The sequence below is a fragment of the Apodemus sylvaticus genome, chromosome 23 (genome assembly GCF_947179515.1).
Source record: "Apodemus sylvaticus chromosome 23, mApoSyl1.1, whole genome shotgun sequence".
Taxonomy (NCBI): Eukaryota; Metazoa; Chordata; class Mammalia; order Rodentia; family Muridae; genus Apodemus; species Apodemus sylvaticus.
In genome coordinates, this window is record NC_067494.1 from 12,415,347 (window position 1) to 12,487,220 (window position 71,874).

The 71,874-nt window shown below is 43.4% G+C and overlaps 1 protein-coding gene across 2 annotated transcripts; it reads left to right on the plus strand.

Moving 5' to 3' along the window:
- Positions 1 to 10,925: 10,925 nt before the first annotated feature.
- On the plus strand, positions 10,926 to 48,331 carry Myb (MYB proto-oncogene, transcription factor). Of its 2 annotated transcripts, XM_052169373.1 has the most exons (16): positions 10,926 to 11,186; positions 15,441 to 15,558; positions 17,171 to 17,242; positions 19,215 to 19,307; positions 19,541 to 19,761; positions 21,901 to 22,135; positions 23,360 to 23,440; positions 23,774 to 23,878; positions 25,769 to 26,023; positions 26,813 to 27,175; positions 29,010 to 29,143; positions 30,230 to 30,344; positions 30,433 to 30,558; positions 31,654 to 31,764; positions 33,005 to 33,112; positions 46,973 to 48,331. In XM_052169373.1, the coding sequence occupies exons 1-16, from the start codon at positions 11,164 to 11,166 to the stop codon at positions 47,087 to 47,089; spliced, it is 2,277 nt and encodes a 758-aa protein (XP_052025333.1). In that variant the 5' UTR covers positions 10,926 to 11,163; the 3' UTR covers positions 47,090 to 48,331. The 2 variants fall into 2 exon arrangements, with proteins under 2 accessions (XP_052025333.1, XP_052025335.1); XM_052169375.1 differs by lacking the exon at positions 26,813 to 27,175 and having other exon boundaries at positions 10,934 to 11,186.
- The last annotated feature ends 23,543 nt before the right edge of the window (positions 48,332 to 71,874 follow it).

A 71,874-nucleotide genomic window follows, 5' to 3' on the forward strand; every position in this document is an offset into this window, starting at 1 on the left:
GGGATTAGACAAGGCTGCCCTCATCCTCCCTATCTATTCAATATAGTACTTGAAGTCCTAGCTAGAGCAATTAAACAACAGAAGGAGGTCAAAGGGATACAAATTGGAAAGGAAGAAGTCAAAATATCACTATTTGCAGATAATATGATTGTATACTTAAGTGACACCAAAAACTCCACCAGAGAACTCCTACAGCTGATAAACAACTTCAGCAAAGTGGCTGGATATAAAATTAACTCAAACAAATCCGTAGTCTTCCTATACTCAAAGGATAAACAGGCTGAGAAAGAAATTAGGAAAATGACACCCTTCACAATAGTCACAAATAATATAAAATTCCTTGGTGTGACTAACCAAACAAGTGAAAGATCTGTATGACAAGAACTTCAAGTCTCTGAAGAAAGAAATCAAAGATTTCAGAAGATGGAAAAATCTCCCATGCTCATGGATTGGCAAGAATAATATAGTAAAAAATATTTGTCTTGCCGAAAGCAATCTACAGATTCAATGCAATCCCCATCAAAATTCCAAACCAATTCTTCATAGAATTAGAGCAATTTGCAAATTCATTTGGAATAACAAAAAAAAATCCAGGATGCTGAAGACTATTCTCAACAATAAAAGAACTTCTCGGGGAATCACCGTCCCTGACGTCAAGCTGTACTGCAGAGCAATAGTTATAAAAACCGCATGGCATTGGTACAGGGATAGGCAGGTAGATCAATGGAGTAGAATTGAAATCCCATATCAATTTTTTTCTAACTAGACCCTTGAGTTTCCATCACAGTAAGCTCAACATTACACAAAGAAATGTTATAATGAACAGCAGAGCTCAAGGTGCGGCATAGAGAAGGAGGGGGGTCAAAGTTCAGAGACAGAATATGACAAACAGTATACTCAAAAGAAAACCCTTTCTGAGTCACATGGCTAAAAGGGCAGGGCCCTATAGTCAGCTTAGAGGCAAAGCAGCGGCCCTTAGATCAGTGTGGTGCTGTGCCTACCAACCTTTAGCCGAGGAGAGCAGCAGGGCCACCGGTGGGTCCTGCAGTGGGAGAGAAATTCTAAGAATGCACAGATAAGGAAATAAATGTGGAGGCTCTCACAGATGATGAAAAGTCGAGGCTTACACTTCAGCTCAGCTGTCAGTCATCTGGGCGACCAAGCATTCCACCTCATCTTTCTCAATCACAGTAATAATGTATGAAACAGAAAAATAATCATTGCAATGGCGGACTAGGCTGTGGCTCAGTGGTAGAGCTTTTACCTGGAATGTAGAATTCCCTGAGTTTAGCTACAAGCACCGAAGCAAACCAGAGGGGAAAGGGATTAGGTGGGAGAGGTGGGGCCTGCTGAATTAGATGAGATAATATAGACCCCAAACCTGTTGCAAAGTGTAACACCCAACAGTAAGGCATTGTTATGTTTTAAATAGAGCTGTACAGATGGCTCAGTGGTTAAGGACATATACTCCTTTCACTGGGGACCCGAGTTCAGTTCCCAGCACCTATGTCAACGGTTTCACACCTGCCTATAACTCCAGCTCCAAGGTATCCAACACCATCTTCTGTCCTCCACAGGCAACTGCACTCAATTACATACACTATCACATAGACACACGTGCACATGCAAAATTTAAAAAATAGTAAAAATGAGAGTTTGGAGAGTTGGCTCAGAAGCTAACAGCACTTGTGGCTCTTGCACAGGACCCAGGATCAACAATCGATAACTTTAGTTCCAGGATATCTGACACCTTCTTCTGACCTGCACAGGCACCATAGATGTGATACACATTTACACATTCAGGCACACTACTAACATACATAAAATAATAAAATAAAATAATTAAATAAGAATAAAAATCTTAAAAAATTTTAATTTAACAATAGAAGTAAAAAAAAAAATGAAGAAGAGGTATGGTTAGAATAAACTAACGTGGAAGCAGTCCCAACCAGTTCCCAGTCAGCTGTCAGCAGCTCAACAAAACTTTCTGTGCTTCCATTCTAGGAAGTAAGTGTGTAGAAAGATTAATGTAGAAGAATTCCTGCCATCCAGCTCACAGTAAGACTCCTGAGGATGTTGACAAAGAACATTTATAACAATAAGTAAAGAAGTAGATAAATAGACTCACAGGGAAGTAAGAAGGCTGACATGTGACTTAGGTGGTAGAGTGCCTTCCCCGCATGCACAGAGCCTGGGGCTGGATCCCTAGAACAGCATAAACCAGGCATGGTAAGGCATGTCTGTATCTGAACACTTGGGAGGTAGAGGCCAGAAGATTAGAAATCCAAGGTCGTCTTTGGCTTCACAGAGTGCCTGAAGCCAGCCTGGACTACAAAGACACTGTCTCAAAAGGAGCAGGAATACAGCAAAGGTGGGATTAGTCCGGTGCTCAAATTCAAGGCCCACCTGTGCACACCTCCAGGAAGGCTTCAGGAGCAACACTGAGTTTCAGGGAACATGGTGGCTTGAGTGGGAAATGTCCCCCACAGGTCCGGGTATTTGAACACTTTGCCACCAGTTGGTGGCGCTGTTTGGAGACGATGTGGAACCTTTAGGAGGTATAGACTTCCTGGGGGAAGTGCAGCGGCTGCGCGTGGGCTTGGGGAGTTTATAGTCTCACGCCAATCCTGCTTGAAGACGAGATCACCAGGCTTCCTGCTGTGGCCTCCAGCTGCCACGTCGGACTGCCCCTGCCAAAACAGAGCCTCCTCTAAGCTGCTCTAGGTCTTAGGTGGCCAGCTCTCACACAGGCAGAGAGGAGGAGGCAGGCATTTCCAGCTGGAGCCATGCTGTATGCGCGAAGGCCTCAGAGTGCCAAGGACTTTTTTTGTTCTGTTTTGATGGGGGGGGGGTGCTGCAGACACATTTAGGAGGAGTTAAGGTTGTGAGGCAAAATGGCATTTGGCCAGTGTCCCCAGAGAAGTTTTTCAGGCTGTCCACAGCTAAGCCCCATTTGATTGGCTGGTGCATGAACCATCCCAATAATTACATACCATCACCCCTGAGGGAAGGTTGTGTAGGCATGGAGGCCAAGCAAACTCGAGACAGGGACTGCCAAGTTAAGGAGTTCAGATCTTATCTTGTCAACATTAGGGAGCCAGTTATAGGTCTTTACCCAGATGACTAAGTTACTGAAAGTGCTTATAATGAGATTCATCAAGTGGTGGGATGCGGACTGGATGGCGAGGGAGAGAGACAGAGAGAGAGAGAGAGAGAGAGAGAGAGAGAGAGAGAGAGAGAGAGAGAGAGAGGCCATAGGGTGGGAGTAATTAGGAAGCTATAAACTAGTTCAGGGATGGAAAAAAGGTGGTGTGTGTGTGTGTGTGTGTGTGTCTGTGCACATGTGTCTCTCTGTGTGTGCATGTATGTATGTGTGCATGTGTATGCATGCATGTGTATATGAGCGTACGTTCACATGTGTGTATGTGTATGCATGTATGTATTGTGTGCACATGTGTACTTGCACATGTGTGTATGTGCATGAATCATATAACAAAAGGCTTGTTTCTTTCTTTTCAAAAGCACGTGACTGGCCCAGAGTGCAGTGTTGAGTGCACACTCTACATGTGTTTATCAGTGACAGGAGCTGTGGGAACACGGTGAGGTCCACAAAGGTGCAAGAAAGGCCTACGTAGTTCACGGGGAGAATGGGAAAGGCTAGAGACACTTTTTACTATGGTATAACTCGTCACCTTGGTGATACAGGGATAAAACAGCATGACCCAAGTGACTTACGGAGGAAGGAATTGCCTACCACCTCCAGAGTGCTAAGACTCCATCATGGTGGGAAAACGTGGTGGCAAGCAACAGGCATGGTGGCTTGAGCAAGAAGCCTGAGAGCCCCACCCTCAGCGGCAGGCACTGATTGGTGGACAGAGCGAACTGGAGTAAGGCAGGGCTCCAAGTCTCCAAAGCCGGTGGTGGTGTGCTTCTAGCAAGGCCACAACCTCTAAGCCTCCACGAATAGTAACACTTATCTATGGACAAGTATTCACATACGGGAGCCTATTCTCATGTAAACATACACACCTGCATTCTCCAGAGCTCGAAGGCATAGAATATGAGGCCCAGAGAAATTCCATTCCGCCTTTACCTAGGATGAAGGTGACATAGGAAACTTCTAGGTTATGTTATTCCCTAAGCCCCTAAACGTCATTTGCCTTTTCTGTTGTTGTTCCCATGTGTAGCTCTTGCTCTTTAAAAGTTAATTTAAGGTGTTTGACTGTTTTCCCTGCCTGTCACTAGATCCCTAGGTCTGGAGCTGTACTATAGATGGTGATGAGAACCAAGCTCAGGTCCTCTGGAGGAACAGTCAGTGCTCTTAACCACTGAGCTATCCTTCCCTGCCCACTATTTGCATTCCTAAGAGCAAAAGCTTGCCTTTCACTGACTGGGTGAAAGGTGCTATTTCATACTTGTACTCTATCTGGAAGACTTAAGATGGAGGGAAAGCAGAATCAGAGCCACCGAAAGGAGAAGGATGGAAGAGAGTGGTCACCTCTGTAAAGTAAATTTCAGGACTTTTCTCAAAGCTTTGCCGGGATGGGCTTACTGGGCAAAGCAGGTTTATCAAAAGAAAGAGGTATGGCCTTCATTGTCGTCTGTTCCATGCTTCCTAAACTGTGGTTTGCCCCTCCCCTCCGTAAATAGGGCACAAAGCAATTTAGGGTCCTAACAAATGTAGACAGACAGAAGAATCCCCTTTGCTAGGAAAAAGCATGGCTTTTCCCCCCCCTTGTCTTGGTTTATTCTGTTTTGTTTCAGTTTTTTTTTCTTTTTTTTCTTTTTTTTATTCGATATATTTTTTTATTTACATTTCAAATGATTTCCCCTTTTCTGGCCCCCCACTCCCCAAAAGTCACATAAGCCCCCTTCCCTCCCCCTGCTCTCCCACCCTCCCCTTCCCACTTCCCTGTTCTGGTTTTGCCTTATATGCTACACTGAGTCTTTCCAGAACCAGGGGCCACTCCTCCGTTCTTCTTGTACCTCATTTGATGTGTGGATTATGTTTTGGGTATTCCAGTTTTCCAGGCTAATATCCACTTATTAGTGAGTGCATCCCATGATTCACCTTTTGAGACTGGGTTACCTCACTTAGTATGATGTTCTCCAGCTCCATCCATTTGCCTAAGAATTTCATGAATTCATTGTTTTGTTTCAGTTTTTTGAGACAAAACATCCAAACATAGCTTCAGCTGACCTGGAACTCACTAAGTTGCCCAGGCCTGCTTTGAACTCAGAATTGTTCTCCTGGGATTATATGAATTAATTGGATCACTACCTGCACAGCTTAGGTACACACTGTTCTGTAAACCAAGTATTTAAATTAGGGGCCACAGAGGGAACACACACTATTTTTAAGTGTGTGTGCCTATGAGGTAATAGATAAGGGTTTTTTGTTTGTTTGTTTGTTTTTTGAAAACTGTGTGTGTGTGTGTGTGTGTGCCTGTGGGTATATGGGCATGTGTGTACAGGTGCCCAGGGATTCCAGAAGAGGGTATGAGTTACCCTGGAATTGACATTACAAGCAGTTGTGAGCCGATCGGATATGGATACTGAGAACCTTTGTAAGAGTGGTAATTACTGCAGCAACCCAAGCTGTGCTTCTTAAAAAACAATTAAACATGTTGAAAAGCTGCTGCCCAATATTTTTTTTTCAAAACAAACAAAAGTCTTCTAAAATCAGTTAACAAACTGGATTAAATGAAAAGTTCCTGGCTGGGTAGGTAGCTCAGGATAGTACACGATCTCATCTTCACAAAGTCGTGGGTTCGAGCCCCAGCCCTCACCTAGCCTCTATTTCTACCCCTCTGTAAACCTTCTACAGAGTCTCTATGACTTCCCCTGTCTGAGTATTAGGCTTGCGCATTAGCAGGCTTATGATAGGAAGCAGTTGCGGCCTTCATGCCAACAAACTCCTAAATCCGGCATCACTGAGGGAAGGGCTTGTCTTCCACAGGAAGCAGCCCTACCTGTAGAGTGTGCTACTACTTCCTGCGGTGTGAGTAAGCCATAGTCAACTTCAAGCTAAGCCAGTATGCTGAATACAAAATTAGAAAGGGACCACGTTGGGTTGGATTGCCATCACAGAAGTGTATCAGAAGAAAATGTAGCAAACTTGCAAATAGTGACTGTTGAGTGCTATCTTAAGATACTGACTACTTCTAAGATCTTTAACTGATTTCTTTCTCTGTAGGTATCTGGCCTCGGGCCTCCCACACGCTGGACATCTAGTTTGCACTGAGATGCTCTCTGAACTTACACTTTACTTTCTTAAGATTGTGTCTGACAACTCCCTGCTGAGACGGAGCTCCAACAGTCCTGTCCTGGCCTCGCCTCTTCCCCGGCACAGGTTCCTGAGTCTCTACTGCCTGCTGGACAAACCACAGACTCCACAGACTGAAATCTAAAAGGCTTTCCTCTTTGACACTCCTAGCACACAAGTCCCTTCTCCTAATGTCACCATTTCTCTTGATGTCCAGTATCCAATCAGTGAGCTGACTCTTAAAGCCTGTGTGTTTGTCATATTCTCTAATTCCCTTGATTTAGATGTCCCATCGCAAGCAACACGCATTTTTTTAAAAAAAATTAATGCTTGAACTGAGTCTTGAATCAAAGATTCGAGTCTTTCTAGGAGCCAGAAGAAGGGAGAGTGATTTACACAGAAGAATTTAATCAGGGATCACAGGGCAGGCTCCAAGCTTACAGGGCATGGAGCTGTCCAGATAGCTTGACTGAGAACTCTGAAGACTGTCTCTCTCTCTCTCTCTCTTCCTCCCTCCCTTTTTCCCCCTCTTTCCCTTGTGACCGTGTGTGTGTGTGTGTGTGTGTGTGTGTGTGTGTGTGTGTGTGTGTGTTTTGAATAGACAAGCTATATTATTAGAACAGTGTATTTGGAATATTGACTTAACACATCTGTCAGATAGACTGGAGTGGAAAGAGCCCGAAAGCAGTCAGTTAGCTGGACCGAAGGAGGACAATAAGCCAACTGAAACAGTAGGAACAACCACGTAACCACGTAATCCCAGGATAACAACTCGCTTGACCGCTACCTTCTCTAGAGGTTCCGTAGCGGCCGGGCTCCCTTCATTGCTAAGATTAGAAGGTTTGCTAGGAATCAACATGAGGTTTATCTCAAACCTATGGATTTCAATTATATATGCCACAGCTGTTCTCCATTAACCAACAGGACCAAGAATTGTCTGTACTTTAACCATTTGGTATTTACCGTAATTATTTCTCTTTTAATGCCGTGAGTCAAATTGGGGTGAGGGGGTGGGAAACGTGGGTGGTAGAGACACGGAACCCCTGGACCCAGGGCTGTAACTAACATCGATAGCGTTGGTCTCTGAGATGCTGATTGGAGTTATTAAAGATCGGAAGCAAAGCATCGGGGACGCAGGTCTTTTTTAGGCCTTCGCTTCCTTTAGCCTTCCTCCCATGTCGAGGAAAGTAAAACTGCTTCCGGAGCCTGGTTTTGTGAGAGGGAAAACCACAAAGGCCTGCAAGGGACCAGAGATTCCTTTTCCTTTGTGTTTCAGATAAGAGGCTGAAGCTCACCGCTATGGGAAGGCAAACAGGTTGTCACAGCCTCCTTGGTCACTGACACTAACTTTACTAGGAAGATGAATAATTCTGAGCTATGGAGAGCAGGAACACTGGGCCCAGGAGACATGAAAGGCTGTGGAAGAAATCCTGCAACGAAGAAATGAGCATATGGAAGCAGCCACGATTGTCATAAGTGGTCCTGAGATTTCTCCCAGGGACAGCATATGGAGATTTGTTAAAAATGTGGATTATCTGGTGCCATTCCAAACCTACTGAAACGGAACTCCGGGTCAGAAGAGGACCGTGAGTTTTTCTTGGGTGTATCCAGTGACTCTGATACACACTCAAGATTGAGGATCAGCATGACCTGCAGGTGGACAACAAACATTCAGTTTTTTTTTTTTAAGGTTTTGTTTGTTGCACATTATTAGGGCTTGGAGAGAAAGAGGAGACTGCAGAGTAAGGGAGAATTATACAGTCTAACCATCAAACCATGAAACACTTCCTTTTAAGATCTCCTCCTTCCAGCCAGGGCTACACAGAGAAACCCTGTCTTGAAAAAACAAACAAACAAACAAACAAACAAACAAAAAAGCAAAACAACCCCCCCAAAACAATCTCCTCCTTTATAGAAGCATCCTCCTCCCTACGCAGTGCATCCCAAAGAACAACCGCATCTATTGCCACAGAGAAAACACCTGACATAGGAAATGATAAGCATAATTAAAAAAAAAAACCCAGAGTGACAAAATACATAAAGTTGTTATGTAAAATGCAGTTGCCATCTTTAAGAATAGAGGGGTAGATGTATAAACATGGCTACAATGTGTATTCTGAAATATCCTTAGGAATACTTTTTTCGCCCAGACAAGAATTGTGATAGTGACACTTAATTATTTTTCTTCTGTAGCTTAAGGTACGGAAGAAAAAGGTACAGATGATGGTAAAATGACTGTGCTCTATTTTTTATTGGATTATGCATGGCCTCCACACCCATTACTTTGAGGAGGGAAATGTAAGATTGTACAGTAAAATACTGGGGGGGGGGGAATAAGAATATTATGAATTCCCAAGCCACGTACATACCAATGTACCAAAAAGACCATTAAAGACATGGTGAAATGAGTGATTTTTCTACTCAGAGATTTTTTTCCTTTTCTTTTTTAAGAATCATAAAATACAGTTGTACCTCTTAAGAACTCTGTGAGGGAGGCTATGAAATCAATCATCTTAGCAAGGACTCTAGAGGCTTAGAAATATGAAAATCCTTCCATTTAGATGCCTAGAGGTAACACCCAGACAGACTGAGGTTCCTTTAGGGCTGAGTCCTTCCTAGATGTTTGTCATAGATTTGTAAGTATTTATTGTTGTTGCACAGAAAGTTTGTTACAGACTCTACACATAAGTATTGGCTCTAAATGTATATTAAGTTGCAAGAGACTTGTGACCATGCAGTAGGGTGGCACAGTAACTTTCTACTTTCTCTCTTAAAGAAACTACTGTAAAACCTTAGGAGGAGGCAGGCGGTGGTGGCACACGCCTTTAATCCCAGCACTTGGGAGGCAGAGGCGGGCAGATTTCTGAGTTCCAGGCCAGCCTGGTCTACAGAGTGAGTTCAAGGGCAGCCAGGGCTACACAGAGAAACCTTGTCTTGAAAAAAAAACAAAACAAAAAACAAAAAACAAAACAAACCAAACAAACAAACAAACAAAAAACCTTAGGAGCATGTTCTGAAATGTCTTCATAAAGATTAAACTATATAGCTGGTTTTAAGAAGCAATGTTTCAAACACCAGATAAAGTCTTGAAACCCAGCTTGCCTCAACAATTTAATAAAATTATGACTCATTTCAGTAAGAACATTGCTTTTTTAGTAAGAGAGAAAAAAAAAGCTTTCTGAGCTATGTTTGAACCCCTAAAGCACTTGGGACACTCACACACCCAGTCAGCACAAGTCTCGAACTCCTAAAAGATTAAAGGCAAAATAAATTGGTGTGTATTGAAAATGAAAAGAAAAATCCCCAAGGGTACTGATTTATAAACAGAAGTAACACTAAAAGTCCCCTGAAATCCCCCAATCGCTAATCCTTATAAATTCAGCACTTTGCACATCGCTCCTTTGGGAACCTATAAAGTCACAGGGATATCATCGCTGACTTGTGGCGGGTAAACTCTTCAAATTACACCCAACAGGGTCCTTACTGTTTACCTCAATGGTTCTCAGCTCAGCTGCCACCCTTTAATACAGTGTCTCATGTCGTGCTGGCCCCCAGCATAAAATTACTTTCGTCAGTATTTTATAACTGTAATTTTGCTGCTTGTGAATCATAACGTAGATATCAGATACATCCAATATGCAGGATAACAACCAGTCGATCAGTACCGATGGGTCGGGACCCACAGGTTGAGAACCAGTAGTTCGGCTTGTTTAAAAAAAAAAAAAAGATCAGGAGTGCAAAAGTGGGGTTTCCTGAGACCTGCTAGAGGCAGCTTGTTTGGGGTGCAGTGGATTTGTCCAGCAAGTGTTTGCTGCAGGGCCCGAGCGCGCTGTGAAGAGGCAGAGGTGCGTGGTGGGCACCTCCTGGGGTGGGTGGGACGGGCGGGCGTGTGTCTAAGTGAGGGAGGAAGGGCTTGTGACTAAACGCCTGTGGTGTGTGGGCTGCAGGATCTGGGAGGGGAGTGAAAAATGAGCCCGGGGCTCTATCTGTCAAAGGCTGTTAGCCACAGGGCTGATTGTATTTAAGTATCCTTTGTCGCTTACTAGTGAGTTAAAGATGTCCCTACCTTTAAAATTAAAACGTGAAAAATTGGACCCAGCCAAAAAAACTCGTTGGGGACTGGAGAAGTGTGCTCATTCAACCCTTCATCCCTCACGCTCCCTGTCCCGGGGTTTGTCGGGGTCCCGGCGCAGTTGAAACCCTGAAGGCAGGAGTGTTCCCCTCTCCCCTCCCCCCATCGAGGTGCCCTCGGGTGGAAGCGCTGCAGGTTCGGGCTCGGGAACCCCGGAGTCCGGGGAGAGAAGCGACCCCTCCACGGCTGCCGCAAGCCCCGAAAGCAGCAACAGCCAGACCCGGTGTGAACCGGCGCCACCCCAATCCGAGGAGCGGGGTTTGTGCTAGAAAAGGCGCCGCCGCGGCCCCGGGCCCCGGCTGCCCCTCCCGAGCCCGGGCTCCCCGCCCGCCCGCCGTCCCGGCCTCGCTGCGCGCCAGGAGCAGCTCCGCGGCGCGAGAGGCGAATGGGAGCGGCGGCCAGGCGGGCCGCGGCTCGGGCGACCGCGGAGGCGGCGGGCAGGGCGCGTGCGCACTGCAGGGGCGCCAGATTTGGCGGGAGGGGGAGTGTCCAAACCTCTTTGTTTGATGGCATCTGTTTACAGAGTTACACTTTAATATCAACCTGTTTCCTCCTCCTCCTTCTCCTCCTTTTCTCCTCCTCCTTCTCCTCCTCCTCCTCCTCCTCAGTGACCTCCTTCTCCTCCCCTCTCTCCAGAGAAACTTCTACCGGCGGTGCGGAGCGCCGCTGCGCAGCCGGGGGAGGACGCAGGCAAGGCGGAGAGCAGCGGGAGGCGGCAACCGGTGCGGTCCCCGGGGCTCTTGGTGGAGCCCCGGCCCGCCTCGCCATGGCCCGGAGACCCCGGCACAGGTAATGGGGAGGCTGGGCGGGCGACCTCGGGCCAGGGCGCGCGGGGATCCAGGCATCCGGGAGCAGGTGGGAACGCCTGCCCTCTTGGTTTGCGGTGCTGTCAGCCAGGACCGTGGTGGCAGAAGCTACTCTGGAGAAGGATAAATGGAAAACTCTCAGCGAAAAGCGCACCGGTGGGAAGCATGCCCGGGGGGGGCTCTTTTTTTTTCTTTTGCCTTTTCTCTTTCTTTTCTTTTTTCTTTCTTTCTTTTTTTCTTTTTTTGCAAGTTGCTCGGGATACGTTTTTCTTTGGTGGTGGTGGTGGTGGTGGTGGTATGGGCGGGGGTTGGGGGGCTCGGCACTCTTCAGCTAAGGACTGGACGGTTGGCTCCATCAGACCCGAGGAGCCCACCAGGTGTTTGGCTTGATGCCCCGAGTGTCGGTGAAGCTCCGGAGTCGCAGCCTGATTGCTGCATGCATTGAGGTGTGTTTGCACTTGAAGAGCATATGGCAGATATAGGGAAAGGCCGGGTGGTTTAGTGACTGACTGTAGGTAGTTCATTTAAATTTCATTCATTCATTATGGAGGCGAGAGAGGTGTCAGCTGACAGGCAGGCGGCTGCAAAGATTTTAGGGGGACAAAATGGGCTTGCAGATTGTTTTAAACCCTGTTGTTGGAAGATTCTTGTGCTTGTTCTGGGAGAAGCTTTTATTTCTACTGCAAACACTGCATGTGCCCGCGCGTCGCACATGTCACCGCACCGGCCGAGATGATGTGTGCACACTCTTTCCATTTTGGCCCCACCTTCGGGAAGAGGGATCCGAAAGAGAGAAAGAGAGAGCTCCTCCTCGGAACTGTCAGTTGCTAGCAGCTCAAGTCCGGCCGGCCTTGGGGTTTCCCAAAGACACGGCGGGGTCTCCCAGAGAGCAACGGATGCGGGACTTAGCTCGGTGGCGGTCGCCACTTGGCGCAAAGTGCTGGAGGCTGGCAGCACCCAAGGCAGCTGCAGCGCACCCGGGGCGATGTCGCCGCTCTTCTCCTGGGCCAAGCACATGTGGAAGCAGCTGAGGTCGCCGCTGCTCCCGGCACTCTGCTCCAGCTGCTTTAGGTAGCCCGCCTCTGGCAAAGCCACCAGACGACCCTAAGGAAGATTCTGGAAAAAAAAAAAAAAAGTCCGCGGAGACAAAGTTTATTCACGCCCGCCTTTCCACCCGTGGTTTGATTTTTTTTTTTAAAAGCTTTTTTGTTTTGTTTTGTTTTGAGCCATCAGGTACTGGCCTTGCAGGGCGCGGGCTCTGGGAAGTGGCAGGAACGTGGGTGTGGGCCCTGCAGCGCACCCTCGGGATGGGCCAGGCAGGGAGCCGCCACCGCTGGGCATCTGAACAAGAAGGCGGTAAATTGGGGAAGACCTTTAATCTTGGCTCCCAGTGTCTAGCCTAAGTGCCACCCTTTAAGAGGTTTCGCCTTTCGCTTTTGGGGACCTAAACCGCCAGCACCCGGGTCGGGTCACCTGTTCTGCAGAAAGCTGAAACCTGCAGCAGGAGGCGGGAGTTAGGAAGGGGTGCACCGGAGGAGGTGCGGCCCGGGCTGGCCGCCCCAAGGTTCAATCTGCACGGGGCGTGGCCGAGCAGGTTCCCCCGCGGCTCCCAGGTAGCCCGGAGCGGAGGCGGGGAGGGGCGGGAGCCTTGAACTTGACTCAGGGGGAAGAGAAACCCGGCTGCGGGCTCGGAGCCGTTTCTTGCAGGGCTAGCGTCAACTCGGCAGGGATTATTAACCAGGTCAGCGAAATGAGTCTGAACCCCTTTTCTAGAATCGAGTAGCGGCCACAGGCACTTCCTCCCGTCCCCTCCCTCTTCCCAACCCCCTCCTCCCCGGGTTCTTTTTCGTTTCTTTGCACGGTTTGTTTCCTTGATAGAATGTAACATTCATAGTTGTACTCTTGTAACCACACCGGCTCTCGCAGGTGGAGCAGTGGAGAGCATCTAGCTTGAAATCAGCCTTTGAAAGTCCTTTGACTGTTGGGTCTGAGATCTTGTCGGAGGAGATAAAGGAAAAGTTATTTCAGGTCCTTGGTCGAAATTAATCATGCTACCGAGGCGACCAGGTCATTTTAGAGCAAGGAAATCGCATGCAGAGCTCAGAGGCGAGCCCCCTTGCCAAAGCCGACAGCATCCTGGACTCTCCCAGCCGCCTCTCATAGCCTTTCAAGATATGCAAGAGTCACACGCCACATTTCACCCCGAGACTTTGGCTTTGCACATCTGCCCAGGGCTTGCTTTTTAAGAGGCACGGAAGACAGTGGAGACATGCGTTCTGGAAAGTACCTTATAAATAGAAACCCCGCCCTAATGTGTAAGGTGGGATCCACAAGAGGGAGGGAGATTTGTCCAAATCAAGCGACTAGGTGCAGCGAGAACTAGGCTTGGGAGAACTTTGCTTCTAGAGCCCGGTGCGAGCCCAGTTCTACCTCACCTGACTGTCGACTGCCCCCTGTGGGCCACTGAGGGTGTTGCTTGTTTTTAGAACTAAGTTTTGAGCAGAGGAAAATTTGCTTGGAAAATGTCCACAGTGTTGAAAGTGACACCTCCAGATCTGGACAAGCCTCACAGGCGAATCTAACGAGAGTTAAATCGGTGGCTCCAGTCTCAGATCCCGTTGGCTTTCTTGGTATCCCTGATACTTCACAAAGGGATGCTTCATCATGAAAGCTTTCCAAGTTCCTGAACAAAAAGGAATTGTCACCCAAAGATGCTGATTTACAGTTTTGGGCTCATAACTTTATCCCCTTCATAACACCGTGTTTTATATTAAAAAGAAATTCATAATTATTATTGCTCAGAAGTTATTTGCCACCTCCTGTTTACTGTTGGAAATAACTCTGCTCTTGGTTGAAAGGATTTACACTAAGTGGAAAAAAAATTATTGCAGACCATGAATAAAATTTACTGGGATTTTTTTCTTTTTGGTGGTGTTATTTTAAGGTTAGATCACATCCTGTCACCATGAAGCCTGAACCATCAGTTTGATGGTTTTAGATAATGAAAATCCCAGTGTTTGGTAAATATTTTTGCTTAACTGTTAGGGGGCTGGAAATATGCATTTAGTGAGTTAGTTCAGGAAGACAAATCTTATTATGAATGTAAGTTTGCCTTTTAAAAATAATTTTTATTATGATGTTGTCTTAGATCATTTTACTGGTCTGGGTTTGATGGGTTTTTTTTTTTCAGTTTTACAACAGATGAATTTTAGTGGAGTTGTTAAGTGCATAATTTTTCATATTTTAAGTTTTATAGAGAGTGATAACAAAACTAAACTGCAGAATTACTCTATTCAATATATGATTGATAAGTCTGGAGGTCCTTCAGCTGCCATGGAAATTCACAGTTACTCAACCTAGTTAAAAAAAAAAAAGGCTGTTTTGAAAACTCATTTTTTTTAAACATGTAGATTTCATCTGGGGGAACCCCTTGGTTTTTAATTAGATACATTGTAAGATATTTTAGACGCCATTCAGTCAGAGACAGAGAAAACAAGAGTAAGTTGGATTCTGACTAGCCAGTGCCCTGGCAATGTGCTTAGTTACTCTGGAGACAGCACTGTAAACACAAGCGTAGCTTGGGTACAGGGGATCTTGAGTTTTGAATGATTTGCAATTTATGCTAATCACAAAACAGTTTGAGGGCTATATCCTTTCCCCGGGTCTTGAAACCTTTCCTGATTAATATTTTTTTTCCTAGTATCATGGTCTTTAAGAGATGATGACAGCTATGCCTTTGAATTTATTGGTTTTGGTTTTTTATTTTACCAGACTACCAGCACTGTTGAGACATACTTGATTGGTCTGTTGTGTTTGGAAACTACTTAAATGATTTGCTATATGCCGAAGAGTTTGAGTGTGTACTTACAGAAAGCACGTGGGTTCTCCTGCGCTCATTGTCCTTAACATTAACTTTTAAACTCAAACGTCGATTGGTTGGGAGATTGCCAGGTGTGTAACTTGTCACTGATCTAACAGTAACAGGTTCAAACATGCAGAGCAATAGAAAATGCCAGGGCTCCCGGTGTCTCTGTGGATACTAGTAACAGCAGAACCAGTTTACAAACACTACAGCAACAGAATGCAGAGAACTTTGCTTACATTGTGCAAGCGTGCAAGGTTTTGTCTGTGTAGACTTTGAACAAGCTCACCGAGGAGTTTCTGTATGAGTTTCATATAATCCAGTAGTTTAGATCCTCTGCTCTCAGCCCATGTGTGTCCATTCTCATTCCTGCAGCATCTACAGTAGCGATGAAGATGATGAAGACATTGAGATGTGCGACCATGACTACGATGGGCTGTTGCCCAAATCTGGGAAGCGTCACTTGGGGAAAACTAGGTGGACCAGGGAAGAGGTAACTCGTCATTTTATCACAACATAGGGGCTGTGTAGAGTCTGTAATTGGTGAAAACTGAAATCTTGCTAAGCTCCTGTGCTCATCTGAAGACTCTTGAAGGTTCTCTTGGCACGCTGTACAGAATGCACACGCTCTGCTCCCCCAGTGTTTATTCTGATCTCTGTTTCCAACCCGTTTATGGTTCCTTGAATGCTTTCTCCTTTTTCCTTTACACGTCGCCTTTCGGTTTCTCATTAGAACCTCACCACTCCCTATGTTTTTTCACTGTATCTTCACACATTGCCTCTTCTGTGAAACTATTACTGGCTGCCATCTTCAAGGCTGGTTGCACCCTCCCGTGACCCCATGCCACTGGGCACATGCATGGCTTTATTGGTGCTATTACATGTATGTCTTTCCCAACACACTGCAGATTCCTTGAGGGCTAGGACTAAAGTATCTCTTCATCTTTGTGTTCCTCGAACCCCAAATTACTTGATAAAATGTACGATAGTAATAAATGTTCTCTGAATAAATTAATACTTTGCTATTGTCTAAGCTAAAGTGGTCATAGAACTCATTGTGTTGTAAACATATTCATCGAATATTCTTTACATATGATATTCACATGACCTATGTACATGAAAAATTATTCTGAAGACATCCAGTAACGGGCCCATTTCTTTCTAGAGAAAACACATTAAGGTATGAGGAAAGGTTTCTTCCTTCTTTACTGAACTATGACATTGATTGTTGGCTAAAATCAAAACTCCTGAGAATAGGTGGGAGTACTCCCAGGGAGGCACTTAAGAAATTCCTGTTCTGTCTGTCAAGGTCAGATACTTGGGTGTGTCCTTGGAGGATGAAGTTCTGTTGTTAACCGTGGATTCCCAGATTCTGGCTGTCTTGTCATTATGTGTGAATAGTATCTTTGCAGAAACCTATGAAGACTGTGTTTACGAAGGTGTGTGTGACCTAGTGTGTCCATGAGTGTATGAGCTGATGGAACCAGCGTGAGCGTGTCTAGTGTCTTCTGTGTTCTGACATGTTGGTTCATTCATAAACTCTGAACAGATTGATATAGATCCTTAATTACTCTACTACCTTAAGTACGCCTTCAAGTTAAAAGTGTCAAATATCTTCTGCTTTGCATATGGAGAAGGTTGAACCAATGGGAAATTGTCTTATCTTTGGCCTTATCTTTTTGGGGGGGAGGGGGGGAGTTGAATGGTGACTAACTTTAACATCGGAATTCATTTTCCCCCATTCAGTAAGAGTGTCAACAGTTACCATCTATTCAACACTAACACATGCCAGGCTTCACTGTTTTACATAATGGTATTGTGTAATCTCCAGATAACAATGTTGATACTACCATTCCTATCTTATAGATGACAATAGAAATCTGTTTATATAACTACTCAACAGCTGTGTCAAAAAAAAAAAAAGCTTTAGTGTGCCTGTGAATAAATCTATGCCCAGACCAGCATTTTACATTAATATTGGCTTTATTTGAGTGGCTTTGAAAGCTCCCCTCCCCCATTGGGAGGTTGGTTCCTTTATTCATTAAATTTAGACAGAGCTACTCAGTAGACAACTGATGTCCTAAGGTTGTCTTTACATGCCGTAGGATGAAAAGCTGAAGAAGCTGGTGGAGCAGAATGGAACCGACGATTGGAAAGTCATCGCCAATTATCTGCCTGTAAGTTCGATATTCTTTCTTTCTTTCTTTCTTTCTTTCTTTCTTTCTTTCTTTCTTTCTTTCTTTCTTTCTTTCTTTCTTCCTTTCTTTCTTTCTTTCTTTGCTTTCTCTGCTTTCTTCTTCTTCTTCTTCTTCTTCTTCTTCTTCTTCTTCTTCTTCTTCTTCTTCTTCTTCTTCCTCCTCCTCCTCCTCCTCCTCCTCCTCCTCCTCCTCCTCCTCCTCCTCCTCCCCCTCCTTCTCCTCTTCCTCTTCTTCTTGTTGAGACAGGGTTTCTCTGTGTAGCCCTGGCTGTCCTGGAACTCACTCTGTAGACCAGGCTGACCTCGAACTCAGAAATCCGCCTGCCTCTGCCTCCCAAGTGCTGGGATTAAAGGTGTGAGCCACCACCGCCTGGTGCTTTCTTGCTTTCTTTCTTCTTTTTCTCTCTTCTCTTCTTTCTTTTTTGAGAATGGAAAATCTCATCTGGATTTAAGAAATTATTGGAGAGTTTATTAAAATACTGTGTATTTGTTCATGTAGAATTAAGAGGAAAAGACCCATCCTTAATTTTTATAGCTGACTACACTACATATAATTGAGATTTCTAGAGTTACTATCAAGGAATTTTCATTTTTTTCCAACAATCATTTCTTGTTTTGTTTTAGAATACCTGGATAACATAAGTTAACGCTCTGATGGGTTGTTACAGGGTAGAATTTTAAACTTGGTATTTCCTCTAATTAGCATCTAAATTCCCCTCATTCCCATCAACAACCACATTTTTGGTATGTGGCTTTAAAATTCTAAAGTGCCTTTTGGCTTAAACCCTCCCAGCTCCATCCCGGTGATGTGGCTGCAGCCCAGGATTCTTTACATTCCTGCCCAAGCATTGATCTGGTCCCAGGGCCACCGCCCTGCCTTCTCCATCTCAGTGGCTTCCGACTGGGCTTCTCCAGGTGCACTCCTTCAGCTTCCCAAACACTGGTAGCTTCCTAATTGGCAGGGGTAGCTGAGACAGCTACTCCTAACAGCTCCGCTTCCCTAGGGTGTCTGAGTCCCCAGGCTGGGTCTCCTGCACCAACAAAAACAACAAATAAGCAAACAAACCCCCCAGCAGTGGCGACATAGATTCTCACACGAGTGAGTGAAGCAGCGAGTCCCTCTCCTATCTGGTCTCAACTTAGAGTCCTGCTGTTCTCCTCCTCTACCCACTCGTTTCCTGCTTCCTCCCCACAAGCAGGTTTAACTGTGTTCATTTCTGCTTTTTCTCCTCTGGGCTTTTCTTCCTGCTGATTTCACCCCTGCACACACACACTCCTCTCAATGTTCTCTCTTGCTTCTCCAGTTAAAAGTTCGGAGCACCCTCCAAAGGCGTATCATGAGCTCTCGAATGCCTCTGAAGGAAGTAGAACCTCATTTTAAAGAGTCCTTTCCTCCTCACCCAACAGCACTTGGCCTAGGTCTCCTCTCACAGATCAAGTCGGCCTTTGGTGGTGATCAGCTCCATATCCATCCTTTGTCTTCTAAGATCACACCTAAGAAAGCTAGAACATTGTATTGTTTTCATTCCCTCTACTGTAAGTGCTTCTGTCCCTGAACACACCAAGAGGTTTGAATGGGAGGCACTTCGGTTCTTTAGGATGGATTTTTATTGAGGTGTGGCAATGTGGAATCACTAACACATCTTAAGCCACAGAGGTACAAACCACAGACTGAGGTTAAGGTTAAGTCACGTTGGCATAGATGTGTGTAAGTAATATAATGCTCCCTCTGCACGTGGCTGACAATTCCCTTCAGGCTCCAATCTTAGACGCAGCTTGGATATACTCTCTCGTCTGTGAGCAGTGTGGGATAGATGGGTGGGCTCTCTGTACACGCTTCTAAATGTTCTTAAGATGTTTCAATTATGTATCGTCCACATGTTATCCCCATTGAACAAAGCCTTCATGTGTTCTTCATGTCTTATGGTCCCAATGCTGTGTACTTTGTCTAGAACCGGACGGACGTGCAGTGCCAGCACCGGTGGCAGAAAGTGCTGAACCCTGAGCTCATCAAAGGTCCCTGGACCAAAGAAGAAGATCAGAGAGTAAGTTCTGTCTCCATAGGTGTGTGACTTGCAGTTAGGAATATTGCTAAAACTGGTTTCTCACCTGAGGAAGCAATTCAAATCTACAAACAGGAAGCAAAGGGCTCGCTCCCGTACGTTCAGGGAGGAAAGCAGATTGTTTCGAGATCCCAAGATCTCGTGACATTGAAGTCTGATGACACTGACTCCTTCTGTAATGTTAAAACACCAATTATTCTTCTGTTTATCCCCAGGTGATTGAGCTGGTCCAGAAATACGGTCCGAAGCGTTGGTCTGTTATCGCCAAGCACTTAAAAGGGAGAATTGGAAAGCAGTGTCGGGAGAGGTGGCACAACCATTTGAATCCAGAAGTTAAGAAAACCTCCTGGACTGAAGAGGAAGACAGAATCATTTACCAGGCACACAAGAGGCTGGGAAACAGATGGGCGGAAATCGCCAAGCTGCTGCCCGGACGGTAATACTTGGTCAATAAATATATTGATTGGGAAGAACCAGGGGAGGTCACAAAAATGTTCTATGTGTGTGAAGGAATTACAGTCTAGCAATTATAAGAATTCTGTTGGATAAACCAGAATCAACGACTTTTAGAAGTAGACTAGAGCTCAGAGTTTGTTCAGTTAGACGAGGCTAGTGCCACCTCAGGGTGAGCCTGTGGCCAAGCCTTTTGGCTTTCTTTCCTCCACCATGTTCCTCCATTTGTGAAACAGCTGATTTCATGAGCTAAGGTTGAGATCAAGTAAAAGGAATGTAAGGTATTCTAAAAGCTAAAGCACCCTACATGTCTAGAAGAGAGCAGACATACAGACTGCCCTTGGGCTCAGCGGTCACTGGTCATTCTTCTACTTTAGCAATTTCTGCTTTCCTAACACCTACATTCTCCCCATTCACCACCATGTGATTACTGGTTTTTTTTCCCCCTGTGGTATGTCTAGAATTATCACGACAACTTCAAGTTTTTAAACTAATTTTAGTGTAATGTCTTTTTACTGAACAAGGTGAAGAAATGATGCCTTTGCATAGGATAATTATGAAAACTCAACCTTTGACCCGCTGTCTATATATTTATATGAATGATTTTTATTTACTTTGAGAAATACTTTTACTACAAATTTTAAAAGAAACAATATTAAAGGCATTTTTATTCTTGAGCTTTTTTGACCCCTAAGTAGGCAAAGGATTGTTTCGGGGATGGCTTATCTAGTATGTCTTAGTGTCGCACTGATGGGACATCTCCTTCGTGGCTGAGAGTTTTAAGAAGCTATGGATTTGATCAAAGGAGGTCTTTCCTCCCATGTGGCCTCAGAGGATATACTGTTAACTTTTTTAAAAGACTAACGGAGCAACTGAACTTCCTCTTTTATTTTTTTAAACACACATTTTCCCCACCCCCATGGAAATAGTAAAGATGTTTTTTACTTAATTTTTGTTTGTTTTGAGCTAAGAAACACTTCCTGGAAATCCAAAGAGTTCAGTAAAAGCACCTTGCAGTTTGAAACTATACTAGGGAGTTGTATGTGGTAGGGCCTGCCGGTAATCCCAGCATTCAGGAAGTAAGAGGCAGAAAGAGCTGGAACTCAAGGCCAGCCAGACTGCTACTTTCCAGTCTCAGGAAAACAGCCCCTACTCCTCCCCAAAGAAAGAAAATACCCTGGGGCCAGTGTCTCTCGTTCAGGTATTGCTGAGGGGGGAGAATACTGTTACCCATTATACACGGTTCCTTTGTCTGGAGAGGCTTCCAGAGGGTAAGAGGGTTTTTTGTTTTGCTTTGTTTTGTTTTGTTTTGTTTTTTGTTTTTTTGACTCAAACTTTGTGCATAGAGTTGTGAGGTAAAGAGCAGGTGCTGAGGCTTCGTCACTGCTGTTCCCAAGCTTGGCTAAGTCCTCCCTTGGTGTTTCCACCCTGCTCTGCCTCACTGTAACAAGGGCTTTGTAACAGCTGGGACTCTAAGTTCTATTAAATTTCCCTGGCACGCGAATACTGAGAACCCATGCCTTTATCCAGGAGTCAAAAGGCTAAAATAAAATCCGCAGGAAGCTTGATTCATCCCAAACTACGTGAGCAAGAGAAGTCTATGGATTCTCCAGTTAGGTGACAAGGTAGAGTAGTTGAAGACAATTAAAAGGAGGAAAAGAAAAGTTAGTGGGACCACAGTAATTAAAAAGAGAAAATAAAAGTGGAACCACAGGCCGGGCAGTGGTGGCACACACCTTTAATCCCAGCACTTGGGAGGCAGAGGCAGAGGCAGGCAGATTTCTGAGTTTGAGGCCAGCCTGGTCAGAATAGCCAGGGCTACAACCCTGTCTCGGAAAAAAAAAAGTGGAACCACAGAAATTAAAGGGTTTTTTTTTGTTTGTTTGTTTTGAGACAGGGTTTCTCTGTACAGCCCTGGCTGTCCTGGAACTCACTCTGTAGACCAGGCTGGTCTCGAGCTCAGAAATCTGCCTGTCTCTGCCTCCCAAGTGCTGGGATTAAAGGTGTGCGCCACCACTGCCTGGCTTTTTTATTTTTATTTTTTAGAAACAGTTTTCTGTCGATTGATTGTAATCTGAGTCAACAGTTTTATAAAGTTTGTGTGTGGTATGTTTCTACACAGGACTGATAATGCTATCAAGAACCACTGGAATTCCACCATGCGCCGCAAGGTAGAACAGGAAGGCTACCTGCAGGAGCCTTCCAAAGCCAGCCAGACGCCAGTGGCCACTAGCTTCCAGAAGAGCAATCATTTGATGGGGTTCACTCACGCCTCACCCCCATCTCAGCTCTCTCCAACTGGCCAGTCCTCAGTCAACAGCGAATATCCCTATTACCACATCACCGAAGCACAAAACGTAAGCCACTCCTGAGGATGTAGAGGGAGGAGAGAGGCGCTTATATCACTCCAGGTCATAAAAATACTTTACAGTCGTGTGGTTTGCATAGATGTAGTACAGGCATGGTCACAGATGGCCGTCAGCTGTGGGAGGTAGGGGAAAGTACACTTGACTTATGTTTCTGAAAACAAGAATGAGAAGAAGTTTGTCCATCACATAGAAGTAGTGCTGAATAGAACCAAAGTCGTCTGATTCTAGTTTTCTGCTCCCGACCTGATTTAAAGATAGTTTTTTTTAAATGTAAATATACATGTGCATTGCTAAGTCTTAAGAGTGGACAAAGATAGGTGCATAGTCCAATAGCTTTCTTTTCCAAAATGAGAAATTGATGTAATATTACATTTAAAGCCATAAAGAGAAGATAGCTAACCTCTGAAATACAAAGGGAGATTATAAGTTCAATTCTGGCAATGATCAGAAGAAAATGAATTGATTTATACATCCAGTAAATGTTTACTTTCTTACTCAGTCAAGGGCAGTACTGTGATATTCATTTAATGATGTTCCCCCTTTATCCTCAGTTGGGTGGGTATCATTTCTTCCTCATTTCTAGACATCCATATCTAGTGAAAGAAATCGCTTTCACAGTCCATGGGAACAAAGTCTCAAGAGGAGAATATCAAGAAATGCTTATCATAGAGCTGATGATAAAAAAAAATGGCAAAACCCACCTGAGAATCACAAAGATCATATGCAAATTTCATGTAAAACATATTCATGAGTAGTTTTCACTTGGCTCTATCTGTTTCTTAGATTTGACTACAGAATTTCCAAACCGGTCTCCAGTGAATGAATTATCATAAAAGCTTCTGTGCTTTTTATTAAAAGGGAACATTATTCTAAGAAAAGTACCCCTGGTGACAAATCTTTCACACATCCATGAACACTTTCCTATTGTTCCTTTCTCTGATTGAGGAATGTTTTCTGTTGGGATAGACAGACCCCTTGGGCCTCTCTCCCTGTGTTTCCTGAACTAGTTTGCCATTTTTAGATATCTAGCGGAACTTCAAGTTAGAGAAGTTTTTTGTTTGTTTGTTTGTTTGTTTGTTTTAATCATTCTGTGAATTTTATCAACCAAGTACTTTCCCCCTTGTCCCAGAGCAAAACTTTAGAGAGTTGCGTGCCCCTTAAGCACTTGTTGAGCAGGAATGATTTAGTCTTTGTTTTGTTTCCCTGGTCTAGATATCCAGTCACGGTCCATATCCTGTTGCGTTGCACGTAAATATAGTCAATGTCCCTCAGCCAGCCGCTGCGGCCATCCAGGTGAGATCATCTGATGGGTAACCCCGTTAGCTGGGCAAGACACTGCTTTTAAAGAACACTTTCCTACAAACACACACATATTTTATCCCCTGTAATAGAAAGAAAAGCCAACAGTGTTGCCAACCGACTTTGGGCTAGCCTTTCCCCTTGGTGGCTTCTGGAATCTTCTGACGTATCCGTGCGCATGCCTTATCTCTTGTCACCTTTAGTCATCTGCCACTTTAAGCAGATAGTGGCGAATTTCGTGGGGTCGTTCCACACGGAAGCTCCCTGACCTGTGTGAGGTAGCTCTCCCTCAGACCTTGTCTTTCCCTGCTTCACTTGAAACTCTAGAGACACTATAACGACGAAGACCCTGAGAAGGAAAAACGAATAAAGGAACTGGAGTTGCTCCTGATGTCAACAGAGAATGAACTGAAGGGACAGCAGGCATTACCAGTAAGACTGTCCCCTCGGGATGGGAAGCTTTGCTCTGTACTCTCTCTCCCCTGTGTCTCCTCTTCTGTCCCCGCCAAGTTCTGTGTATCTGTTAGCAATGCTCAAGCAACAGAAACTGCTACTGATAACTGATAAAAGCCTGTTAGTCTCAGAGTGTGCATTAACTGAAGTGGAAGTCACTGTTTTATAACAGGACCACAGTAGCCACTTGTGACCATCAGCATCTACATTTTAACAAATCAGAAAGCTTTATGTCCAGGCTTTGCCTGTTGGCTTGATTTGTTTACTTTTATCTTTTAGCCTGTGTTTACATTTCTTTCAACCTCAAATTCCATTTGAAGTGTATACGTATATACGTGTTTTTTTTTTTAGGGATATATACATAAGCCACTTCTTTAAGTGATTGCTATCTTTTGTTTTCATGTGTGAAAGCTCTCCAATCAGTAGCGATAATGTGTTTGTGTAAACATGCACATGTTCCCATAGGTTTGTGCACATATGCATGCAGATATATGTGCAGACATATGTCCAGGTCAGAGGTTGACACTGAGTGTCTTTCTTGCTAGATCTCCACATTAAAAATGTAATTTTCGCCGGGCGGTGGTGGCGCATGCCTGTAATCCCATCACTCTGGGAGGCAGAGACAGGTGGATTTCTGACTTCGAGGCCAGACTGGTCTACAGAGTGAGTTCCAGGCCAGCCAGAGCTATACAGAGAAACCCTGACTTGAAAAAAACAAATCAAAAAATGTAATTGTCGTTGTGTCTGCATGTGCATACATGCCTGTGTGCACTCTTAGCTGTCAGAGGACAGCTTTCCAGAATGAATTCTTTCCTTCTACCATGGGCTCTGGGGATAGAACTTTTTTTTTTTAACTGCCAGTTTTTTTTTTTTTTTTAACTGAGCTCAGGGGTCTACCCGTCTCTACCTCTCCAGTGCTGGGGTTACAAAATCAAACCGCTGTGGGTGCCGGGAGACCAAATCCAAGTTCTGATGTTTGCTTGACAGTCACCTTTCAGACTGAGACAGCCCCCTTCCCTTCCTTTTTGGTACTGACAGTTGAGCCTAGGGTCTCACACGCCACGCTACATAGCACACTGCCACGCCCCTCCCCCAGCCCCCCAGCTGCAGCTCTAGTCCTTGGTGGACCATTTCTGAATCCTCGAATGGGCAGCTCAGTTTGCACTTTGATGCATTGGTAGTTTTGCCAAGAAGTGAGTATGTGAAAAGTGATACCCACTAAGGGGATTCTTCAGGTGAAAGGTCCTTCGCTGTTGTTGTTAAATAATTATAATGTGCTTGTGCTGGTTCAACCACTTTTGAACTTTGGTTACTATTTTGCAATTTCTCCTCTTGCATGGTCATTCTGTAAGGGGACGTCTGTTAACTTGATCTACTTTCCCAACCACATATACTCTGCAGCCCTAGCTTGCATCAGTGCACAATCTATATCCTTAAAAAAAAAAAAAGAAGAATAGAAGCACCAGGATATGTACAGATAAAAGCAATGCTAACCATTGAATCCTTTCAAGGGCTTAACATGCAAATAGGACCATTCTTAAGTCATGGCGATTCAGGAGCCATTTGCAAATTAAACTCCAATGGATTTCTGAGACACCCAAGACTTGTGTTTTGTAGCAGTCCCAAGGTTTAACAAGTGACTAAAATTGTAGCAACTGAAGCAATTCTGTAGGTATGAATTGGAGCGCTATTGCAAAGCTGTCTAAAAGGAAACATCTTGACAACTGTCTGGCAGGCTCGAGTTTTTTGGATGAAGCAACCACTTTTTATCTTGCCTTCAACAGCATTTGATACCTTGTGCAACATCGTTGCTGAGTTTCTTCTTCCCTTCTTCTCCCCATCCTTATTTCTACACACCCCCTCCCTCAGACACAGAACCACATTTGCAGCTATCCCGGGTGGCACAGCACCTCCATGGTGGACCAGACCAGACCTCATGGAGACAGCGCACCTGTTTCCTGTTTGGGAGAACACCATGCCACCCCCTCTCTGCCTGCAGACCCTGGCTCTCTACCTGAAGAAAGCGCCTCTCCAGCACGGTGCATGATCGTCCACCAGGGCACCATTCTGGACAATGTTAAGAACCTCTTAGAATTTGCAGAAACACTCCAGTTTATAGATTCTGTAAGTAGAATTGCTAAGGCATGTTCATGTTTCTGGAAGAGGAGTTGAGAACCGGTATATCATAAATCATTGCTATTCTTCTATTCATGTAAAGTGAAAAACCTTTAGCTTTTATGATTCCACAGATTTAGTAGGCTACCCACACAATTTTTGTGTGTGTGTTTTTGCCTTCCAAATGTAAATTATGAAGTTCTGACTTACCATAGCTGTGTCTGAACTATTTTAACAGACTTTCTTATATTTTGCTTACATTTTCGTGATTCTCTAGAAAATTTCTTTGCTGTTTTGGTTTTGTTTGCTTTTTGTTTTGTTTTGTCTATTTTGGGACAGTACGATTACACTTACATTTCCTCATAGTCTTAAGCTTTCAGTTCAAGAGTGGGGCATAGATTTCTCTACAGAATATTGAACCCTGATTAACAATCAGGATCACCAAAATAAACCTTATCTTGAGTGAAACAAATTTGTGTTCAGTAACCACTCAGTTCATTTTCTTGGTCTCCTAATTGGTTAAAAAGCATTTATTCCCTACACACGGGACAGGGCCAGCTATCGCCATAATGCATCATCCAGAAATGTTTTCTGTTTGCTTTAAATTGCATGCAAAAGAGAGTGCCTGAGCTTCCCACAGTAGATGTGCAAGGCAGCCCATGCCCCTGTGGTCCCCAACCGAGAAGTCAGGCAGGCCCAGCGTTTTCTTGCACCCAGCATCCATTGCTGTTTTGGGGTGATGGTGGCGCTGTCACTTGCATACCATCTCAGAGCTCTGTGCCTCCCACGTTGTTTCAGGATTCTTCATGGTGTGATCTCAGCAGTTTTGAATTCTCTGAAGAAGCGGCAGCTTTTTCACCTAGCCAGGAGCACACAGGCAAAGCCTTCCAGCTTCAGCAAAGAGAGGGTCGTGGGACTAGACCTGCCGGAGAGCCTAGCCTGAGGGTGACCAGGCGAGAGCTGAGCGAGGCTTCCCTCTGCCCAGCCAAAGCCTCACCCCAAGCGAGGCACAGCAAGGTTCCGCTGGTCGTCCTACGAAAAAGGCGGGGCCAGGCCAGCCCCCTAGCCGCTGGAGACTCTAGCGCCTCCCTCTTTGCTGACGTCATCAGCTCAACTCCAAAGCGTTCCCCTGTCAAAAGCCAACCCTTCTCTCCCTCGCAGGTAGAGCACAATTTCTGCACAGCTGTTACTAACGTTCAGCATACACCCGAGCCTTAATCATTAGAAACTAATCTTTTCAGCAAATGACTAACGACTGCCGTCCTGGCAGATTTAATTCCGCGTTGAGTCTCACTGAGGTAAAGGTGGCCGGCTTCCTAGCATTTGGGCTGGCTGAAGGCCACAATGGTGATTTTATCGCATCTCTTTCTCTCGAAGTCTTGGTGTTTTGGAAGATGGATGGATAGCTGCATGAGATGTGTTTCCATTTCCTTTTCCACTACAGTTTAACATTTCTGCCCCTGCCCCCTTCTCCCGTGTCATCCCCGCCTCTTCAAATTTTACCATGTTTTCTGCCTCTTTGTTCATTGACTACTAAGTGATTTACTGACCCTGGGGAGGATGGAACCAAAATATGAATACATAAAATTTGGATTACAACTAGGAAATGAAACCAGTATGTCCCTTCTATAAGCGGGGAAGTTTATGGAGAGGATGAAAAAGAGATGCTTCCTCAAAATAATTTAACATTTTCAACACTGGGTCTTTTAAATTTTGCTATGATATTTTACTAGGGCACTGTTTGCCAAAGAATATTCTTATTTCATATAATGTTCTTAAGGTATACAACATTGTAATGCTTAGCAGAGCCACATATTTCTAAATTATAATTAAGAGACAATTTGGCTTTTTAACATTTTTTCCCTAATTATATCGGTTGAAAGTTTTGTATTTTGTTTTACTTTACTTCATTTTATCATCATCATCATCATCATCATCATCATCGTGGTTTTTAAATTTTAACCTGGGGCCTTATGTGTGCTAGGGAAGTGCTCTACCACTGAGCTATACAAAGCTCTGGACTTGTTTTTAATAGAACTTTAAGTATAGACAAATGATCTCCCCACTCCCCAAACAGGTGGGTTCCCCTCCCCATATTTTTCTAAACCGTGTTTTGTGAAATCATTTCTGCAGATGTCTTAGGAAAAAGAATCTAGGTAGACCTAAGAGTTTGGGAAATGCTAACTCAGGCTTTAAAAGACTTCTTCACTAGAGAGGGTGCTTCAGACTTGGTGCTTGTTTGGATTTTTTAGTTTTTTAATTTTTCAGATCGCAGACAGTCTTTTATTCCACTCAGCTTGCTTCATGTTCCTGAGCTCAAGAGACATTCTGGCTTCTGAGTGACTGTGACTCAGGCAGCAGCCACTGCACCTGACTTCCCTGAGAGCTCTAAGTGCGTTCATTAGTCTGTGCAAAGAGATAATCAGATCCATTGCCTTTTCCAATCCTGGGTTACCTTGCGAACTTCAGGATTCTGAGAGCTATTCCTTACTAGACAATTTCCCACACAACACAAACCCTACGTAAATAATAGTCTGACTTATTAGATCATTAAACTGAGAAAACCAAATGTGAAAGAAAACGAAAATAATCTTTTTAATGTTGATCAGAAGCATGTATCGCTCCCTTAAATGACAAGTGTCATTTACAGAGAAGATTTTCTTTAAATTTTGCGAGGTTTTTAGCTTTGACCCTCTCGATTTCCTTTCTTATAAATATCTAAACTTTGCCTAATCAGGTGGAATAAATCAATATGCTCACCAGCACTCCAACACTGAATGGTTGTTAATGTCATAGTTGGGGCTATGAGTCACTAGAGGACTTGCTTGTCGTCTGGGGTTTGGCTTCAAATTGCATAACTACAGACTTGTTATTTAATCTGTTTGTCTGTCTTCTTTCCTTCCTTCCTTCCTTCCTTCCTTCCTTCCTTCCTTCCTTCCTTCCTTCCTTCTTTCCTTCCTTTCTTTTTTCCCTCCTTTCTTTCCTCCATATTTAGTTCTTGAACACTTCCAACAACCACGAAAGCTCTGGCTTGGACGTACCTACCTTACCCTCTACGCCTCTCACTGGTCACAAACTGACGCCATGCCACCGAGACCAGACTGTGAAAACCCAGAAGGAAAACTCCATGTAAGTCTCAGTTCAATAAGAAACATGTTTAGTTTATTTATTCATGTGAATACAAAGTCTGACCTTCTTGCATGTGTGTAATGCATTCACTGTATGTGTGCTATGCATTCCTGTAATGGATACATCCTGCGCATGTTGCAACTAACCAGGGTAGAAAGTAGGAAATGAGCTAATTACCTTTTGTAGTACATCCCAATGTTTCATATGCATGCAGAGGTAGTTCTTGTACGATACCCCGGGCAGGTTCTTCTTTATACTGTTTTTCAATATCCTTACTAAAATCAAACAAAAGAGACCGAACCATTCAGAATAAAATTGGAAAATGGTTCATATTTTGGGGTTTTTTTTGTTTGTTTGTTTTGGTTTTTGGTTTTTTGGTTTTTTGGATTTGGTTTTTTCAAGACAGGGTTTCTCTGTATAGCCTTGGCTGTCCTGGAGATCACTCTGTAGACCAGGCTGGCCTCCAACTCAGAAATCCGCCTGCCTCTGCCTCCCAGAGTGCTGGGATTACAGGCATGCGCCACCACCGCCCGGCTTAGTTTGTATTTTTAATCTTATTTTTAATTTTATAACAAATGCATTAGGATCTTTTTACATTCTCACAGGAATGAAAATGTATGTGTGTATGTATGTATGTATGTATGTATGTATGTATGTATTTCAAAACCCAGGGGTGATTAAGTAGTTGAAAGTAAGTGCATTCTTATTACTTCCAAATAAAAGCAAAGTTTTAGACGCTAACATGTTTTCCAGTTTTGGCCCCCTTTGAGAGAGTAAATGAGATGGTTTGCAAATGATACCCGATATCACGGTACTTATTGGCATGGTACAGAGCCAGGGTCATTACCTTTGTCTTCAGGCCCATCCTCAAAAGGTGGGAACTACTTCTTAGTCTTGGGCATACTAGTCTGAAATATTTGTTGATCCTCAATATGATTTACTACAGACCTACTATCCCTTAGTAAATGCATGTGGTTAGTGAGCATACCTCTTCCTTGTCAGTCACAGCCTCTCAGTGTCCATGCTGATGGCGTCATAAGGGATCCGTGTCTTTTTTATTGAGCCTTCGTTTGTTCTCTTCTTTAGCTTTAGAACTCCAGCTATCAAAAGGTCAATTCTCGAAAGCTCTCCTAGAACTCCCACACCGTTCAAACATGCCCTTGCAGCTCAAGAGATTAAATACGGTCCCCTGAAGATGCTAGTAAGTTCACGAACGGTGCTTAGATTCGGTAAGCTCGTGAGTGTAGACAAGTTTCCTCTGATCTGGAAATATCCACTCTTCCCCTTAGCCTCAGACCCCCTCTCACGTAGTGGAAGACCTTCAAGATGTGATCAAGCAGGAATCTGATGAAGCTGGAATCGTTGCTGAGTTTCAAGAGAATGGACCACCACTACTGAAGAAAATCAAGCAGGAGGTAAGTCCTTCTAGCTGCTCTGTGTACTTGGGACTGCTTGGCATCACTGCTAAGTAACAGTGACCTTTTTCATGCAAGACATTCACGCAAGCAAGTTGAAAGGCACTGTCGTAATGTGGACTTGAACCTTCCAATTGGAAAGTCACTTCCGTCAACTTCTTTAGACTGAAAAGATGCTAGAGGGGGTAAAGGGAAGAGGGGGCAGTGGGCTTATACTCCTCTTTCAAAATTTATTGGCGACTTATCGATAGTATTAATCACACAGATGCAAAGAGAAAGACTACCAACTCAGATCATGACCAAATTAATTAGAGCAAACTTTTTTTTATTTGTGTGCACAAGTTATTTCTCTGTAAGGCAAGAGATTAGCACTGGACATGGGGGGAATGAGGGTTTTGTAGTTCAGGAGTAGAGGGTTTCCAAATGGGGGATTTGGTAGGCAAAAAGCTGGGTTACGAGAACTGAATATAAGCAAATTGGTGAGAACAACCTCATAAAACAAGGACATAGTTAACGTGATCATGACAAGATGGTCATAACAACCTTTGAAGCAAAGGCCGTTTCCTGGAACAGGCAGGACAGAGCCATTTGTAGTTAAGGTTCCAGGTGAAACATAGCTCAATCCTTGAGAAACAGAGATTTAATCATAAACAAGAATGGGTCTAATTTGTCGTTATTGTAAGATGGCTTTCAGCCTAAGATGGAGGCAGGCCGGTTTATCAGTAGAGGGGGATGGGTAGGAGGATGGATAGACAGGCAGACCACAGATAAATATATGCCAGATTTATTCCTGTTGTCTTTCTAAAGACTAAGAAATGGTTTATTCTAAGAGTGACCATGCCCAGAGAATGTAGATTCAAGTAACCCTGAGTGGTTTGACCCCTCAGAGAACAGGAGTTTGCAAGCGCAAGAGAATGAAATTGTAGCCATCGAGAATCAAGGCGTTAGCTTATTAGGAAGAGTCGCTTCCAAGGAGGCTGAACTTCCTTTCATGGAAGGCGTTGTGCTTGCAAGACGTGGTAGCAATTTATGCCTGAGAATAAATGACTCCCGAAAGTCTTTCTTCCATACAAAGCACTTCCTGTTTGCTTTTAGGTGGAGTCTCCAACTGATAAAACGGGAAACTTCTTCTGCTCAAACCACTGGGAAGAGAACAGCCTGAGCACCCAGCTGTTCCCTCAGGCATCTCCCGTGGCCGATGCCCCAGTAAGTAGCAGGCAGAGCCCTGACCCTTCTGTGATCAGGTGTCCATAGAGTCCCCCGTGCAGCACGTGGGACCCTTTTGCCTTCAGCACTCACCCGTCAGAGCACCTGGTTTCTAAATATTCACACCCACATGATTCTTTTTCATTTGCTTTATTTGACTTTCTAAATGTTGTGTTTCCTCCTAGTTAAGCAATGTGCTGTTTGGTCCCATGTGGTATCTAGCATAGAGTTAATCATGGTGTGGACCCAATACTTGGCATGTTAGGAGCCTGACCTAGGCATCCTTACATAGCCACAGGAGAATGGCCCAAGACCAGATGCTCACATTGCATAATTATAATGGCATGATAGTCTCATGTAACCCATTTGATCCTCCTGTGTACTTTACCTTGGTTTTAGATGAACTCATCTCTCACCTTGTATAAATGCTGTGTCAGTAGCACTTCTCTGTCTTCGTGTTTTGACCCGTGAATCCATGGATGCAAAGCAGAAGGCCTGTCACCTTGCTCCGGTGTCACAGCCTAACAGTCCGTGGATAGCCTCTCCTACAGCTTTTGGATGACCGGAGCTTAGGAAAACTATGAATACTTACTCAGTGTGTTAACTGTGAAGTACCATTTCACAGGCTTTAGATGAATTAAATCGTGCAGTTCTCAAAATAACATTGTAGCATTTTCACTTTCATTAAAGCAACTGCGAGTTGGGTAACTTAGTGCTTTGGTTGCTCAATATTATATATTTAACTGGGTGCTGTTGCATTAGAACTTTGAAAGTCTGTTTGTAAATACCATGTTTTCACTATTCGTAGTTTATGTTGCTGTTGATTTGTAGATCTCAAACACTTTTGTGCCTATATATATATATATATATATATACATATATATATATATATGTGTGTGTGTGTGTGTGTGTGTATCATAAAGACGTCTTATTGGCGCATCTTTAGAAGAATGGATTAATAAATTCATTTAGTAGATAGAGAGTACATGCCACATGCTTAGAATTAAGTAAGGCCCTACAAATGCTTTTCACCATTTTGGTGATGTTGCAGCAGTGAGATAAAAAGCCTGTATAGAGTTGACTCCTTTCTCAGCTCACAGAGAAGGGAATTTCTGGTCGATGCTTGGCGTTTCTTTACGCTAATGTGTGTCATCTCACAGTAATCTCTCTAGAGTTAGGTCTGTGTTCGCTCTTGTATTATCCTGCCTCATTTAAATTTCAAATGATTCCTTTCCTTTAGAATATTCTTACGAGCTCTGTTTTAATGACACCCGTATCAGAAGATGAAGACAATGTCCTCAAAGCCTTTACTGTACCTAAGAACAGGCCCCTGGTGGGTCCCTTGCAGGTAATGACTATTTTAACATTTGGTGTCTTAAAAATTTCTAACTGAAAATCTTAACGTTGTTTTTTAATGTTTTATATGTAAAGGAATGATGCTTTAAACAACACCTTAATGTCTAGAAGTGAGCCTATGCTGTTTTTGTTACTAATCATGTGAGATACGGGAAATTCTTATTCAATTGGGGGGCCCCAAACATGATGAAGTGAAACATTTTTTTTTAACTGTAACTGAGACTGAGATCATGTGTTGCCCTAGGCTGTGTCAGTATCTCCTTCTGCTTTTAAACAATCTTTAAAATATGTATCTATATGGGGTTTTTTGTTTCAAAATGTTATTATGTATGCTCTATCATTAAGCCACCAAGGACTCAGAGACTAAATTTCTAATAAAATGGGAAATTAGCTAGAAAATAATTGCAGTGCCTTTGACTATAAGAACAAAAGGGCAGTCATCAGTGTTTGTGGACCATCTGCCGTCAAGTTTTAATATCAAAAGAGATTTCCCTTGTAACTCTGAGGTAGATGTATATTGATGAAACACAACAAATTCCAAATTAATCCTGAGCCAGTTTTAAATAAGAATGTAAAATTGCTCCCTCAAATTAGTTGAAGCAGTTCCCAATTAAATAACATTAAATAGCCCAGCACTCGGCCAGCTGCCCTTCTCTCCCCTCTGTTCCGCCATTGTTACTCAGAGGGGCCGTCCACTGAGCAGACAGATAGCTCTGCTAGAAGTAGGAAGTCATATTTGGTGCTGTCAGTTCAAAGACAATGTAAAAGATGGTAGGTAACCTTTGAGAGCTGACCTCTCTGTTTACAGGACTGTCCTGCCACTGTGATATTCCTGCTCACAGGAATATCTTAAAGTCTAACCTTGTGTTATTTGCTATCATTTAAAACATCGTTACTGATTCTTTGAGGATTTCAGGCACTGTGTTTTGATGATATTCATCCCCAAGTCCTCTCCTTGACTCCTCTGAGATCCCTGGTCTCCTACTTCTTGTCTTCTTCATCATTGTTTTGTTCAATAAACTACTGTCTTAATTTGTGCTATCCATAATACTGGAAGCGACCCGTCCACTGTAGCAAGCTAAACCTGCCAGGAGTCTCATACTCTTAAGAAAACTGACTCACCCTCCCCCAGAAGCCACCAGCTGTCCCTAGCTATGCAGTTGAGGGTAAGGGTTCATGAGCCCCTCCCACTCCATCATTGACTGGATTGATCTTGTACAGCCTTTGCGAGTTTGTGAATGCCATGTTTCTGTCATGCCCAGAAGACACTGTTTTGTTTCATACGTCCCCAGTTTCTGGCCCTTAGAATCTTCTCCCCATCTACTGAGTCTTGGAGAAAGTTGTGATATGGATATTACACTGTGGCTGAGGACTTCTCAGTCACGTGTTCTCTATGCTCAATAACCTATTGACTACAGTGGTGAGTTTCTGCTTTAGCCGTCATCCAGCAAATCAAGAAAAGTATATGATGAGATCTGAGAGTTTCACTATTATACAGGTGAAAAGATAGGAATTTAGACGACAGCCTAATACTGTTCCCATTTAGCAAAATAACAGTTGTAGATTTACATATGGGGCCTATGAACTTCCTAGCCATGAGTTCTTGGCCAAATTTGCAGGCATATGTTGACTCCTATGAAGCAAGTCTTAAGTTCAAGAAGAAAATGGTTGGTTGGTTACCTCTGTAACGTTTGTGCCACTGTTGCCGCCATGGGCATACCTTGTTATGTGGGTCATTATTGAAGTTCACAATGTTCACAGCTGGGTAAAACTGCTCTCTGCCCTGTCAGCAGCCTGCATAGTGTCTTCTGGTACAGTGAAAACTAGCAAGTATGGAGGAAGCTTCCTGGTCAGTACAAACCCAGAGAGGCAGATATATCGTGTGGATTTTATTGCCGAATCTTTGTATTTGTGTGTTTAATTTGGATGGCCCATATAATCGAGGAATCTGGAAAGGGTTCATCGGTGGGGAGAGGGAAGAAAGGAGAGGAATAGTCAAACAAAGGGGAAGGGGAAGATGAGGAATAATGGGAGGGAGGCTTAAGTGTGGGGGTGGGAGGATAGACTAGAGGATGGGGTTAGGAGAAAGACAACCAACACTGAGGATGTTTGCAAAAGCCACATGGGATCCCACTATTTTATAAACTGTATAATAATATATCATTTAATTTACCCTACAAGGGGGATTATACTCATTTTAGAAGCCATAGAATAAAAAGCCCAGTGCTAGGTGCAGGGTACCTCCCCACTAGTTGTTGGCCAGAGGTTTCCGAGGGACCCCGAATTGATACAGGCTACTGCCGTTGCTTGTGGTGTCAAGACTCTGCTTCTGAAGACACCCGCATGCTTTGGTCACAGGACGTGGAAAAGTCAACTTGGTATTTGCTGTCACCTTTTGGGACAACTAGATGAATCGTAGGTACGGCTGCTTATTAGCTCAGTTGGATCGGGTCCCTGAAGCTTTCCCCAGGTAACTAACTGCTCTGACGAAAGAGGGAGTGGGCAGGAGTATGGAAGAGGAAGACAATGCTCACAAGAAGTCAGTTCCCAGGGCGCTCAGCCTCTGTTGCCCTATGTAGCGAGAACTCAGAATACCTCCAACATAGGGAAGGTGAAGAAGAGATCACACTTCACCCAGGCCTCGTGGGACCCAGGAAGGGGGTTAAAAGGATGTCAGAGCTAAGGTAGTTATTTAATTCAGAGCTGATTCTCCAGTGCAGAGGGAACGCCTTCCTTTTAGTCTTTGACTCTTGATTTCCGAAGCATAGAATTTGACTAATGCTGTTGCTATGTTAAGCGACTTAAGTTTCATGCATATTTTATAAGCTAGCCTGAGATTCAGCCGATGTTTACTGAAATATAAAGTGTAGCCTCACATAAGGCTGTGTGTCTTTAGTCTCAGCATTTTGGAAGCAGAGGCAGGCAGATCTCTGGGTGTGAGGCCAGCCTGGTGTGCATAGAGTTCTATACCTGCACAGCTACATAGTGAGAACATGTCTTTAAAAATGAGAAGAGAAAGGAAGAAGAGAGGTAAGGAAGAAAGAGCATTCAGAACTTGAGAGTGGGTGTGTGAGGAGTCTATTTGGTGGCAACCATTCTTTCTTTCTTTTTGTTTGTTTGTTTGTTTTTCAAGACAGGGTTTCTCTGTGTAGCCCTGGCTGTCCTGGAACTCACTCTGTAGACCAGGCTGGCCTCGAACTCAGAAATCTGCCTGCCTCTGCCTCTCAAGTGCTGGGATTAAAGGTGTGCGCCGCTGCCACCACCATTGCCCGGCCATGATTTCTTATATTGAAATCCTACCAGTTTCCAGCTTTACCATGCAATGGTTAGAACTAACTATTCAGAGCTGAACACGGGCTAGATAGAAAACTTAATAAAACGTACATTGTCTAAGTGAAAAGGTCAATCCGTACCTTCTTATCTTTGCCATTGTGTGAGCCATGCCGTGCCAGCTGGCGTATGGACTGGTGAGTCTCCACCCCAGTGTGTCCACATGTGAATGACATAGTTTGTAGTACTGCCTCTGGCTTTCATGTGGGTTCAAGGGATCCAAACTCAGGTAACCAGGCTTCTACAGCAAGTCTTGCTGCCCACTGGGCCAGCTCTCCAGCTTCCTAATGCAGAGTGTTTAATGCTATTAACATTTTGAAAAGTAGTCTAGAACTTTATCAACATGGGCATCTAGCCTCTGACGTCATAGACACACATGTGATTTCTGAAATGTTTCAGACTTTTATGATGGGTATTAAAGGATGAACCAAGTCATCCTGAATAGTTTAACACATCCCTAATGCCCTGTCTCAATCCTGCAATATTTTGCAATGTTCCCCCTCGCCTGTGAGGGTAATAATGGTTTTTCCTCCCCGCAGTGGTACCTGAATTGTGGCTGATATCAAACATTACATGTGTGACATTTTTATATACCTATCATAAAGTCTAATCTATAGACTAGGCGGTGAGAGATTAATAATGAGTTACAGAAGTATAATAAACTGTAATGTAAAGCATCTTAATCCTATGTGTTACTTATTCATGCATCTTCTGACTGCATTTGCCCCCAGTTAACTTAACTACAAAATACTGAGGCCAGGGCATAGGGAGACCCACAGTTTTTTCCTACATTGGTAACTTTTGTTTGTTGAAACATAATGCTGTTTCTAGCGTTTCCCTTGATAATTCAATTGGATCCGGTTAGGCAGATCTCTCCTATGTGGTATTGGTGAACATACTGTGCCTTTATAAATAGTCTGACTTGAATAGTTTCTTTCCCTTTTACTGTGAAATAAATATCTGACAAAAGCAAATTAAAGCAGGAAGGACTCGTGTTGGCCGTAGTTGGAGGGCGTCCATCATGGCGGCAGGAGCTTGGGGCCGCTTGTCACATCTCCCCCAGTCAGGAAGCACAGAGCAATAGACACTACTGTTCCGTTGGCTTTCCCCTTTTTATGCAATCCAGGACCCCAGTGCAGAGAACAGTACTGCCCATGTTTAGAGCATGTCTTCCCTGTTCAATTAACTAGTCAAGATAATTCATCACAGACTCTCCCAAAGGCTTGCCCCTTGGAGTGATTCTATTTTGTCAGGTTGCTGGTCATTGTCAGCTTTCTTCCTGAATAAAGAACATTTTACATCTAAAACTTTTCTCATTTGTACTTTTAAAATAAATTAAAATTTTAATGAGTCTTCAGCCAAACCATTTAGATATTTTTGACACAGAATAGTTTTTCATTATTTTGGTTTTATTTTCTTGAAATGGTTTCTTACTATATTGTGTAGTCCAAGCTAGCCCCAAATTTGTGATGATCATCCTGCCTCGGCCTCCTGAGTGCTGGGATTGCAAACTGAAATTCACTGTGTCCAGCTTTTAACTGAAACAACAAAGTACAATTCCCCAAATATTTTACAAGTTGAATGTTATATAAAATATAAAAAAAATATAAAATATTTGCCACTTATCTAGTGTAGTAAATTGCATATATAATTAAACCCATTTTTAATAATCAGAACCTTGATCCTGGCAATAGCTCTTTAGACAGACCAGTTGTTTTCGTGCCGGGGTCCACATACTGAGTGCTTTATACCTGTGTTTCTAGTGAGTATGCTGTAATTGCATAAACATGCGTAGATGTAAAACATCTGATATCTTCAAGTTAGAAATATAGGGAGCTGGGATGGAGGTATAGAAGGCATAGCAACTGCTGAGGGTGTGGAAGGCCCTGGTTCTAGCCCCAGAACCACTGACTGAGAGACAGAGGGAGGGAGGGAGGAGGGGAAGGAGGGAGGGAGAGGGGAGAGAGGAGGGGAGGGAAGGAGGGAGGGAGGACAGAAGGGAGGGAGGGAGGAAGGAGGAGGGGAGGGAGGGAGGAGGGGAGAGAAGAGGGGAGAGAGGGAGGGGAGGGAAGAGGGGAGAGAGGGAGGGAAGAGGGGAGGGAAGAGGGGAGGAAGGGGGGAGGTAGGAGGGAAGGGAGGGAGGGAGGAGGGGAGGGAGGGAGAGCTAGAGAAAAGGTGAACTACAAGAAACAAATACAAGAAGTATTCTATTTTATTTATTATAAATTTCCAACACCCAGAGATATATAAGCTATGATGTTCTCAGCAGCTGTTAACTGTCTGCCATGTTTATCTACTTGTTGTGAGCCATTTAATGTAAGCCCAGACAGTATAACATCTCATTCAAATGTATCTCCAGAGTCTAAAAAAAATAGCCATTTCCCCATTAGAACACCACACCATTATCATACGTTATTAGCGATCATTTTTAATATTCTGATTCCCAGAATTCAATTTAACTTTCCCTATTAGCTTCAGGAAACGTTTCTGTTTTATTTATTTATTCTGTTTGATTAAACAGACTCCTAAGGAAGCTCCGAGCTGCTGTGCATGGTCATGTAGCATTGACTTCTTACCCAAGCCATTTAAGTGTGGTCACTGGCCTTCTCTCGATCAAACACCTTTCTGTAACTTTCAACCGTAAAGCAAAAGCACCCACAGTCTGAGACACGGTTGGCATCTGTGCCTCTCGCGTGGTTCAGTATGTGTGAGACTTCCCATCGTGTCTTTATCAGTGCCTAGCCTATTCCTCGGGTTACCTGGGGTGCAGGCTGAAGTGTAGAAGTGTGTGCACTGATCACAAATGGAGAAGCAGAGAGAGCATTCATCCCAGAACTCGCAGCTGGGAGCAGGAAAGTCAGAATTACCATGTCCAGCCTCTCTGTTTGCCCTGACAGAGCTGAGGCAGCCACTAGAGAAAGCCAGGGAAGGATTTGCCTGCTTTCCTACGTGTTCTCAGTTTCCCTTCCTGGGTGAAAAACATGCTTTCTGCGAATAAACATTTCTACTGCCCAATTCGGAACCATAGTCTTGCTCTTAGCTGTCTGAGCTTAGTTTTCTCTTCTGTTACAATTCCCTTTTATTCCTGTTTAAAACCTGAGTGCAAAAGCTGTGTTTATATGCAGGTTTTACTCACTCACTCTCCTCTGGACTTTTTTTTCGTAACCACAGAATGACAGCTTTAAATTTTAATTTCCTGACTTGGTTTGTCAGGGCCTTTCACTTAAAAACAAAATACAATGAGTTTGAATACATTTCTTCAGTCTTTAATACTTCAGCCCGTCCTCAAAAGTTCAAGAATTTTACAGGACTGTTAGCAGAAATTGTGTCTCTCTTTTCTCCTCTTTTTGTTCTGTGTGTTTCATCCGGTGCTTACCTGGATTTCACTTTTTTATAAGTGTTCATATTTTTCGAGCAATACCCTTTCCTGGTGACCGACGTTGCTCTGAAGTGTCATGAATTCTCACATGGGCACCAGAACCCGGGCTCTGCTCTGGGCTCCCTCACTTCCTGTTTGGATGACTTGAATTCATTAAGTGAAGTAAATGAAATGGATTAAGTCGCTCTTGTCTATAGATTAAAGACCATGGTATGTCCTCCACTGGTCTCTTAAGATGGCTGTAAAGATCAAATGGATCGGATGTTTCCAAGATGGCGGCACATAAGCCAGTCTGCTCCCATGATATTTACTCTCAGAGAAAAAGTGCATACAGTCTCTGTGCTTTGAAAGGAATGTAGCTCAGTTGACAGAGTGTTAGTCTAGCATGCATGAAGTCCTGGGTTAGAGCTTCAGTAAACCAGCTGTAGTAATGTAAAATCTATAATCCTAGCACTCTGGAAGATCAGGAATTCATCTGCAACTACATAGTAAGTTTCAACATAGTCTTGGTTATATGATGAAAAAATTTAATATATCTTTAAAAATCACAATAAAGTAATTAAAAGGCAAGTAAGGAGGGTGCACTATTGCCAGGTCTTGTATTAATGGTGAATTACTTCTGCAGTTCCCTGTTCCACCTTGCAGAACCATGTCAGCCGGTCACTAAAAGAAATAGCTGACCAACCATTCAGAGATTCAGGTAGTCAGGCCTCTTGGTGCAGTGGAGATGAAGCAGGTGACGGACAGCCTGGGGTTTTCTTTCCTGCTGTTGTGTGGGTAGCAGGAGGACAGACATGGACACAGTGTACGTTCTGAGCGTCTGTTTATCTACTGTACTGCTGATCTTAACCCCGGGGTGTCTTCCCAATTGTTGGTATTGTCTCTGGTCACTATTTTCCCACCCATGTCATTCTCAGAAGTGTTTCAGTGACCAGCATTCAACTGGTGATCATTTATAAATTAAGTAAGCTTTCCGTGTGTATCTCTGGATTGGAATTGAGACAGGCCAAGCAAAATGTAGCTCTCAGAGGAGCTGAGTCGATTTGCCCTGCCCAAGTCATTCCAAGACATTAACTCTTCGTACACTTTGTTTGATGATATTTAAAATAAACACTGAGATAGAATCTGCCTTGGGGAGGCTTGGAAAGGTAAATTGCTTCAGAGCAATTTGACAATTATCTGACTACTCATAATCAGCTACTAGGAGATATCCAACAAAAGAGTAGTTCTTCCAAAAACTTGGGTACCCCAAGCTATAGGATGTAAGTTATTGAGGTGTCTATAAACATGTTAGAATGAAAACTTCTAGAGACATCTGGATCAAAGGCCATATCTGCAAAAGATCCCTGTGTGCTAGCCATGGTTAATTTAGCCTGGACATACAGGCACTCATGGGTAGGGACATCCCGTCACCACCTGCATTGTCCATCCTTCAGTTAGGAACCCTGAAGTTGTAAGTATTCCACTGTGCTACCACAGATGTTTACTAGAGAGGGAAGTTTGGCACCCATTGATCTTATCTTAGCAACCTTTTGACTTAAGATACAATGAAGATTTTATGGTATCCTTTATGAATGCCATTTTACACAGATGTCCCTGTAGGAAGGAATTCTGACTTTCAAAATCTCATTCAGGATAAGACCCTGGATTCCTTAGACACCATCTATCCATGCATATTAGTTTTTTAAAGTAATATAAATATCAATAGAATAGTAATTATGTGTTATAATATGAATAAAATATTAAATAAATAATAAAATATATATTAGATTCATCTAGCTGTCGTATTAAGTGTTCACATTGTAAAATAGAATTTCCCAGGCATCTTGACCTCAGCGGATACTGTGCGAGATGGTCTCAATGTAATAATGCAGTTATTCAGCATGAGGGGAGCCCATGGGAAATGCTAAGATAATCTAGCTCTGGCAGAAAACCACCTGTGGACGTGGTCTTGTCTCCTTTCATTTATTTGGCTTCTACAAAGGATCTGAGCTTTTTTTTTTTTCTCAAAGCGCTTTAACAGGATATCCCAGTTAAAGTTTTGACAGACTGTTTATAGTTCACTTCTGCCCAGCGGCAATGAAAGATGCCCTACAGGATAAGCAAGGTGACTCTCCTGGCTGCACACGGGAAGATGGAGGGTAGGGTTTTATTAACATTTAAGTGAATTCAGACAGGCTGACATCTACAGACCACCACCGTTTGGAAGCAGCAAGAATTCACACGCAGAAGCTGCTGTGCCTTAACGGCTCCCTTAAAGTAAATGAGACCGAAATGCAGGGGTCGGAAACAGGAACACACAGACATTGGGGTGACAGCATTCAAAAATAGTCCTTCACAGAAAGACACCCAATCCTGCTTTGTCAGAGCTATCATGTGCTTGAGAAGTTGTTGGAGGATCCCGGGTTCAAGATCCTAAGGAAAAAAGGAAGCTGGTCTTTTCTTTTCTTTTCTTTTCTTTTCTTCTCTTCTCTTCTCTTCTCTTCTCTTCTCTTCTCTTCTCTTCTCTTCTCTTCTCTTCTCTTCTCTTCTCTTCTCTTCTCTTTCCTCCTTCTCCTCCTCTCTCCTCCTCCACCTCCTCCTCCTCCTCCTTCTTCCTTCTCTCTCTCTCTCTCTGTGTGTGTGTGTGTGTGTGTGTGTGTGTGTGTTTGGGAGAAGCACACCTGTACTTATGTTGCAGACAGAGGACAACCTTGGGTATTGTTCCTCAGATTCTGTCCACCCCACCCCACCATCTTTTTGGAGACACTCCCTGGAACTCCTCAAACACTTAAGTAGACTAGGCTGGCTGGCTAGTGAGCCCCCAGTGATCCACCTGCCCCTGCCTTCTTAGTGCCAGGATTCCAAGGGCACACTACCAGGCCAACCCACAAACCGTTTAAAAAACACAGTTTCTGGAAAACTCAGGTTCTTCCTCATTGCAACTTAAACCCTTTACTCAAGGGCTAGCCCCACCCCTCAACAGGCTAGCCACTCCCCTTGACAGGCTAGCCACTCCCCTCGACAGGCTAGCCACTCCTCTTGACAGGCTAGCCCCTCCCCTCGACAGGCTAGCCTCTCCCCTCGCTTGAACAGTTCTTCCTTTGAATCTACCAGACCTTGCTCTACTTTCTCACCATTGGTACGAGTTCTATTCAGTTTATTACATTCTCTGTAGGACGTGCCTACTGTGTGTTCTCCTAGTTCACAAAGAGCTGCTTAGCTCACGCTAGCTGGCCTTTCTGTCCACAGTGATTCCTACACACAGTAGCTTACTGTGCACTGGTGTGAACACACCGGGTACCAGGTGTTCTGAGACCTCTCATGAGCCCTAGGCTCTGAGGCTTAAGACATGTGCTGAGGAGTCTGGGTGTTTTAATTATTATGAATTTGATCTTTAGAAATTCTCTTTTATAGGAGAACCTTATTGTTTGAAAAGTCCCCACAAAGTACTCATGAAAACTATACAGTACATTCTTTATATATTGATTCCATCTTAAATATCTAGTCCTGGAGGAGGGACAAAATATGAATACGGGGGTGATCACCCTGAAGATTTGTCAAAATCACAACCATTTTCAAATGTGTAGGTTGATATGATTCTCTGAACAGACGTGGACCGTTAGGAGCCACCTAACATACCATACTACAGAGGATGGATCAGAGTGTGGCCGTTAGCAGGAGCAAACGTATCTTATATTGTTGTGGAATTTTAAGAAACTTAATCTGCATGCAGAAATGTTCTTCTGTATTAAATCGAGTCAAGTAGAAAATTTCATTTTTTAAGGAGGAAAATATCTTAAGGAAAAATAGAAATAATCCTTTTTTGTTTCTATATGTTTATTTCCTTCATTTTTCCTCCTCCATGTTTTGAAGACACATGTTTTTGGTTTTATATACATATATACATATATATATATGCACATATATAATATATAATTTATTTTTGTAATATATATACATATATATGTAATTTTAAATCTACATGCACAGTGTCATTAGGTTAAGTTACTGCAGTAAGCCTCCTCATTTAGTCAATGCTTCTAAGCACTGTATATGCTTCTATGTAGAGGATACAGCATATTGACTTGTTGTCTCTTAACCACTAATTATTACATATCAAATTTTGCTGCAAGAATTACAAGTACTACCTCAGTAACTGAAGACTGAACAATTAAATTGTATCACTTTAGGTGATGTAGTGCGTCTGTTTGTATCTCTATGCTGCACTGGGACACCTTAGCCCAGCAAGTCAGCAGTGAGCAATGCTAGAGTAGAGGCTTTGGGTTGACTGAGTCACTGTTCCAAGATGGGTGTGTTCAGTCTCTGCGTTGGGATCCAGGGAAATACTCATTTTATAGCAGTTTTCAGCCTTCCTAATCTGCAATCCTTTAATACAGTTCCACGTGTTGTGGTGGCTCCCAGCCACAGAATTATTTTTGTCTCTACTTCGTGGCTGTAATTTTGCTACTGTTTTGAATCATAAAGTATGAATCTGTGTTTTCCCATGATCTTAGGTGACCCTTTTGATCTCCAAAGGAGTTGCAACCTACAGTTTGAGAACTGCTGGCTTAGAACCTTTTCAAAGAATGTTGTAATTAAACGTATTGTTTAAGAAGATATCAAATGTGACTTTGTGTTAGAAGGATGGCTGCCATCTTGGTTGTCACGTGTCTGTGATGTTCTGTCCCTTGAAACTCTGTAGGACAATGCACTCGCTATGGAGTATGTCAAGTTGCACCTGAAGGTCTAGAGCACACTTGTGCGCTTGACTGCGATGGGGGGGGGGGAGCGGGGAGGGGGCAGCCAGGTGAGCTAAGAGGCTGTGACTCGGGGAAGTCAGAACACAGCACTATAAATGAAAGTCACTGGAACTTTAGTGTAGTCACTGGGGGGTGGGAGGGGGCAGAGTAGGAGAATGGGACCTGGTTGTCATAGCTATTCACCAACAAGCATGCCGTGTCTCCCTCCACACCCCTATGGTTCTGTCTGTACTGGAAGGCCCTGGTGATTGAACCCCTGAATTTCCTCTCAACTTCCTTGTTACTGATAAGAGGACTGCTGGGAGCACCACCTCACGCTGCTTCAAACTGTTGTTACCTCCCATTTCTTAGTGATGTAATCTTGAGCATGCTGCTCATGTGCTGTCTTCCATGTTAGCTTCCTGCTGTGTGACCTAGGAGGGGGTACCTCAGGTTTGGCCGTGCCATGGGTGTTCTGTGTGATAGCTAAGTGTGACAGGATCATGGCGGTGCAGTGTAAGGGCCATCCCATGATGCCCTGCAAGCACTACATTCTTTGTTTCCTCCATAGTCTTTCTCACCAACGCCATCCAAATTGTATCTCCCCGCCCCCACTATCCTTTCCCTCTGGCCATTCTTAAATAGCATTCTCAGCGCATCCGTGTCCTGGTCACTTGCTTGTGGCACCACAAACCTCCACATTACCGGTTTTTACACGGTATAAAAGCACATGTGAGTTTTATCTCTCAAAAGAAGCACAAGGTTCTGGAGAGCAGAAGCTGTGATGTTGGAGAAAAAGCATAGCGATGTAGCCCATACTGACCTTGAATTCACGATGTAGCTTCGAGTCCTGAGGGTCCTACTTCTGACCCTTAAATGAGGGGTTGCTGTGGTCCACTGTGCCTGGATATGGTCTTTCCTTTCTTTTGTTCCGTGGAAAATAATTCCTGTCAGATGTCAACACTAGAAACAGTATTTTTCCTAAACGTTGGCTTCATTTTAATTTGGAGGTTTGTGTTTGTCTTCCTCCCTGAAGTGACTCCTAGGGAGCTCAGAGTCGGAGTGACAATTCTCCTCTGTCTAGACACTGTCCCCTTCAATACATATTTTGTGTACAAATCTCTCCCCAACTTCATATTGTCTCCACATTCATTTCCTAGTGTTCTTGCTTTTTGTTCTTTAAAAAAAAATGACGAATTTATCTATTTTATGTGCAGTGGTGTTTTGCCTGCATGTATTTCTGTGTGAAGGTGTCTGATCCCCTGGAACTGGAGTTATAGACAGTTTTGAGTTGCCATGTGGGTGCTGGGAATTGAACCTGGGTCCTCTGGAAGAGCAGCCAGTCAGCACTCTTAACCACTGAGCCTACTTCTTTACTTTAGAGTCACTGTTGTGTTTGTGCTAGGAACGCTGTAAGTCGTTCTGGGAATTAAGTTGGATAGAAATTGCACATATTCCAGTTTGAGCAGACATGGAGGACCTGCAGGAGCCGGGAGGTACAGTGGGCAGAACAGGGCTCAAGCCCCTGTATGTACGTCATGGCTTAGATTTGGGCAGGTTCTTTCTAAACCTCACTTCTTCATTTCCCTGTCCAGCTAAGGTTTGTCTGTGCCTTCCACGTGGTGTGTCTGGACATGCGACTGTTGCTGCATAAGACCCAGGACTGTCCTGGGTGTCTGTATGCTTCTCTTTATTACTTTCATCTTGTGATTTCCAATGTATCCCTTAAAAATTAAGCTAACGTGGGGCTGGAGATGTAACTCAGTAGGTATGCTACTGCTCTGCCATACATTAAGCCCTGACCCAGCACTTGGGAAGTTGAGGCCAGACATTAGACATTCAATGTCAGCTTAGCTACACAGTGAGTTCAAGATCGGTCTGAGATACATAAGACTCTGTCTAAAAGGAAATGAAAAAGTTAAGCTAATCTGGGAGTTGGGGTTGGAGTTTAATGGTAGAGCATTTGCCTAGCAAGGGTGTGAGGCTCTGAGTTTAACCTTCAACAAAAAGAAGCTGTGCTGATATACATCCTAACAATCTCAACTTTGAAATGTACATGTATGCAAATATATGTATGTATTTTAGATATTTGTATGAATTGTGTGGGTGTTATCAGGTAGTGGCACATTACAGAAATTAAGCTGTTAGCTCAAGGGCTCATCGAGTCTGTAGAGTGAGGAAAGACCCAGAACCTGTCTTAGGTATCTGTAGAGTGATGCCCAAATGCTGTCTCCAACCTAAGGTTGCCTAAGAGGAGGAGGCGTCCCAAGAACAAGATGTTCATCATGTGGAAATGGACTCAGTTCTCAGGGACAAAGGCTTCACACCTGGTAGTGCGGTCCATCCTCGGCTGCCCTGCTGGGCTGGGGAAGCCCTGTGCCTCTTGGCCTGACCCTAATGTCTCCCTCTCCTCCCCCATTAGCCCTGTGGTGGTTCCTGGGAAGCAGCATCCTGTGGGAAGACAGAGGACCAGATGACGGCCTCCGGACAGGCTCGGAAATATGTGAACACGTTCTCAGCTAGAACTCTGGTCATGTGAGACATTTCCAGAAAAGCATTATGGTTTTCAGAACACTTAAAAGTTGACTTTTGACGTATCATTCCTCAACGTGGAGCCCTCCATGACTGAGAGAAGAACTATTTTTGTTGTGGTACAACAGTGAGAACAGCACGAAGTGCATTTTAGATGCTTGAAATCTTACTGGATTTCACCCAACTAAAAAGGATATTTTTTTAAAAAAATTAATGAATAATAACAGTCTTACCTAAATTATTAGGTAATGAATTGTAACCATTTATTAATATCATAATCAGATTTTTAAAAAAAATGATTTATTTGTATTTTTAGAGGATCCAACAGATCAGTATTTTTGACTGTGGTGAATTTTTAAAAAAATTTACACAAAGAAATATCCCAGTATTCCATGTATCTCAGTCACTAAACATACACAGAGATATTTTTAAAAACCAGGAAAAGCATTATTATGAATGTTAGCTAAATACCAAGTAATACTTAATGCAACCTGTAAGAACTCATTTGTGGTTAATAATTTTGGAGATATCTTTATTGTACTAAACCATTTCATGTGGGGGATTTTGTTGTCAGCTTGCTTGAAAAGTTATTACTGTATGAAATAGTTTTATTAAAAAATTATATTTTTATTCAGTAATTTAATTTTGTAAATGCCAAATGGAGAAACGTGTTCCGCTGCTATGGTTTTAGCCTGTAGTCATGCTGCTAGCTAGTGTCAGAGGGGCAGTAGAGCTTAGATAAGAAAAGGAGAAAGAAACTTGGAGTTAGATAATGAACTATGCACTAGTATTCCAGACTTTTTTATTTTTATATATATATATGTATACACCTTTTTCCTTTTATAATTGGAAAACTTATTTGGGAGAATTTTGCATTTGTTGTACATTTCCGTCTTTTTAGGAATTTTTTTTTATTATCGTCAGTTTATAAAAGCATTGCACTTCTTTTTCCTTTTTATTTTGGGAGATTTGTGTTGTTTATGTCATATGTTTTGTTTTGAGTTCAGCCTGAATGTTCACCCATTTGGGCAATTCCTGAGTTCAATCAGCATTCCCCATAGCTTTCTAAGTGCACAGAGCCAGAACTGCTTCCTGGTTCCTGTGTTCGGTTCCTGTGCTTTCGGGGAAGACAAATTTGGAAGTCAGTTTGTGCCCTGAGAACATTTGTGAGAAGGCTGGCCTTGAACTTCTGAAATGACAGTGTACCTACTGCCTTGTAGCAAAATAAAGCTATCCTCTTATTTACATACTTCCTGGTGTCTCTCGTTTCTGTGATTTGGGGGTGACAGTTACAGATTCAAGATGATGAAACAAACTCAAAATAATCTTTTCTTTCACAAAAGAAATGTGCTTACCATCTAACTTTTTACCTGGAGAGTCATCACTACATGGAAAGGAAAGGTGAGTCAGCCACAATGACAGTGGGAGGCTCTCCCAGCCTGTGCTGAGCAAAGGCTCAGAAGCTCTTGACATGTGAAAACACGCACTCTAGAAGTGTGTGCTGGTGTCTGAGTTAGGGAGATGGCTCAGCCTGGAAAGTTCTTACCATCCAGAATAAAAACTTGAGTTCCCATCTCCAGAAGCCCCATAGAGCAGGTCAAGGCATCCACATCTACAGTCCCAGTATTCCTGTGACAAAACAGGAGATGGAGACGGGATCCTCGGAAGCTGGCATACATCCAGCAAACCCTCACAGGAAATGGCAGATGGCTAAGAGGTGGCGTCTCAAGACGAGGTGGGAGGGGACAACTGGCAGCCATGGTTGTTCTCCACAGGTGAGCTGTGGCATGCATATGCCTTGCCTCCAACACACACACACACACACACACACACACACACACACACACACACGTGTTCATGAATTTAAACGCATATAGGTAGGCTGTAAGTATTGAAGGGTCACGCTCTATGGAATGGGACAGTCATGGAAATTAAGAGACAATGAGAGATACAATGAGCCCCGGTAAGGTGAAGGCTTTCTCTCTCTCTGCTTCTCAGCCACTCTGATGCAAACTCCACTTTCCCATCATCATGGGCTGATGTCTCTGAATCTGTCTTTCCTCAGGCTGCTTTTATATTTTATCACAGTGAAGAAAAGTAACAAACACAGATGTTCCAATGTGGTCCAATCAATGTTCAGTATCCCTTGGGCAAATACTGATTGATTTTCACAATTCAAATCCAAACTCCAATTTTGAGTTTAAATATGCATAACATAGTTGGTGGTCATTGAGCCAAGGATGTGCTGGATCTAATGACTAATCTTTAGAACCATTTTATCTTTGATGGTCCTGGTGAGTAACAGATTTTCTGAGTGCTGAGTGTAATTGAGGAGTCGCTTTCCCCAGAAAATGGAACCTTGATGACTACTTGGCTATCTCAGTGAGTCAAACTAAGTATTAAAGATGGTGAATGTGACTAGCAAAGAGAAGTGTAAGTGCGTGGCTCAGCGCCAAGAAATGAGCATGTGAAGTGACCCTCTATAAACTCTTACCTATATGTAAATCATAGTTATATGGAAGGCAACTGTGAATGGCTCTTTTACTACCCAGATTTTTCTAGCAACTTTCAGGAAGGCAGTGGTCATAGGTTTATAATACAATTCTTTACAGTATATTGTTCTATAGTTCTGGGTGCTAGAAAGCCCAAGACCACTGTTCAGTAGGTGGATTTAGTGTCTGGCTAGAACACAGTTCTGCTATTGTAGAAGATGCCATTTTGTTGTGTTTTCTGTTTTCATATGAAAGAAGGGCCTGGTTTATTTTGTTGATTGGGTGGGTGGGTGGTTAGTTGATTGGTTGGGTAGGTGGGTGGGTGGGTGGTGGTTGGTTAATTGGGTGGGTGTGTGGATGAGTGGATGGGTGGATGGTTGGTTGGCTGGGTAGATGGTTGGTTGGCTGGGTGGATGGTTGGTTGGTTGGTTTGCTTATTAGAAACAGGGTGACCTGTAATCCAGGCTGGCCTTGAAGTTGTTATGTAGCTTCGAATGACCTTGAATTCCTGAACTTTTACCTTCAATTTCCAAGTGTTGGGATTACAGGCATGGGCCAGTATGCCCAACTCTTGCTAGTTTATTTTGGTTGGTTGCTTTGTTTCATGTTTTAGTGATCCTACTCTCTGTGACACGGTCTCAGGTAGCAAATAGATAGATAGATGTAGAATATTTACTATGTAAATGAGAAGCTGTTCCAACGTCACTGTAAAGTGTCATCTGAGGAACAGGAGAGATACTGAAAGGACCAATCTGTCCTCTGTCCTCAGATAGGACTGGTAGCTGCAGATGATATCAAGGAATAAGGTTCCAAAGTGACTTCTGCGTCACCAGGGTCCTGTTTAGGGCTCCCTGCATTGCCGCATCTGATCTGGAGTCTGACAAAATGTGGCTGTAATTTAGACTTACCATCTTTGTGACTTTACACAAGTTTTATGTCATCTCTCTAACTTCATTTTACTTATATTGGATATCAAAGTATACCTCAAGGTATAGGCATATGAAGATGTTGTAAAACGGGAAATCCATTCTTAGGTCTCTCTAAGATTCTGTGACAGCCATCCATAAGATGCTTTGCTAGGTCATCTGAGCAAACAGCAACCGTGTGTACCACTCAGTGATGAGGAATGAAAGATTTCTGAGGCTCATGTCCCTGCTTGCAAATTAAATATATTCAAATATAAATATTCCTTCCTAATATTCTCAGTCATTCTACAATAGACAAATCCTTCTTATGTAACATATATGCAAACTATAGCACAGTTTCCCTTCAACCTCTTGGTTTCTAGGGCAGTGTACCTCACACACACTCATTCTAACCCATGGCCAGTGATATTATTAGCAGTGATGCAGGGCTGGCTAAGTGCTTACTACATGCTTACAGGGGAAATAGTTCCCAGTAGTGAGAGGTGAGAGGCAAGGCGTGGTGAGAAACTGAAAGGGAAATCTGGCAAAAAAGGAGAAAGATAGGAGGCTGTGAACTCAGGTTTGAACTTTGTCCTTGGTGATATGGGGGGGTTATTAAAGGCTTTTAAGTAGAGAAATAAAATGATTAATTGATATCTGACTTATAGAAATCCTGTTCAAACTCTCTATTCACATATAGTATAAAATTAATCTTCAGATTAGTAGGAAGAGATGATCAGAGTCCAAATTCCATGCCAGTTAACTTATTTTTCATAGTATGTTTCCTGCTGCCTAATTTCAAAAGCATGCATTTTAATCCTAGAAAATATAACTGGAAAAAAAATCTCAACTTTGATCTGTGCTTCATGAAACATCGTTTCAAGTGTTATAATCCATAAAGTATGAATTGACTCAGGAAGAAATGATTGCACTGAACACTTTTCTCCTTTAGAAGTGGGACGTTTTCAACCATTACTTTATCTCAAACCTTCTCTGCCAAACCTCCCACTAAGTTGTTATGTGGCACAGTCCTTCGTGATTTTTGGATATGTTGATGGATTTTTGTATTCACTGATTAAGGAGTCTTTCCAGCATTTGTTCCTGAAGAAATTTCAACTTAATGTTATATTGTAGTCTGCCCTTCACACCAGAACACCGACAATCAGTTGGTCTTGGGTTTTATTGGACACAGAGGCTAAAAACACTGGTAGAGTGAAGTCAAATCAGGGATAGGTCCCGTGTGGACTCTACATCCCATGTTTGACAGCCAACAAGTGACTCCAACACGGGAAGACTGAGGGAATTAACTGCAAAGACCGGGTCTTGTGAACAAATTTACAACCTGAGCTTTCTATCTGACCATTCTGCAAGACTTATCCATTTCTATTGAAAATGTCCATTGGTCTACAACAGAACATTAGAAAACATATCCCACAGCTATTGGATTTTCTTAACCCTGGGGATTTAGTTCATTACTAGTGGTGGTGATTGGGACTTTTATCTGGTGTTTACAATAGCAGGAAGCATCATTACATTCACAGTACATTCAGGTCTCTCTTGTCACACGGCTCTGTTTTCCCTCTTCTGTCAAAAGGGAATCTATACATGGATGAATTCAACATTAAAGCAAAGCAAAGAACTCAGAGAAATTCTTGTTTCAAAACCAGGCTGCAGTGAATTTGCTGGTCTCCTTTGTTTGCCTAAACCTCTGTGCTTTGGGTTCCAGTTCAAATGGAGGAAGTATTTAATCCTGTATAGGTTACAAAGCATAGAGAACTTCTCAGATCTTCTCAGATAAATGAAACTCAAAGAAAGCGTTGGTAGTCCAAAGGCATTGGAAGACACAGTATAGGCTGTGAGATTTTTAGGTCAAGAACACCTCCCAAGATGAACCTACAAGCTTTAAGGAGTCACTTTACGCTGTTTGGAGACTATGTAAGGACAGAGTCAGGAGTTGTCTTCATTTGACTGATCTCTTCAACCACGTAAATATTTTCCCACTTTCTAATAGTACTGAATGTATCTGGCCATGGACGAAGTGACTCATCCAGTGAATCAGGTTGGAACCTAGCACTCATGTTTTCAAAAATTCTTTTTTTATTGAGCACTTCCAATGCAAGGCAGAGTTCAGTTGAGTATATACAGCTCACAAATATACTAAGTACACACAAGTATAGTGTGTGTAACATTCATGGTTATAGACAGGATTATTTTCTTGGACACCCCCAAACATACTAAGGAAAAAAAATAGGCTTACACTTTGGTAACTATGTTTCTTTAAATCTAAAATGTGCCTTTTCTTCAGGCAGATGGAGGTGATCAAGAGCCGCAAGCTAGATAGACCAGAGATCTACAGTAAGAAAGCATAAAGGATAGTGGTAAAATGAGCCCTAAAGACAGTCTGCTGTAGTCACAGATCAGTGGGCCCTATTCAGCCACTAGAGAAGCTTCCTCCTGCAGCAGATGGAAATAAATACAGAGACCCACAGCCAGACATTACACACACAGAGAGACCTTAGAACATTCAGCTCCAAGTGGGAAGCCTCCATCCTAGGAGGTGGACACCAGGAGATCAAGGACTTCTACGTTAATGTGAGCAAAGCACATATGAACTCCCAGAGGCTGAAGCAGCAAGCTCAGGCCTGATTCATTCCTGCACCACATCCTCTGCATGTATATAATAGCTTTCAGTTTAGCACTATAATGGGAGTCCTGTCTGTGTTAACAGTGGGTCCCTGATTCTTGTGCCCTCCCTTGGGGTTCTTTTCCTACTGTTATCTTATCTTGTTTAACATCAATGTGGTGGCTTTCTTATCTTACTATATTTTATTTTGTTATATTGTTGTTGTTGTTGTTGTTGTTGTTTAGAAGCCTAGTCTTTTCTACTGAGAGCCAGGAAGGGAGTGGATGTAGATGGGAGGTAAGGGAGAGAGGATCTGAGCAGAGTGGAGGGAGGGGAAATGGTCTGCACTGGCTGGGTTTGTGTGTCAACTTGACACAGGCTGGAGTTATCACAGAGAAAAGAGCCTCAGTTGGGGAAATGCTTCCATGAGATCCAGCTATGGGCATTTTCTCAATTAGTGATCAAGGTGGGAGGGCCCCTTGTGGGTGGCACCATCTCTGGGCTGGCATGCTTGGGTTCTATAAGAGAGTAGGCTGAGCAAGCCAGGGGAAGCAAGCCAGTAAGGAACATCCCTCCATGGCCTCTGCATCTGCTCCTGCTTCCTGACCTGCTTGAGTTCCAGTCCTGACCTCCTTTGGTAATGAACAGCAATTTGGAACTATAAGCTGAATAAACCCTTTCCTTTCTTGGTCATGATGTTTGTGCAGGAATAGAAACTCTGATTAAGACATCACTGTCTTAATCAGAAAACAGAATTAAGTTATCACTGTATTCTGTATGAAAAAAAGAATCAATTTTCAATTGAAGGGGGGAATCAAAGATGTCTCTTTTAATATTTTAGAAGTCTCTGTAAACTGGCTTTTCTGTCATTGAAACAGTTATAAACTCATAGTTGTATAATCAATACCGTAAAATAAAAGAAGAACTTGGATCATTCCAGCAGAGCGTCTAGAAAATGTATTTCTTTTCATTCAAAATGAAACAAAGAAGGGTTCTGTGAGGACTGTCCAGGCACACCTGAACAATGTGCCAAATTATGACTCACAAGTTAGATGTAAGAACTATTCTAGGGGGACCAGTTTATGTCTCTATTGTCTGACCCAGTCTAAGGTAGGTGTCCAGTAAATACGTGGAAAACTCATAGGCTAGCATCCCCTCTACCTTATTGTGTATCTGTGGATAAGTACCTCATGTCTCTGGGTCTATATTTTCTTATCTATAAACAAGTTTGGACTCGTGTGCTGGTTAATTTTGTCAACTTGATACAAGCTAGAGCATCTGGGGAGAGACAGCATTAATTGAGAAATGGCATCCATCAGACTGGACTGCAGACAAGTCTGCAGTGCACTTTTTTGATTAATAGTTAATGTGGGAGGGCCACTGTGGGCCCTCCCTGAGCTGTGGTTGTGAGTTGAATAAATAACTAGGCTCAGCAAGACACAAGAAGTAAACCAGTGAGCCGTGTTTCTCTACAGCCTCTGCTTCACCTCCTGCCTTCTGGTTCCTGTTTTGCATCCCTGTCCTTACCTTCCTAGGTCCCTGCCCTGATGAAGTGTAGCCTTTAAGGGTCTTAGTTCCAAACTCCTGTGTTGGCCACTCCTCCTCCATCTCCCTGGCTTGCGCTGCCTGCTCTTTCTATCTCTAAATGTCACTGTTCAACTTTTATTCTGGATGCCTGACCCACTGACAAGAGTCACAGGGCTGGTTCCTGTCATCCTGCATCTGATAAGTCCTTGATTCCTCTCCTTGGTGATATTTGATTTTTATCACTACTGAGAAGGAAGTCCCAGAAGTTTTTTTTTTTTTTCTTAGTAAAAATGGGGCAGGGCTCCAACTATGACTCAGAATCAGAACATTAATTAATAAAGGACCCTTTTCTAGGCCAGCAGACAGGAGTTGCATTCTTGCCAATCCTTTCTAAGAGCAGATGGGCAATGCCTCCATCCATCCTGCCTAAGTCATCTCGAAACTGAGGGCAGTTGATGCTTTCATTGGCAGCCTTTCTTTGAACTTGACTTTACAGATCTTCTGTGGTTTTGTCTGCAGACCCTGGCGACGAGGTGAAAGGGCAAATCTTTGCTCACACTGTGAGTTCTTCACGTGCATTTATCCCTGACTGCAGAGCAGACTGAACACAGATGAGTCCAGGACAGACTGACGAGTGGTTGTGGATGGCACAGCATGGGTTGCCATGTCTCTGGGACCCATGGCACAACCGATGGGTTGACACAGCAATCGCAGTCCAGCGTTAAGTGCCAACTAGACAGGGAGTGTGCGTGTGTCTGCTTGGACTTTTTCTTTCTTTCTTTTTTTTTCTGAATGTTTACAGTACTCAAAATGTAGAGCTGGCCATGGTGGCACACACCTTTGATCCCAGCACTCAAGAGGCACAGACAGGTAGATCCCTGGGTTTGAGGCCAGCTTGGTCTACAGAGGGAGGAGTTCCAGGACAGCCAGGGCTACATAGAGAAGCTTGAAAAGATTAAAGCTAACAAACAAAACCTCTCAACAGGAGCATTGAAAAGTGAACAGCTGATTAGAAACACATGGGAGTCAAGCACACAGGTGACTGGAAATAGGATTAATTTTTAATTAAGTGGCTTACTACGATTCTGGCATTCGACGCTGTCCTGATTAAAGAGATGTCATACAAGAAATGAATAGTATTTTAAAGGCCTTTGATGAAACATACTATCCAAATTCCAAACTAGTAGTCATTTATTAAGATTTGGAAAAAGCGCGGGTTTCAGTGTCGGATGGTCACAAATCTGAAGGGTTGGACAATGACTCAATAAAATTCCCTCTGTCTTGAAGGCCCAAAGCTCATCATGCATTTAAGTTTTGGTTGTTGGTTGGTTGTTGGTTCATTTTTTTTATCCTTAGGTATGTTTTTGTGATTGTTCAACACTGAAGCCTGTACTTTATCCAGATCTCACTAACTGTGCATTGGCTTGGAATCTGGTGGAAACTATAGTGATATTATAGTAAGATAATTTGCATGCTCTGATATACACATGATTACACTACATTTGCAAAATTTCTCTCAGAATATTGTCCCAGGTTACTATTAGAACTCACTGACTTCTAGTGAGTGTCACTAGAAGCAGGAAGAACTGACTTATAATTTTTTTCGATATATTTTTTATTTACAATTCAAATGATTTCTCCTTTCCTAGCCCCCCCACTCCCCGAAAGTCCCGTAAGCCCCCTTCTCTCCCCCTGTCCTCCCACCCACCCCTTCCCACTTCCCCGTTCTGGTTTTGCTGAATACTGCTTCATTGAGTCTTTCCAGAACCAGGGGCCACTCCTCATTTCTTCTTGTACCTCATTTGATGTGTGGATTATGTTTTGGGTATTCCAGTTTTCTAGGTTAATATCCACTTATTAGTGAGTGCATACCATGATTCACCTTTTGAGTCTGGGTTACCTCACTTAGTATGATGTTCTCTAGCTCCATCCATTTGCCTAAGAATTTCATGAATTCATTGTTTCTAATGGCTGAATAGTACTCCATTGTGTAGATATACCACATTTTTTGCATCCACTCTTCTGTTGAGGGATACCTGGGTTCTTTCCAGCATCTGGTGATTATAAATAGGGCTGCTATGAACATAGTAGAGCATGTATCCTTATTACATGGTGGGGAATCCTCTGGGTATATGCCCAGGAGTGGTATAGCAGGATCTTCTGGAAGTGAGGTGCCCAGTATTCGGAGGAACCGCCAGACTGATTTCCAGAGTGGTTGTACCAATTTGCAACCCCACCAGCAGTGGAGGAATGTTCCTCTTTCTCCACATCCTCACCAACACCTGCTATCTCCTGAATCATTGAATAGGAACAGAGCTACCGTAACAACAGTATTTAAAATTTGAGTATTTATTTCTTTTTAAAGACAGAGCTTCAGGGTGGCCTGGAACTTACTGTGTAGCCCTGGCTGCTCTTGAACCTCTAGCTATCTTCCTGCCTCGGCCTCCTGAGTATGTTTGATTAGAGATGTGAGCTGCCGGACTCAATTCAGTTTGTTAAAATAACAGCCAATAGTAATCTTTCATGAATCCATAGTCCTGGGTTTCTTCAGGTGACTGTATCTTGCTCAGTTTCTGGTTTGGGGCTTGATGAGGGTTATCCCAGCTCCCCAGGGCCAGGAAGAAAAGTACGGAATAGTTAGTTCAGCATCACAAGATCAGCTAAGCATCTCAGAGAGGGCCCTGGGTTCCATCTCCTATTAGCAAGCAATAGACTCACATCGCATAGAGGCTAGAAGGTCACCAGCCAGTTTTGGACTCTGTATTAGTCAGGGTTCTGTAGAGTCACAGGACTTAAGGAATGTCTCTATATATTAAAGGAAATTATTGGACTGACTTACAGTCTGCAGTCCAACTAACCCAATGATGGTCAGCTATGAATGGGAAGACCAAGAATCTAGTAGTTGCTCCATCCCATGAGGCTAGTTGGTTCAACTGGCCTTCTGGAGATGTAGGTTCCAACAGAGGTGTTGGCAAGTAAGTGCAAGCAGGTGAAGAGCGGATCCTTCCTTCTTCTATTGTCCTTATGTAGGCCTCCAGCAGAAGGTGTGGCCGAGAGTAAAGGTGTGTACCACCATGCCTGGACCTAAGCCGGTCTTTGCTTAGAACTCGCTGTGTCTCAGGCTGGCCTTGAACTCAGAGATCTGCCTGCCTCAGTCTCCTGGGAATAAAGGTGTGTGCTGACTTGCCTGATCCTAAACTTTTCCTGGCCACTATACCTCAAGATCTGGGTCACAGGTATGCCCTCCATTTCTGGATTGTAGTTCATTCCAGATGTAGTCAAGTTGACAACTGGGAAATAGTTATCACAGACTCTATCAATGTAATCACTCCCTCAGCAGTTCATCTTTTAAAATATCATTAAAGGATGCGGGGAAATGGCTCAGCTGATATGGGATATTAGTTATGGAGGAAGGGTTTTGCCTAACACAGATTCATTACAATGGAGAGATGTGATTAGCAAATGACCCTGACAAATACAGTTAGCAAATTTAATTTCTCCTTCCCTCCTTCCTTTAGAGGAATAAATAGATATTTGCATTTATAAATATGCAAGTCTCCCTTCTTATGTATACTTTGGTTCCTGAGCTTCAGTTTACCTGAAATCAACAACAGGTCAAAAATATTAAGAGGAATATTACTCTAGGAATAAACAATTCATACATTTTAAATTGCTTTTATTACAGAACAGTGTAACAATTACTGTATGCTGTGCTGTTGCTATTATCACTGCATCTAATTTATCACTTAAACCTTACCTAGGTTTACAGGTATTGCATACATATACATATACATATACATATACACACACGCACACGCACACATACATATATACACATATACATACAGATATATAGATACATACACATATATACATATTCACATACACATATACATATGCATATATTACACATATAATATACAATAATATACACAGAATATACACAGAATATACATATGGTTTGCTTCTGTCTGAAGCACCCATTGTGGGTCTCAGAACATATCCTTTATCCTTTATGGATAAGTGAAGTTTAATGTTAGGAAAAACAACTTTTCTGTTATCCACATAGCAAAAAGATAGCACATTCAGATGCACATAAGGTTCTCTAGTCCCCAAAAGTTACCCAAAGGAGGTTGCATTGTTTCTACCTATTACTACCGTGTTGGTGAGGGCAAAGACCGCCAGGCAGGAGAACCTGGACTCCACCTGCTCAGCCTGATTCTGACAGAAACCCTGGTGTCGAGCCAGTTCACTGCACAGAGTATGCCGCAGGCTCCCTGCCCTCTCCCCAGCATCAGCTCCCATGGAAGGCAAGTGTGCCTGGGGCTCCCTGTCACATCCTTGAGCCCACGCTCCCACAGGCGCCTTGGGTTGAGAGCAAAGAGTGTATTGTGCAGCTAAGCACTGTGACAGACCTAACGAAAAAGGTGGGAATTGTGTGTGAGAGAACGTGCGTATCCACCCCGTCCTAAGGCGTACCGTACTGTGCTGCCAGGTGAAGACAGATTACCTAGAGCACAAGATGGAGAGAAAACAGGATCCCTCTAGCTGCCTTAAGACCAATGGTGCTTTCCCCTTTGGGGAAAGACATGAAAGAAAGACATATACAAAAATCAGGTAGGTGGACCACAAGTCATAGTGCTGCGGCCTGCCCCCTTAGCATAGCTGTGGCCATTTTGTTCCACGCCCACCAACTCTTTCACATTGTTGCTGTAACATGCCTGACATAGAAGAATAACTTGACTCAGAGCAGGCTCATGCTGATTACATATCCTGTTATGATATGTGTGAGGTTTGTTATTCTTAAGAAATTCCACAAAGCTTTACGTAGGACCCGTCAAATTAAAGGTCATTATGAATTATGTTTAAAATGGCTTGAGTCAGGGCAGACACCAGGCAGAACTTCTAGCACCTGCGTATGAGCTCCCTGTGGTTTTTGTTTTTTGTTTTCAGTTTTAGCCTTTATAAGATGACATAGAAAAATGTTAAGGATCATAGCATCAGCCCCTGAATTCTGAACTACAGCCCTGATCTATCAGTCTTAGGCTATGTGTTTAATAACCATCCTTGTCTGAATGAGATCCGTGATTGTGTGGTTTGTGGGGCGACTCCTAGACCCCAATGATGGATCTAAGGACCTTTCAATGCTTCAAGCAGTTCTTTCCTTAGCAAGGGGACAAAACCATCAATCGGCTTTGTGTTGCTTACACAGTGGGTTCCTGGTGATACCAGCCATTTTTATCACCCACATTTCCATGAACTTCCTGCTCATGTTCATGTTGTTGCATGTTCTCAACGTGGCAATGTGTTTTTTAAAGCTTACTTATTTATTTGATCAGTTGTGATTTGCTTTTTTTCCTAACTATTTATTTGAAGGGGGAACTGTTAATTTGAAGGGTTAACTATTTGCAGTGGGTAGCTTTGTTTATTTGGAAGTTATAACTGTTTATTTGGAGGGGAATAAAAGTCCAAAGTGTTGCTTTCCTTACTTTCCTTTTCTTTTCTTTCCTTTTCTTTTCTTTCTTTCTTCCTTCCTTCCTTCCTTCCTTCCTTCCTTCCTTCCTTCCTTTCTGTTTCTTTCTTTCTTTCTTCCTTCCTTCCTTCCTTTCTTTCTTTCTTTCTTTCTTTCTTTCTTTCTTTCTTTCTTTCTTTCTTTCTTTTCTTCTGAGATTACTCAGCTAGATTAGTGCTACTGCCTTGAGGTGTGCTGAGCAACCCCAAAGGGTTTTAATTCTTATAAAATCATCAGTATGCATGTGATGCTAATATAGCATGTTCTGAAACAAATAAACAAACCAAGATTCCAGGAGTGGAGCTGTGAAGCCCTGAAATTATGTGTGATGTTATATGTGACTTGGGTGAGTCAGTAACTCATTGCTGTGGTAACATGGCTGAGAGAACCCCAAAGATACGAAGCTCATCCTGGTGCCTGCTTTAAGGGGTTTCAGTCCAAAGTTGGTCATCTCTATTGCTTTGGACCTAGGGAAAGCAGAATATTGCTGTGGCTGGAGCATTTGGCAGAGGCTGTTTGTCTTGTAGCAATCAGGAACCACAGTGCAAAGAGAACAGCCAGGAACAACTGGGTGAAGTGGTAGGGATAAGGCATGGCTTCTCAGGACAAGCCTTCATGACCTACTTCGTCTAACTACCTCCCCTCCCTCCTCCACCCTCCACCCTCCACCCCACACCTTTCACCTTCTAATTCATGTCATCTCCCAATAGTTCAAATTATGAATCCATCAGTAGATCGTTCCATTGATGAGATCAGGAGCCAATCAATTCCCAAAGCTGATCAGATGGTAACCAAGCCTTGAACTGAAGAGTCTTGAGGTGGGGGACTTCATATCTAAACCACAATGCTGACTGTAGGTTAGTGTTTTCTTCTGTTTTCCCATGAAATGGTCAACAGCATTTGGGAGCTTTGGGCTTAACTCCATTAGGATTTTCTAGACTGCAGCGGACAGGAATCTAACTATCTTGACCACATTTTCAGAAGAGCAGGAGAGGAGATAGCCTCAAAGACACCTGGAGGCAGAGTCTGCAGCATCCTCAGGGTTGTCTGTGCTTCAGTCTGTAGGTCCAGCCATCTCTGGCTTCTAAACCAGCTGCAGACCTCTCTCCTGGTAAGATTCTGTGTCATAGCTCCAGGCAATCAGCTCAGTAACCCACTGATTGGTTCCTCAGCCACTATTGGTTTGGGTCACATTCCTTTGAAGCAAAGGCTGTGTGTATAAATGTGAAGTATAATGAAAGGCTGTCAGGAGGAAGGAAATGGAGGGGATATGGGGGGGGGAGAGTTTGTGAGATAAGGAAGGGAGCTTAAAAGTAACATATGATTTTGGTAAAATCCCATCCTTGGTTGGATTCTGCAAGAGAGATCTAAAGTATTAATAGTGTGCTGAGTTTCTCCAAACACAGGTAGCTTTGTTGGGCTCCTGAACTCCCAGACCAAGCACTGGCTGGTGACCAAACTAAGAAGTGTGAGTAGCTGGTGCTTTCGACTCTCTGGCTTCAGGTGATGCATAAAGGGAAATGTCTCAAGTAGTCTAAGACAGACTCATGGAAGTCATGGGTATAAGCTCTCAGATGCTCAGTGTTTCAAGGCTGATGAAGGCACAGTACTCAGACACAGTACCCCTAGAGGATTAAAGGACCAAGAATGTCACTAACATGATTTTCAGGATCAAACATTGTCATTAGTATCCACAAAACTTGGGCTGCTACATATTCCTGGTTGATTGCTCTTGACTAGTCAACAGTGGTCAAAGTGGTGAGATTGCTCATGCAAATGATGACAGTTACTACCAACTAGGCCAGTGATAGAAGGGAAGAGAAGTTCCCACAAAGGGATATGATGGCTTACTGACCTACAATCATATATTTTAGCTGTTTCCCAAAGAAGCATTTTCAAAGCAAACCAACAAACTGCATTGATGGCGTCCAAGTAGTTTATTGTTAACACTGGGAGGCAGGGTTAGAAAGAACCAAATTCTTTATGTTACCTGTTCTTTGAAATGTTTGCTCATGGAGATGCCGTCTATAAAAGCATTCATAGTGGGAATAAATTCTAAAGAATTTAGAAAGTGTTGATAGAATATATTTGAACACCAAGCAATGTTAGCGCACAAGGAACTTGTTCAACACATTATTCTGTTCATCTGGAACTGGATTTCAGAAAATAGAATACACTTTAATATTTTTGTCGAAAAGTCTTGATTCCTTGTGCTTACAGTTGAGAGTGGCACGTGTCCCTCTGGATAAAATAAAAGTTAAGTGAAACATACGGTAATAGCAAGCATTATTCTTATTCCACAGTTGGTTCCAAAAGGGAGCATGCTTCCAAAATAAAATTATTATATGGAACCTTTCTTCAACTCACTCAAGGCTATGCACTGAAGAAATAGCAGTACACGTATCATCAAGACCTGGTATGGAGTCCTACGTAACCTTTGGGACAGGAGTCATTGGAGAGCTGCTTTGGTGAATTGATGCCAACTGCAAAGAACCATAAAAGCTTGCTGCCTGTCGACAGAATGTGCAGCCAGACCAAACGGAGCGCTGCTGCCACTATCAGGAGGAAGCGGACAGAGCCCAGCGTGGTCCCAGGACCCCAAAGCCTGTTTCCCTGACTTACTCTTTGCATCTTCTTTTCCTAACATTTTCCCTCCATTAAGGAGTGACCTTGGGCCTGTATCTTGGCACTTCCCTTAGACACGGATTGAGTCTTTCCCTTGGCTATAATTTGTGACAGCCTTTGAGTTCAGGCTTCAGGCTGTTCAGAGCAAAACTCCTTGGTTCAGCATGACTCAGGATATGTGCTACTAAGCATTTGTTACCTGTCCCGGGCAGCTAGAGAAAGGGTCTTTCAAATGAAAGCAATGTCATCAAACCCCAAGAGGATACCTTCAAATGGGATGATACGCTTTCAAGTTTTACTCAGAGGAAAGCAGAGGCAAAGACATCAACGAATATTCTAGAAAAGAAAGAGCTAAAAAGAAAGCTAGCACTGCCCTATACCTTAGCATATTCCAAAGCTGCCACACATTATAAATGCGGACAAACATGGGCTGGGACAGGTGATGGTCAGGGCTAATTGTCAGCTTAACAGACCCTAGAATCACCTGGGACGTAGGCCTGTGGGCATGCCTGTGGCGACAGGAAGACCTACCGTCTGGGAGTGGTACCATTTCCTGCATGGGATCCTGGACTGTGTAACTGTCAAAGGGACACAAGCAGGGGTCAGCGTGTTCTCACTATCCTCTGCTTCTGGATTGCGAATGCAGTGTGGCCAGGTGCTTCAAATCCCTCCACTTCTCCTCCATGACGAACCCTTGAACCACGAGCCAATCGAGCCCTCTCTCCCATGGGTTGCTCTTGTCAGAGCACTTTGTCACAACAACAGGAAAAGAATCTAAGACAAGAGAGTTTTGAAGTTGGAAAGAAAAGAGTTTTAAAATTGGAAAGGAAAGCGAAGGCCTAGCAGATAACTCATTGGCATAGTGAGAAACATAATTAGTAAATAAAAATACTTCAAGATTTGAACCATATTAAAAATGTTTGGCAATTCAAACAGTGAGAAGAGGTGCGTGGTATTGGGGTTCATCTACTGTTTTGGGGGTACTGGGGGTATGGAGAGACAGGGTTCTCTGTAGCCCAAGCTGAGGGTGACCCCTGATTCTCCTGTCTCCACTCCCTAAGTATATCACCAAGACCAGCTGCTACAAATATTTGGGGAAAGTATTTTAGCAATATAAGTAAAGAACAAATAAAATATCGTATTTGCCTTGACACTGGTATTCCAGTTCAGGTCAACAGAAACACCAGGCAAAATAAAGAAGAAAACATTAGAATTTAATATGGAAAGGAAAAGGAACAGGGACAGGAGTTAAGATTCTGAGGCAAGGAGGGAACACTTCCTGTTCTACAGCATGTGGGCCACGCAGCCATCCGAAAATCTCTGTAGCCCACAGAAAACAAAGAAAAAGTGGAATTGGAAAAGTACGTAGGCTACAGCTCTATATCTGCATCCGGGGAGCGATGGAAGGAGAGCCTGCCCAGGAATGAACTTCCAGAAAAGAGGTCTTCAGGGAAAGCTGCTGGACTTGACTCTGTCTTTCAAATGTGTTTGCCTGTTTCGTTCTGGGTGTGTTGAGAGCAGAGACAATGTGAACATTAGCCTCTCCAGACAGCACACAGCATCTTTCTTCACTGTTCACAGGGAGGGGAACATCTTTGAACCACCCCTGGCAGTCACCCCTGGAGTAGGGATGATGAATACAATCATGGGAAGCATAAAAGAAATAAACTACTCTGCTTATTAGCATATGTATTTATCTCGAGATATGTGTAACCGCAGCCACTGTGCACACACGGGGGAAGTGTGCACACACGGGGAAGTGTGCTCAGTAAGTGGGCTCCATGTTTTCACTTGAGGTCTGAAAAGGCACCAAAAGAAATCCAAATCAACACTGAGGGTTGTCTGGAGTGAGGGACAAGCTCTTTGTTATATGTTAATCATCTCCAGCAGAAAATAACCTCATGTGCCACTCTGGTCTACAGACTGCTACACTGTCCTTTATCTGGTAGCAATGAACTCCACTCTCAGAGATACTTTTTTTTCTAAGAAAATGGGGGACATTTGAGTTTAGGAAGAGCTTTACACCCCCTCCTGTCCCCTGTCCACTTGTCTGACTTTGTAGGTGCTGGAACTGGACAGAGGGAGGGAGCCAAGAGGCTGAGCCCCACCCCACCCCTACCCCACCCCCACCCCACCCCACCCCATGACAAGTTGTTCAGTGCTGACATAAGAGGGCATAATTCCCTATTTTCACGATTAATAACTGCATGGCGGGTTTTGCCATTGTTCCGCTGTCATCTCTAAGCTCCGCATTGTCGTCACCCCCGCAGTCGAGAATCCCCTCTGACAGACCCCGATGCTGTGGCTCAGGCTTGCCATCCATGAGCGAGCGGGGGTGATGTGAACTGACAGCTTTGTCAGTGGGGAGACGTCAGAGCCAGGGCTGGACCTGCTCCACCTCCCCAGCTGGGGAGGCCCCCGGGGAGGGGAGGTTTGCTTTCAGGACCCAGACCCAGGACTCTAGCCCACGGAAAGGGTTTCCACTTCAAGTCTCCTGTCTCTGAAGCTGCTAAAGACTGTCTTTGGGATGGGTTACTAAAATCTCCAAAGTGGATTTAGCTTTTCTCTTTCCCTTTTTAAAAAGGCCACTCATAGGGATAGTTGATAAGCACAGCTTTCCTTTAAAGCCTACTTATTATATTATTATTAATTGTCAGTGGTATTATTATTGGGGTACAGACTTTGAGATTAAAAGCCTCAAGCTAACCCCCAGTTTGCTTCCTCCACATCCAGCTTGCTGTTAAGGATGCAGTGTCTCCTCCTTGCCTCCTGCTCCCGCCTCTCCCTGCCATGGACTCTTACCCTGTAGAGCCATAAGCCCAGACACACATTTTCCCTTATGCTGCCTTGTGTCATTGTCTTATCACAGCCGCAGAGAAGTAGCTAATCCGCTGTCGCATAGCCAAGAGGCTCTTGTTCTGAGTCACAACTCTACTCTCTGCCTCGGTGTGCTGTGAATCACTGTAGTCACAGCTGCTTGGGAAGCGAAGGCAGGAAGATCACTTGTGCCCAAGGGTTTGAGAACGGTCTGGGAAGCAGACTGGTGTCTTACCTCAAGTAAGCACACACAAAAAACCAAAACCAGGCAACCGAAGCATGAATCTATTCCTTCCAAGAAACTGGTATGAATAGTCAATTAAAACAGGGCAAAAGTGTGTGTGTGCGTGTGTATGTGTGTGTGTGTGTGTGTGTGTGTGTGTGTATGTGTGTGTGTGTGTGCATAGGCATGTGTGTGAATGTGTGCATGTGTGTTTGAATGTGTGCGTGTGTGTGTGTGAATGTGTACATGTGTGTGTGGATGTGTTGTGTGTGTGAATGTGTGCATGTGCTTGTGTGTGAATGTGTGTGTGCATGTACATGTGTGTGAGTGAATGTGTGTATGTGAATGTGTGCATGTGTGTAAATATGTGCATGTGTGTGTGAATGTGTTTGTGTGTTTGTGAATGTGTGTGTGCATGTGCATGTGTGTGTGTGAATGTGTGTGTGAATGTGTGCATGTGTGAATGTGTTCATGTGTGTGTGAATGTGTGCATGTGCTTGTGTGTGAATGTGTGTGTGAATGTGTGCATGTGTGTTTGAATGTGTTGTATGTGTGTGAATGTGTGCATGTGTGTGAATGTGTGCATGTGTGTGAATGTGTGCATGTGTGTGAATGTGTGCATGTATGTGTGAATGTGTGCGTGTGTTGTGTGTGTGTGTGTGTGTATGTGTGTGTGTGTATGGGCCACACTACCAATATGGTCATGAGGAATCAGGAGAAAGGCGTCCTGAGCTGTCTGAGCACACCCGGGCTTTGTGCAGGCCCTCAGGCAGCTGTGTTAGGCCTCACCTCGTTGTCCACTGGAGCCTCTTCACCTCTGCCTGCATCATCGAGCTGGACAAACAGCTGAAACACCCTGTCTCCCTGTTTCTTAGGCTCAGCTTTTCTGAAGAGTCTCCGGTCACATTAAAAACCTAGTGAAATAAATCTGCAGGATATTTTCTTGTTTACCTGTCTTTCGTTGTTGGGCCCACACATTAAAATGGAAGATGGAAGAGAGAAAAAAATTCACCCTAAAGTCTCTGGTGCCCAGTGTGGGGCCTAATATGATAGATACACTCCACTTGCTCTGAAGTCTACTGACTTTGGGGTGTCCTTGAAAGTGAGACAGACAAAGCCAGGGAAGGACAGGAATTCTCCCTGGGATTAGTGTCAGAAGTGCCTGGTCAAAGAAGAAGTCAAAGTTCTTCTTATAGTCTTTATAGCCTGCCTTTAATAACTCATTTCTTTAAAGGAATAAAGTTCTTAATGGTTTATTTTATACGCATTGGTGTTTTGCCTGCATGTATGTCTCTGTGAAGGTGTCAGATTCCCAGGAACTGAAATTCCAGGCAGGTATGAGCAGTCATATGGGTGCTGGGAATTGAGCCTGGGTCCTCTGGAAGAGCAGCCAGTGCTCTAAACCAGTGAGCCATCTCTGCAGGACTGCCCATTTTCTTTTAAAAATCACATTTGTACTTTTTAATCTGTGTGTATTTGTCACTCTGTGCATGTGGAGGTCAGAGGGCAACTCTGAGGAGCCTACAAATGTGTTTTCTCCTTCTGTCACATGGGTCCTGCAGATAGAACTTGGGTGCTCAAGCGCAGTAGCAAGTAACTTTGCCTGGGGGCCATTTCACTGGCCTCTTCTTAATCCATATTCTGTTGCTAATAACACAATTCCACAGACTGGTAAATTACCAAGCAAATAGTATTATTTTGGCCCAAGATTCTGGGTCAGGGTCAAGGAATCACATTTGGTATTGTCCTTCATATTTATGAAATCCTCAAACATTGACCTAGTGAACTAGCTGAATCAGCATTTACAGGAAACCTGCTGTCAAAATAATCTACCAGCCTTTGTGGCAGTTTGAATGGAAATGGTCCTCAGAGGCTCATAGGTTTGACTGCTTGGTCCCCATTGGGTGGAACTGTTTGGGAAGGATCAGGAGGTGTGGCCTTACTTGAAGCGGAGTATCACTGGGGGCGGCCTCAAGGGTGCTATTTCCAATTAGCTCTCTTTGCCTCATGCTTGTAGACCAATATGTGAGCTCTCCGCTTCTGCTCCAGTGCCTGCCTGCCTGCTTCCGTGCTCTCCACCATGATGGCCACGGACTCTACCCCTTCGGAACCCCAAATCAAATGCTTTCTTTCATAAGTTGCCTTGATCATGGTGTTTTGTCAATCAATAGAGAAGTAACCAAGACACCGTTTAATGCATTGATCTACTTGTGCTGGCAAAGCCCTAGTTGCCTCTTAATACCTATCCCCTACTCCCAGATTTCTTCTTATCAATAAATCAGAGCAGTGATTATATTTCAATAAGTTTTTGGAAGAGTTGAGCCAAATGGATCAATCAGTGGTACTTTCCAAATTCAGGAACAAACATTTATTTGGACTGTGATTGCAAATTTGCGTGTTTTTATTTTGTTATTCTGTCTGTGGCTACAGATCCCTTATCCGTGAACAAGAAGTAGATGAGAAAAAAAAATCTTGCTTTTTCTCCCTATATTATCAGTCAACATGGACACAAACTTGTGTTTTGTATGTAGATTATCAAATACAATCCCCTATCAGCCTCACCAAGGCAATCTTTTCTTTTTAACTAATGAAAGTACTTTTTCATTTTTTAAAAAAGCTCATCCTCTTACCCCATGGTGTAAATATTTATGTAAGATACTATGTAATTCTAAGAAATAGAGGTTTGCAAGTAGAATCATGTTCCTAAAAAGAAAAGTGTTTTTTTTTGGGGGGGGGTGGTTTTTGTTTATTTTTGTTTGCTTGCTTGTTTGTTTGTTTTGTTTGGTTTGGTTTGTTTTTTTTTTTTTGGTTTTTTGGATTTTTTTTTTTTCGAGACAGGGTTTCTCTGTATAGTCCTGGCTGTCCTGGAACTCACTCTGTAGACCAGGCTGGCCTCGAACTCAGAAATCTGCCTGCCTCTGCCTCCCAGAGTGCTGGGATAACAGGTGTTCCGCCCAGCAGAACAGTGGTTTTAAAAAACCCAATTATGATTCTAGAGTCTAGAAAAATAGACCAGTGTTCATGCTCCCAGGGGTGACAGCAGGGAAAGGTCTATACTACTGCTGTTTTCACCAGGGACCCTACCAGTCCCAAACATTTCCAGCTCCCTGGTCCTGTGCACCAAGTCCTTCAGGGAGGGTCAGAGTGGCTGCCAGGCTATTAAGATCAGGGCCCTTGCCACTTTGTGGCCAGAAAGAGACAGGCCACTTCTTGTTTCTTCCTTGATGTAGACCGCGAAGTCCTCAATTTCCTCTTCTGTCCTGTGGACAGAATAACTTCGATTTTACATGATTATTTTAAGGAATAAGTAGTAAAGTACCTGATCAATACAAATGACAACTAAGAAAGGCATTCGTAGTGCTTAGGGTCTGTTATTGTTGGTTGTTAATTTGTTACAAGTTTGCTTAGGTTAGGGTTCCTTGTTATTGCTTGTTAATTTGTTACACGGTTGGGCCATTTAGGAAGCCGGAGCTCAACTGAGAAGACTCCTCCATCCGATTGACCTATAGGCAAGCCTGTTGATTAATGATCGATTCACATTCTGTTGATTAATGATTAATGCTGAAGGGTCTGGCTCACAGTGGGCGGAGCCACCCCTGGGCACATGGTCCTCGGTTGTTTAAGGAAGCAGACTGAACAAGCTATGGCAACCAGCCAGTAAGCAGCGTTCCTCCGTGGCTTCTGCTTCAGTTCCTGTCTGTAGGCTCTTGCCCTGAATTCCTGCCTCCGTGATGTGTAGGCCAAAAATGCCATTTCTTCCCTGCTTTCCTTTTGAACATAGAGTTTATCACAGGAACAGAAAACAAGCTGGGATGGGATCGTTAGGCAAGACCATTGCTGTGCTCATGCATAAACCTGGAAGATGCGGGTCACTCATTCAACTTGGCCTCTTGAAGCAAGAGACGCAGTAAACATGAGATGTAGGAAGGAGGCTGCTGGCCAGTGTAGTGAGGTGTGCTGTGTAGAACACATGTTGTCTTCATACATAGTACAGTCTAAGATAACGATAAATGTTATTAACAAAAGAAAAACAACAACCCAGTAGCCTAGTCATCTGTTATTCTCATATAATACTATGTACTGTGCATCATTGTATGTGCTACACTTTGATACAGCCTGCAGCACAGTTGGTGAGTTTACACCAGCATTCCCCCCAAACACACAAGCAAACGTGTAGGGCCATCATGATAAGACGGCTATGCCAATAGCAATTTTTCAGTCTTATGGGACCACTTGTATCAGTCTTATGGGACACATGTAATAGTGTGTGGCATAGGCCTGCATTAGGACCACTTAAATACGACAATACGCACATGATTCAACAATTTAGTTAGAGAAACCCATTCTCTATTTCCTACATGTCATAAGCAACTTATAACCAGTCTTGAATACAGCTGTGGTCGATTTGGGTACATCAATTCATTCTTTGTACATCTACACTTAATATTCCTTGACCTGCTGTAGAAGGTTGCCCGATACTGTATCTTACCACGAGAATACAGGCTCTTTTTTAATTTTTTAAAAGTGTAACTTCTAGATAGCTGAAAATACATACAAGGCTCTTCACCCCCAAACCCCTGCGTGTTTCCATCCTGCTGTGTTTATAAAAAGATAAAGAGAGGGGGGGCTATCTATGTTCTATGAGGGTGTAGTCAGGTATGGGGGAAGGGGGTGCCTCATGGGGCCCATGCTAAGGCATCCCTTCCCTGTAAGGGACCAGCCTCACAACGGTATAGTACAGAATAGAGTTTATTCAGGACATGGGGAGAGGAGTTAAGAGGGTAGTAGAGGCAGAGAGAGGGGAGAGAGAGAGAGGAGAGAGAGAGAGAGAGAGAGAGAGAGAGAGAGAGAAGAGAGAGAAGAGGAGTAGAGGAGTAGAGGAGAGGTTGGCCATGAGCACATGGAGAGAAGGGGTGGGGGGAAGCAGGGAAAGAGAAAGCAAAAGAACAAGAGAGAACGGAGCAAGGACCCCTTTTTACAGTGAGTTAGGCACACCTGACTGTTGCCAGGTAATTGTGGGGCAGAACTTAGACAAAATGCTAACATTTCCTGTTTTGGTTTAATTAAGAAGGAAAAACTTAGGAAGAGGTGACGATGAAGCAGGGATAGCATCTTCGTCATTGTGATCTCTGACTACTTCCTGCTGGCTTTGGGGCGACGTGTCTCTAGGGAACCTAGGAGAATGGTCGTGGGAAAGTTGGTCCAGTCTTAGGAGATGGCTGTTTCCTTGTTGTTCAGGGTCTATGGAACCGTCTGTGGATAGATCGGAAGGGACACGTCTAGTAAAAGTGGCTGTGTCTGTGAGAGAAGTTTGGAGCATCTAGAGGTCGCTTCTCTGGAGCTGTCGTAGATGTAGTAAGCACCTGGACTTGACAAGATGCTGAAACACACACACATATATTAAAGACAGAGAATAAGATTAAGTGTGTTTGGGAGAAAGAAATTTTTTTCTTAAGGATGTACATTTGAAACCCAGAGGAATCCCACCCTCTGGAATAGATAGTAAGTAGGAACTTTGGGCTATCGATCAGTAGATGTACTTATCTGGGTGGAGTCTATTTGGTCCGTGAGAGGTTGATCTGAGTAGGTTTCCTGTAGCTTATAAGTTTATGAAAGAGAGAACAACATGAGTTAACCACATGAACAGTCTTTAAGATGAGCCTTTTGTGGAGCAAAAGGAACAAGAATTTGTGACGAAAAAGTTGGACCTTATAGTGGAATGTTAATTAGGGTTAGGCACATTTATAGGAACTCAACGTTAGGTCCACGACATAGCAAGAAGAGAAAATATGAAGCATTTAATCAATGGGACCTGAGTTTAGGTAAGGAAGTAACAGCTTACATCTGTGAGAGCTTTTCCTACCTGTCGAGCTACAGTTACCTTAGCTGTCAATGTAGTCAGCAATCTGGGGAAGAATGAACAATCGTCTAGCAGTCAGATAGTATTTTAAAAATGACATTTCCCTAATGATTAATGATGTTGAACATTTCTTAAGGTGTTTCTCAGCTCTCCGAAGTTCTTCATGTGAAAATTCTTTGTTTAGCTCCATACCCCACTTTTTAATGGG

Coding starts and splice junctions, on each gene's coding strand:
- Myb (XM_052169373.1), top strand. CDS start 11,164: ATGGCCCGGAGACCCCGGCACAG. Junction 17,243..19,214: donor TCATCGCCAATTATCTGCCT/GTAAGTTCGATA, acceptor TACTTTGTCTAG/AACCGGACGGACGTGCAGTG. Junction 31,765..33,004: donor CTCCCGTGGCCGATGCCCCA/GTAAGTAGCAGG, acceptor CCTTTCCTTTAG/AATATTCTTACGAGCTCTGT.